We start from the raw sequence: 60,948 nt of genomic DNA on the forward strand, positions 1-60,948 counted from the left end.
CAGTAACCCCAAAAAGAAAAATAAACGAATGTTGGTAAGTGACATTCCCGTAATACAGGTTCTGTTTTATGTTACTGTGGAACTGTATATATGTTTGTTTGTTTTTATTATTATTATTATTTTAATGTACATTCTGCTTTTACTTTATTAAGCTTTCAGAGGCTTATGTAGGGCTCCGGTGGTTTTATCATGAGGCTTTCTTTGTAATAATCTCTTTGGCCACTGGGAAAGGCCTCAACCATAGCATTTCTGTTATATTCCAGTGATAGGAAGTTGGGAATGCTGCCCAGGGTGAGATCTGAGATCCTGAAACGTGACTTCATAATACTTTTAAAAAACCACAGCTGCGCTGATGTAGGCCACATCTTAAGATGTGTTAAAAGGAATTGATTCATGTACGCACACATATTGCCATTACTGTGTTATTTGTTTGAACATAAGCCTTCAAATCTTAATAGTTGTATAGAAAAGACAGGTTCGGGAGGTATATTTTCTCCCACCATAACAAAGGGTCAATGGGACAAGTTGCAATTTCCAAAAATCTCGTTTTTGACTGATTTTTCCAGCTCACTCATGTCAACGTTCCCTCATTAGGAAAATGCAATTCTCAGGGCAATTTCTAATATTGTCAGTGGATGTGATGGGACTTCCGCTTCTTCTTCTCTCTGCTGCAGCACTGCACCTCTTCAATCTGCTGCAAAAAACCTTTCAAGGTTTTGGAGCAGATTTCAACACCACTTGCGATGGTCTGACCCCTTTCCATTTTAACTGTTCTACAAACACCCTCCATATCTTCTCAAAATCATTTATCCTGCATCTTCCCCATCTTACCTTAATGGCACATGTTAATTTATCATTAATAGCTATATCCCACACCTCTTTATACCATTCTTCCATTTTATATTCTGCTTGCCCCTTCTACTTCCTAGCTATCATAATTGGTGCAGCTGTCAATAAATTGGTGAGCAAGTCCTTCATAGCCTGCGAACCTTCCACCCCATCGTAAATGGATAATAATGCTACTTCTGGAGCAAGGCTTACAAAATCTAAAGCCCACAGAAAAATAACAGAACCTGTGATTTTTTTTTTGCGTGGAAAGTGGCTGCCTAAGAAAGGGCCCGTGCCATCGGTGGTGCCAAGTACTGGCAGTTCACTTGCCAATGCCATTTTTGTCAAAAATTTAGAGTTTTCTTAAAAAAAAACTTATTTATTACTTTGACTAAGAGTCGGGGATTGGCAGCCTATGGGTACAACCTGGCTCAAGGAGGGAGAGCAGCTGGCTCCATATTGCTACCGCTTTGCAGTGCCGGGGCAACAAAAGTTGTATATCTTTCCAGCTAGTCTTCTTCTGACTGGACTCAGTAAGCCTCTAGCTGGAAGGAAAGGTGAAACAGGAGAAAACCATGTGTTTGATTACTGTGCAACCACGTGTGTTATCGTTTATTTGGGACTTTGACAGTCTTGAGGTTAGCAAATCCCCATTCTGAGGTGGGAAAAAATGGCGCTTTCAGGAGTATTTAAGCCAGTGTGGAAATCCGCTTTCACCTAGAAAACCTGCACCCAGAACTCACTCTTTCTTTTCTTCCTTCATGTTTAGAATGCGGAAACAGAAAGGCTCTCTTATGTAGGAAATAACTTTAGCACAGGAGCTATGAAAAGCAGGACTCCTTGCAGGTATAATTTGTGAAGCTGTCTAAAATGCATGAGTATAGCAGTATGTTTGCTTTCTTTAGACTGTCAGCACAATGCTGGTTGTAAATGTTTATGAGATTGTAAGTATGAATTGGTTCAAGATAGCAATCTTTGTTTCTTAACATTTAAATGGAGTGTTTTGAGTCACAAAGACAAATATGTGCTCTGTTTCATAAACTACAGACACCATAGACTATAAAATCAGACAACTGTGCATGTCTTAGAGCATAATACCATAATGATGCTTATATTTATAGTTCCCAGCCCCTTGGTAAATAACCAGTGGAAGTGACAAATTTAAAAAGCCTTGCAAGTTTAGGCACCACTTTAGATTATTATTCAATAGTTCCCTTTATTGCTTCTTGTGGGTTGGTTTGTTTATTGGCTAATTGCCTGTTTCATTATTCTGTCTGCAACATTTATATGCTGCCTTTCTGCCAATGCATTGATTGAAGGTGGTTCACAGTTCAAAATAATGGCTTTTAATGTAATGGTTGCAATACAAAAGGGAGCAGGGACAGGGAGGAAGATGAAAGTAAGTAAAGCTGTAGTCATTCTAAGAGGCAGCCAAGGAATGGGAAGAACCAAATAATAATTCTAGCCAGCCATTTGCCACAGAAACAGGTCCTAAGGAGGCTTACAGTACAGTGATTTCAAGTAAGAAATACTATTCTTACATAGACACAAAAACTGCTAAAATAATAAGTCTGGCTAACGGCTACAATTGCTGTAGAAAACAAAAGATGTCCTCCCAATGCAATGTGCTAGATATTACTAAACTAGGAAAAAATAGTACAGCCAGCTAGCTTTTGAGATTAAATATTATCTCTTCCATTAGATACTTTGTTGGTGTATTAGACAAGAACTCTGGACAAATGGAAGTCTACAATGCAGAGTTATTCAACATGCAGCCATTGATTTCAGGTGGGTAAAATATGCTTCTTCATAGTCATAGTGGATTTGAGGGGCACTGCTTATATTCCTGGTGGCCTGTACTAACACAGAGTCAGGTAATTTATACTGAATGTTGTCTAGGTTGCATTTTGATTGCGGTTCTCAAAGAAAAAGTTTGGGCTTTCTAAGACGCAAGCTGCATCATCACCCCAACTGTATGACACACTCCTTGCTGGATTGTTCTGGCTTGAATGCTGTTGCATGTTAAAAATAAAAACCTAGCCTGTCAGGGAGAAAGGCTAGTAAGGAATACTTCTCCCTCATATGCGACTTTTTTGTGTGCAGGATTCCTTTAATATGAAGAGAGCCAGGGTGGTGTAGTGGTTAAGAGCGGTAGTCTCGTAATCTGGGGAACCGGGTTCGCGTCTCCGCTCCTCCACCTGCAGCTGCTGGGTCACCTTGGGCCAGTCACACTTCTCTGAAGTCTCTCAGCCCCACTCACCTCACAGAGTGTTTGTTGTGAGGGAAGAAGGGAAAGGAGAATGTGAGCCACTTTGAGACTCCTGAAGGGGAGTGAAAGGCGGGGTATCAAATCCAAACTCTTCTTCTTCAAATGAAGAGACATTCAAGTACAGTGGTACCTCGGGTTACATATGCTTCAGGTTACAGACTCCGCTAGCCCATAAATAGTGCTCCAGGTTAAGAACTTTGCTTCAGGATAAGAACAGAAATAGGGCTCCGGCAGCATGGCGGCAGCAGGAGGCCCCATTAGCTAAAGTGGTGCTTCAGGTTAAGAACAGGTTCAGGTTAAGTATGGACCTCCGGAACAAATTAAGTACTTAACCTGAGGTACCACCGTATGTGATTTCCCCCTCCCTTCAGTACTGTGAAGCAATACAATCTAGCCAGAGGCATGTCACATGGGACTGCTGACAATGTAGTTCAGCACTAAAGAGAAGCATGCAGCCTGTGAGGAGCCATTACCTCCAGTTTCAGGCTAGAATGCATGGTTTGGTGTATTTCTTTTTGGTTTAAATGAAACCCAGATACACTCCTGTTGCCTCACTCCTGCCCTCTTGGTGTTGGGATGGGTTTCTGTGGTCAAATATGGATTACACTCACACAGATGCATCAAGCCATGTGAGAAGCAGTTGTTGCTTCATGGTATCTTCTTCCTGCTTGCTGCTTGGATGATTGGAATGACTTGTTTTGGTCTTCTGGAAGCTTGCTGAGAACCTGCCAACACATGAATGCAGGTGGCAAATCAATCACGTGGACCTTCCACATCAAACATTCCCTGCCTGAGCAATGCAAGCAGTTGAGGGACAAGGGTTCCAGGCTAGTTTCCCAGACAAGCTAATATTCTGCGTGCTACAATTTAAGAAGGATAAACTGGAACGTGGGCAGAGGCAGGCAACCAAGGTGATCAAGGGTCTGGAAACCAAGCCTTATGAGGAACGGTTGAAGGAGTTGGGTATTTTTAGCCTAGAGAAGAGAAAACTGAGAGGAGATAGGATTAAAGGTAAAGGGACCCCTGACCATTAGGTCCAGTCGTGACCGACTCTGGGGTTGTGCTGCTCATCTCGCTTTATTGGCCAAGGGAGTCGGCGTACAGCTTCTGGGTCATGTGGCCAGCATGACCAACCTGTTTCTGGCGAACCAGAGCAGTGCACGGAAACGGCGTTTACCTTCCCGCCGGAGCGATACCTATTTATCTACTTGCACTTTGATGTGCTTTCGAACTGCTAGGTTGGCAGGAGCAGGGACCGAGCAACGGGAGCTCACCCCGCCAAGGGGATTCGAACCGCCAACCTTCTGATTGGCAAGTCCTAGGCTCTGTGATTTAACCCACAGCGCCACCCGCGTCCCTCCATCTTCAAATATTTAAAGGGTTGTCACATGGAAGATAGAGAGAGCCCGTCTTCTCTTGCTCAGGGTGGGGACTGGGACCCAAACCAATGGCTTCAAGTTACAAGAAAGGAGATTCCGACTAAAGATCAGGAAAAACTTTGACTGTAAGAGCTGTTTGACTGTGAAACAGATTCCTACGAGAGGTGGCGGACTCTCCTTCCTTGGAGGTTTTTAAGCAGAGTTTGGATGGCCAACTGTCATGGATGCTTTAGTTGAGATTCCTGCATCACAGGGGGTTAAACTAGATGTCTTGCTCACAGTGGCGTAGCGTGGGTTGTCAGCACCCGGGGCAAGGCAAGTAATTTGCGCCCCCGCTCTCTGCACCGCATGCCTGGCACCCCCTCCTCCACAGTGGGCGGCGACCCGGCGGCTCGGATCGGATTCGCACAGCCAGCACTGCAGTGAGAGAGAGTGGCTGAGCTAGGTAGGGGCAGAGAGCTGCGAGTGCGAGCGTGCGCCCCCCAGATGTTGCACCCGGTGCAGCCGGCCCCCCCTGCACCCCCCACGCTACGCCACTGCTTGCTCATGGTGGCTACTTTGGAATCTGCTGGATTGGTTGCTTCTGTCGACAGGTGTCTTATGTACAGGTACTGTAACGAGATGGGATTACAGGTAAGACCTCTCCCTTACAGCAGGTGCTTCTAATCTCAGCTCGTTACATACAGTGAAGATACCAGGTAGCCTGACATCTGGCTGGTTGATAGGGGATCAAATACCTATTTCACTCATTATAATGCACATCAGTCTCTGACTTTTGTCTTCTGGGTTTCTGAGGGTTTTTCCTGTTGTTATTCTGTCTCTACAATAAACCTACCATTAAAATTATGGACTGGTCATTTCTTCGTCAGAGGGCAAACAGGCACATTAGCAGGGGATCAAATACTTCCGCCCCCTCACTGTACCTGCCAACTCTGCAATTCTATGATTTGGGAGGATATTAAAACATGCACTTCCTAATCCTGGTTAAGTACATGCTTTTTTCTGAATGTTTAAGTTGGTTCCTGGACAGCACTTTAGAACCCCTTATTGGCTGAAGAGAACATGGTGTCCTCACTAACCTCTGATTGGCAGAGCAAAGAGATCCTGCAGGAAAGCCATTTCGATAAGAGGATCTGTAACAACAGCTTCATTGTGCTTCGTGGTGTTGTAACGTAGATGCTTTCATTTCCCCATGCTTCAAGTTCCCTTTGGTGGGGATCATGGCCAGACTGACTTTGAGGGCTGTCAGTCCTGATTTTGCTAAATTGTTCTCTTTTTCTTTTCTTTTAACAGATGGTGTAGCTGATGATGACCTATCAGAATATTTGACTAAATCCTATCGAGAGAAGGTACAATTTACAAAGTTGTCTGTGGACAAATGCCGGCTCCCTTGGCCTGAAAGCAAGATGAGCGCTGCAACCCTATAGTCACCTTTGACTGGATGCGGGTGGCGCTGTGGTCTACAGAGCCTAGAACTTGCTGATCAGAAGGTTGGCGGTTCGAATCCCCGCAACGGGGTGAGCTGCGGTTGCTCAGTCCCTGCTCCTGCCATCCTAGCAGTTCGAAAGCACGTCAAAGTGCAAGTAGATAAATAGGTACCGCTCCGGCGGGAAGGTAAACGGCGTTTCCGTGCGCTGCTCTGGTTCGCCAGAAGTGGCTTAGTCATGCTGGACACATGACCCGGAAGCTGTATGCCGGCTCCCTCAGCCAATAAAGCGAGATGAGCGCCGCAACCCCAGAGTCGGTCACGACTGGACCCAACAGTTAGGGGTACCTTTACCTTTACCTTAATTGTCCAGCAGTCCTTTGCCTTTACCAGAAAGACTCATAGGTTCCTATTAAAGTATGTAAATAACCTCTCATTCCTACTTTTGCCCTCACGCAGGGTCTTCCTGGAGTGTTTAACTGCCATTAATTTCACAGTTTTTGATTCTAGCAATAGAATCTCAATAGAATTTCTGGCAGTAGTATATGTCTGCTCATAGTTTAATGGTTTAATACTCGCTTTGTTTTTTAGTGGATTATTGCTTCAGCAATGTTTCTAGAAATCACTACATAATAAGCTGTTTTTATGTTGCTGAATCTAAAAAGATGACCCAGCTGTAACTGGGGAGAGAATGGGTATGTTTTGTTTAAACAGTGTTTGCCAGATAATTTGGAATAATTTAACTCCCTGGTTGCCTTCTCATAATTCCAATGCCTTCAATGGGTTTGAAATACGAAACTTATTATTAGCACCCTATTAGCTGCCCCCAAAGTGAGGTTGCCTTGCGACTTATTCCAGTGAGACTAGACTTGTGGTGCTGGTGCAGCAATTTCTCAATTATGCTTTTGCAGATAGATATGTGCATTGAAGCCTTTGGAACCAACAAGCAGAGAAGAGCCCTGAATTCTCGGAGGATGAATGAGGTTGGCAAGGAGGTGTTGAATAAGGCTGTAACCAAAGCGGCAGAAGACATTATAGAGACAAAGGGGGTTGCTGGTAAGTAACGACAGCTTTGGAGAAGAAAAATTGGAGCACCAAGCCTGTCTAATAGATTTCCCAGAGTCCATTTCAGTCTCTGAACTTATATATTTGATCTATTAACAGACGTGGTTTACAAGAAGAAAAAAACAGAGTGCATAGGCGAAGCACACAGATAATACAGTCAACGCAGTTCTGATTATTTACGTTAAGAAAAAACAAAATCTGTATTAACCGTATCCATAACTATATGACAAAAATCAAAGGAAATTATTAGGCAGCATAAACACTGTTCACACAACCACTTTCATAGCATCTCTTTCACCACCCATGCAAATAATAATAATAATAATAATAATAATAATAATAATAATAATAATTTATTTATACCCCCACCCATCTGGCTGGGTTTCCTCAGCCACTCTGAGCGGCTCCCAACAGAATATTAATAATCATGATAAAAAAGCAACAAAACATCAAACATTAAAAACTTCCCTAAACAGGGCTGCCTTCATATGTCTTCTAAAAGTCAAGGAGATAAGCAACTACCTGACATCTGATGGGAGGGCATTTCACAGGGCGGGCACCACTACCGAGAAGGCCCTCTGCCTGGTTCCCTGTAGCCTCACTTCTCACAGTGAGGGAACCGCCAGAAGGCCCTTGGCGCTGGACCTCAGTGTCCGGGCTGAACGATGGGGGTGGAGACACTCCTTCAGGTATACTGGGCTGAGGTCGTTTAGGGCTTTAAAGGTCAGCACCAACACTTTGAATTGTGCTCGGAAACGTCCTGGGAGCCAATGTAGGTCTTTCAGGACGGGTTATATGGTCTCAGTGGCCACTCCCAGTCACCAGTCTAGTTGCCGCATTCTGGATTAATTGCAGTTTCCGGGTCACCTTCAAAGGTAGCCCCACATAGAGCACATTGCAGTAGTCAAAGCAGGAGATAACTAGAGCATGCACCACTCTGGTGAGACAGTCCGCGGGCAGGTAGGGTCTCAGCCTGCATACCAGATGGAGCTGGTAGAGAGTTGCCCTTGATACAGAATTGACCTGCACCTCCATGGACAGCTGTGAGTCCAAAATGACTCCCAGGCTGTGCACCTGGTCTTTCAGTGGCACAGTTACCCCATTCAGGACCAGGGAGTCCTCCACACATAATAAAAATAAAAATAAAATAATAATTTATTTATACCTTGCCCAACCACTCATACCCAAATTGCTCATGCTCACCAGAACTATAGGCCACGTGCTCACTGCACATTCACATTACAGTGGTACCTCGTGTTACATACGCTTCAGGTTACACACTCCACTAATCCAGAAATAGTGCTTCAGGTTAAGAACTTTGCTTCAGGATAAGAACAGAAATTGGGCTCCGGCGGTGGCAGCAGGAGGGCCCCATTAGCTAAAGTGGTGCTTCAGGTTAAGAACAGATTCAGGTTAAGAATGGACCTCCGGAACGAATTAAGTACTTAACCCTGAGGTACCACTGTAGTTGGGATCCACTGCACTTGCGGACCATGGTGGCTGTTGCAGCTATTGCATTTCGGTGTTGCATATTCTCCCTGCTTCTCGGGATAACATTCAGTTTGCTTTCATAGCTTTGGTCAGCGATGCGGCAGAGGGTGATAAGGCCGATGTCTCTCTCGTTCTTCCCCCATGCCACGAAGATGCTGGCAGACCAGAGGATGTCTACAAGTTCGAAGACAGTATCCTTTATAAGCTTGGGTCGCAATGTGGGCAGACCCCAACCTTAATGTAAAGGAATAGGCTTCAGTGTCACGGGGCAGGAGAAGAGAAAGTGTGTGTGGCCGGGAGTATTCCTAGTTCAACCACAGATGGCTCATTAGCCTGTTAGACTTACAAGTTGGATCTCTTTGGACCTGGTAATCCCCTAATACGTTGGGGATTTCAGAAGCTCAGTTTTAGTGGGAAATGGTACAATGGTAGCATTGAACCTTTGACATTCCAGTCAAAGGCCTGGAAACGATGCCTTATGAGGAACGGCTAAGGGAGCTGGGCATGTTTAGCCTGGAGAAGAGGAGGTTAAGGGGTGATAGGATAGCCATGTTCAAATATATAAAAGGATGTCATATAGAGGAGGGAGAAAGGTTGTTTTCTGCTGCTCCAGAGAAGCGGACACGGAGTAATGGATCCAAACTACAAGAAAGAAGATTCCACCTAAACATTAGGAAGAACTTCCTGACAGTAAGAGCTGTTCGACAGTGGAATTTGCTGCCAAGGAGTGTGGTGGAGTCTCCTTCTTTGGAGGTCTTTAAGCAGGGGCTTGACAACCATATGTCAGGAGTGCTCTGATGGTGTTTCCTGCTTGGCAGGGGGTTGGACTCGATGGCCCTTGTGGTCTATTCCAACTCTGTGATTCTATGAATGTGTAGGCTAGAGATTTGGGCACCCGTGAAGTCTGATCACATATAAGCTTAACCATTGTAAGGAAGGAAGCATTTTTCTCCTTACCTAAATTCCTTGGGGGAATCCTGCCTTGGTCTGGCAGGTTGAAAATTCTCTCAGCTTCCATAAAATCGATCTGCCCCAGATTACCCTCCTTTATTTCACTGTTCCATAATCATGGTTGATGACAGTGATTGGATAGTGAAGTGTTCCCTCCACCCCATATATAGATTTATTGTGTGTGAGAGTGTTGAGTATCTCAATACCTTACTAGATTGCTCTGTCTTTTCATAAATCTTGAAGTAATGCTATATCTGAAACTGGTTCTTTGGGGGACGAGGGCTAGATTCTGGTAAAAATAAATGACATTGAGACATTAGCTGAAAGTCAGAAATATACTGGAGTTCACTCATAGTTGTGCTATAATCTGCTTTGCTATACGGTCATACCTTGGTTGGCGAACGGAATCTGTTCCAGAAGTCCGTTCGACTTCCAAAACATTGGCAAACCAAGGCACGGCTTCTGATTGGCTGATTCACTCCAGAAAAAATGCTGACAGCCGAAACAGACGTTCAACTTCCAAAAAACTTTCGCAAACCGGAACACTTACTTCCGGGTTTGCGGCGTTTGGGAGCCAAAACGTCCGAGCACCAAGGCGTTCAACAACCAAGGTACGACTGTAATAGAATACTTAGAAAGCATTTTTCATTAGTACAGTAGAGAGCATTCCTCCCTCACAAGCTAAATAGATCTGGCGAAAGACGTTTTGTCTTTCCCCACTAATTAGAAAGTTCTCCTACATGTGCCTAGCTGAAATGAATGGGGGTGGTGCAGTCTTGATGGGCTGGCTGCCATTCTTAATTGTGTCCCACCTCACGTCACTTTGCCTCATGGCAGGGCTGCCTCTGGGAGCTAAACCTCAGTTAGCATTTGGAGGACCCTAGGAAGTCATCACGGGTGGCGCTGTGGGTTAAACCACAGAGCCTAGGACTTGCCGATCAGAAGGTCGGCGGTTCAAATCCCCGCGACGGGGTGAGCTCCCGTTGCTCGGTCCCTGCTCCTGCCAACCTAGCAGTTCGAAAGTACACCGGTGCAAGTAGATAAATAGGTACCGCTCCGACGAGAAGGTAAACGGTGTTTCCGTGCGCTGCTCTGGTTCGCCAGAAGCGGCTTAGTCATGCTGGCCCCATGACCCAGAAGCTGTACGCCGGCTCCCTCGTCCAATAAAGCGAGATGAGCGCCGCAACCCCAGAGTCGTCCACAACTGGACCTAATGGTCAGGGATCCCTTTACCTTTACCTTAGGAAGTCATCAGAAGCCAGCTGTGTTGTTGTTTTTCTGAAAAAGGCTCTAGTTATTCCACCTGCTGAGTACGAGGCGCTTCAGGCTCCTGCTGCAGCTTTCATGAATGTAACCCCAGAAGAAATCATCAAAATGACAGAAGAGAAAAGGTATGGGCAGTCTTAACGTTTTGCTGAGGAAAGGGAGTATTTGAAATACTGCTTTGCGCTAACCAAAGAAGAGGGTCAGCTTCAGTTGACAGAATACGTGCAGCTTGCAGATTTAACATATAGAATAAGAGAACAAGAAGAACATACATTTAAAGAAGACTGGAAAATGTTTACTGAATATATGGGTGAAAACTGTGTACAGCTGAAAACGCTGGCAGAATTAAGATAAATTCAACAGGGTAGATAGGTTTTGATGGATGTAATACAGTAACGGAATACTGAATAGTTTAGTTTATGTTAAATATGCAGGGATATATGATAGGCAAAATGAACAGTGGAAAAAGAAGAAGGGAAGTCATTGACGTTTTAAGGTTGTTTAAATGAATATTCTAAATTGTAAAACAGAATTTAATACAGTGGTACCTCGAAGACGAATGCCTCGCAAGACGGAAAACTTGCAAGACGAAAGGGTTTTTGGTTTTTTGAGTTGCTTCGCAAGACGAATTTCCCTATGGGCTTGCTTCGCAAGACGGAAACGTCTTGCAAGTTTGTTTCCTTTTTCTTAAAACCGTTAATACAGTTGCGACTTGACTTCGAGGAGCAACTCATAGCACGCGGTGTGGTAGCCTTTTTTGAGGTTTTTGAAGACTTTGGTGATTTTTGAAGCTTTTCCAAAACTTTTCCGAAACCGTGCTTCGCAAGACGAAAAAAGCGCAAGACGAAAAAACTCGCGGAACGAATTAATTTCGTCTTGCGAGGCACCACTGTAAAAATCACACACACACACACACAGAGAGAGAAAGAGAGAGAGAGAGACAGGGACAGGTATGCTTTCCTTTTCTCCTCCTCCTAGTGTGGGTTTATGGAGAAATTGTCATGCCATGCTACTGTAGGCTTTTAGAATAGTTAGGGAATCTTTTACTCTTTAATCAAGGTGTGTTATGTATTGTAATTTGCTACCTGCTTAGACTGTAACTTTGCTGTCAAAGGCAGCATTTTTATATATTCTGTCTCTCCTATTTTCTGTAATAAACCAAGCTTTCTTGAAAGACAAGAAAAGGAATTGGGAAGAGCCTGGTGGGAGCTGAGCGGCATAGCGGGATGAGGAACGCCATACAGGCGGGCATGATTACAGGGGTACAATGAGCTGGATATCCATCCAGCTTCTTAAATCTGTGTTCCTTAGTCCTAATTATAGAGGGTGCCAGGGCATAAACGAGCAACAGTAGGTTTCACAGAACAGTAAATGATGTCCAAAGTAAATTCTAATCGGAGTATACCCATTGAAATTAATAATAAGAAGTTCATTTCTTTCAATGGATCTAGTCTGAAAAAGACTAACACTGGACGCAACCCAATATCTTCGTTTTAACAGGGCGGCTTCTGTTGTAAGACTACGCTTGCTTTCAAATCACACAGAATTCTGTTAATTTGCAGTAGCCGGAGAAGCTACTTCTGTTGCCAGATGCACTTTGGCCTAATGACAGCCTCTTCTGTCTTCCCTAGATACTGCTCCTTTGTCCTGGATGAACTTAAGGCCATGCCTCTGGATGAGAAGAAGCGTGATCACAAGGCTCGATGCCTTTCGTTTTTGGATTGTCTTGTCAAGCTGAGCTCCCAAAGGGTAGTTAAAAAGAAACGTAAGATTTCCCTCCTTGCACCTCTGACTTACCTGAAAGATAATAATCTATTCATGGCACCAGTAATCCTTTTAACCCACTTGGCTTTCGATTCATTGAGAACCACACCTCATCTGCAGAGGTGTCACGGGGAGTGTGAAAAAAATCTCTTTGCCGTAATGTATCGCATGCTCTTTTGACATGTCTGGCAGCTAGTTCTACAGTGGTGCCTTGGTTCTCAAACTTAATCCGTTCCGGAAGAACGTTCCAAAACCAAAGCGTTCCAAAACCAAGGAGCACTTTCCCATAGAAAGTACAGTGGTACCTCTGGTTACGTACTTAATTCGTTCCGGAGGTCCATTCTTAACCTGAAACTGTTCTTAACCTGAAGCACCACTTTAGCTAATGGGGCCTCCCGCTGCTGCCACGCCGCCGGAGCACGATTTCTGTTCTCATTCTGAAGCAAAGTTCTTAACCCAAGGTACTATTTCTGGGTTAGTGGAGTCTGTAACCTGAAGCATATGTAACCCAAGGTACCACTGTAATGCAAAACGGATTAATCCATTTCAGACTTTTAAAAACAACCCCTAAAGCAGCAATTTAACATGAATTTTGCTATCTAACGAGACCATTGATCCATAAAATGATCAGGCATATCCATCTTCCCCCGAGGGGGCCGGGGTGGGTGGCTGGGGTGGGCGGACATCTCTCTCTCCCCCAAAAGCCAGCGCACAATCTCTCCTCAAATCAGCTGGGCTGTGGAGCTCTACCAGGGGACGCTTCTCCCCACCTCCCCAATCAGTGCGCACAGTCACAAAAACAAATTAACCCCCCCAAAAAGCCTCAAAAATACAAAATAAATAGCAAAAACAAAAGCTCCAAATATAAGCTCCAGATAATCACCTCAGAACACTGCAATTAAAATGGGGGGGACGCAAATTAGCAGTGCAACAGTAAAGACAGAAAGGGAAGCCTTCAATTGCAATAGGTAAAGGTAAAGGGACCCCTGATCATTAGGTCCAGTCGTGTCTGACTCTGGGGTTGCGGCGCTCATCTCGCTTTACTGGCCGAGGGAGCCAGCATACAGCTTCCGGGTCATGTGGCCAGCATGACTAAGCCGCTTCTGGGGAACCAGAGCAGCGCACGGAAACGCCGTTTTACCTTCCCGCCAGAATGGTACCTATTTATCTACTTGCACTTTGATGTTCTTTCGAACTGCTAGGTTGGCAGGAGCAGGGACCGAGCAACAGGAGCTCACCCCGTCGCGGGGATTCGAACCGCCAACCTTCTGATCGGCAAGTCCTAGGCTCTGTGGTTTAACCCACAGCGCTACCCGCATCGCATTTCAATTGCAATGGGGCTGCACAATTTAGCATTGCAACAGTAAAGACGGAAGCTAAGGACTCAAAACAGAGCATGTTCGGCTTCCGAGGCAAAGTTCGCACATCGGAACACCTACTTCCGGATTTGTAGCGTTCGAATTTCAAGTTGTTCGTGAACTAAACTGTTCAAGAACCGAGGTACCACTGTATCAGCTGTGCAGTATACAAAATCTGATTTTTGCTGTTCACTTGTGCACATACCATATCTGGCAAATAAGCGCAATGGCTTGTGACCAGTTCATGTTGACTGCAATATGTTAACAGTGTTTCACAACATAATGAAGCTATTGTGGATTTCAAAATGGTAATTTGAGCCTGCAGGATGTTCTGTGGTGCAAAGATTTAAGCAGATATCTTTGAGCAGGTCTTGGAAGCATGTGGGCAACACACAGATGTAGACAGATTGAGCTTCTGCTCTTGAGGAGACCCAGCTGATCTTTCTGGAAACTTGGCAGGGTGGGAATTTTTGCAACCTGCATGAGTTTTATGCAAGTTAGGCTTGTTTTGTATGGTTTAATCTGCTAATCAGGGGGGAGGGGCAACCATGCCATGAACCTACAGAGCTCTCCTCTGGCTTCTGTTTTCAGATTTATACTTTCAGCTGGAAGGACAAATGTCTTGCTTTTTTTAAATGGAAGTTGAGATTTTTCTGGATGTTGTGTTGTATGCCCAACAGCTCATTCTGCCATTTTGATGTGCATCCTCAACTCTGCAGTGAGCACTGCCGGGTTGTACCTTACCGTATTGGTATATACAAAATATATGCCATATATCCAGATAAAGTGGGTTTTTTGGGGGGTGAACTAACTTTACAATGCTTCTTCTTCTAGTTGCACTGGGACCCGATTGTCCACTCATTGTCAGCAACCAACTTGTGAAAAACTTTACAGCACTATCCTTTGGCAATGGCAGGTAAAACATACTACTTTGCTCTTACGTCTCTCAATATTTTTTCCCCATTTTTTTAAAAAATTAACATATTTATTGAAAGTTCAAAAGTGCATAACTGTATGTGCACCAAACATGGTGAGACGCAAAGAGAAAAGAGAAAAGGAAAAAGAGAAACAGAACCCGTGTAGAAGGTAAAACAAAGGGGGGGGAGGGGAGGAACCCAAAATTGTATATTTTACAAGGTGGTTGTTGTACTTTACCAGATCTTAACCTATTACAGTATTTGTAAGAATGGATTCCAAATATCATTGAATTTGTCCATGGCAAGTCTGCATTTATATTTTTTTAATTTATTTATTAGGAATAAATATCCCCCCCCCCCCAAATATATTGCAGTATACAGCTGAAATGCACTGGGAAGGAAGAACACACACACACTTTCTCCTGGAAAGAATTGTTTCGTCCTTGTTGTGTTAGGGTACTGCAAAACCCGGCTTAGCGAGTGACCAAAGCCTAGCCAGTTCAAATTAAGATCAACAAGTTGTGATAGACGTGCAAGGCGAAAGATTTATACGATCTGAAGAGAAACCAGAATGGGAAACTGTTTTAACTGATATAACAAGGGTGTCTCTGGATCTTAAATTGAGGCTCATACAACAACAAAAAAATAATATTTAGAATATACTGGACCCCATTATGTTTGTTTAAAAAGGGGTTATCTAAGGCAGTGTTTCCCAACCTTGTGCCTCCAGCTGTTTTTGAACTACAACTCCCATCATCCCTGACTAGCAAGACCAGTGGCAAGGGATGATGGGAATTGTAGTCCAAAAACAGCTGGAGGCACAAGGTTGGGAAACACGGATCTAAGGTATCTAACTGTTGGAGATACAATAGGGATAATGCAGAATTCATCTTTCGTCCCAGAATTTAAGTTTTTTTACGGTGAAGGTCTTCCGTTTTGTTCTTTCTGAGCGTGGGTTGGCCTGTAGGGCGTACACTGCCCTGATTCACCCTCTCCTCTTTTGGCGTCTTAGGCTACAGAATCAAATTTCTGCTTCCATGAAAGTGAAGATTACGGCCTATGCCATAGCGCTGGCTTTGCATATTAACAACTTCCAAACAGACCTGACAGTGTTACAGCGGGACCTGAAAATGCGGGACTCCAGGTGAGGTTAACCTTGACTGGGCTCATGCGAGTCCTTCATGGCTTCTGTAGCATCTCCAGTGCTTCCTGGAGAACCTTGAAACACTCTTTTTCCGCACCCCACCATTGATTTCAGTGTTGGTCTCAAGGCCTATTATCTTCTGATCCAGATAAGGGGATATTTTTTTTTTAAAAAATTAGATTTTCTTTATCAGAATTTTCAGCCAAAAGTGTCTCTCAGAACAGCTTACAAAGATGCAGGTGGCTCTGCGGTCTAAACCCCTGAGCTTCTTGGGCTTGCTGATCGGAAGGTCGGCGGTTCAAATCTGTGTGACAGAGTGAGGTCCCGTTGCTCGGTCCCTGCTCCTGCCAACCTAGCAGTTCAAAAGCACGTCAAAGTGCAAGTAGATAAAGAGGTACCGCTCCGGCGGGAAGGTAAACGGCGTTTCCGTGCGCTCTGGCTTCCGTCACAGTGTCCCGTTGCACCAGAAGCAGGGAAGGATAAGTTACCCCTTCTTTCTGATGCTGGATGTTTGGCCTTAGAGACAAGGCTAACAAACAATGTGAAGGTGGTGGAACACAAATACGACTAAATCGGTCTCTTTACATGCATATTTTATTTTCTCCTGTCAGGATACTCGACATTGCCAAGGCAATGAGGCTGAAGATCTCCAAAAGCAAAAGCCTCTCTGGATTGGATGAACACAAACTGGGGACACTGTCTCTGCCCTTGCCTGTGTACAAAATGCCATCAGGCGGAAGGAAACGCAAGGCGAACTAAATGGCGACTGTCACTCTTTGTCAAGCCCTGACTGTTCTCCAGTGTCACACCAGGCTGAAGGAATGAATTCGTCTTCCAGTTGTTGCAACTGAGCACCTTCTTGAACTGGACAAGGCCTTAATAAAGGATTAGACCGACATCTGCTCTTGTAGAGTTGTAGTCCAGCAACAGCTCAGGACCCAAGTTTGACAAACACTCCCAACTTGCAGCACTCAAGATACTCTTGGCTCAGGAGTAGGGAGTGGGGAAAGCTGTACAGTGGAACCTTGGGTTACATACGCTTCAGGTTACATACGCTTCAGGTTACAGACTCCGCTAACCCAGAAATAGTGCTTCAGGTTAAGAACTTTGCTTCAGGATGAGAACAGAAATCGGGCTACGGCGGCAGCAGGAGACCCCATTAGCTAAAGTGGTGCTTCAGGTTAAGAACAGTTTCAGGTTAAGAACGGACCTCTGGAACAAACTAAGTACTTAACCTGAGGTACCACTGTATACCCCAACTGTAGCTGGAAGGCCAGGAATTATCCATCCCTGTCCTAGACCCTGGTCAGTCCTTTGCCATCCCTTTAGCCTTTTCCACACTATACCCCAGGCCCCTACCCACCCCACTCCTGGTGCTCATCGAGGCTGTCTCCTGTCCCCTAGGCCATGCCTTCCCACCTCATCACCTCACATAGTTGGGACTCTATACCAAAACATCCTTGTACCCATGGACCTCTGTTCCACTCCCCCTCAGAGCTAACTTCTAGAAGGTCATGCTTTCTGGTACTCTAACAAAGGTACCTACTATATGCAAGTAGATCTGAGAAGTCTTTTTCTGTTGTATGCGAGTCTTTGAAAAGAATAGCTATCCATTTCCCAGGCAGAAAAATGAGAAGCATCAGCATGCGTCACTCCACTGCTGTTATTAATCATGTCACAAACGGCGGCTGATGCTATCCTCCCACTGGCTGTGGAAGCTGTTCACCGTACGATGAATGTGGGTGTGCCTGGCTGTGTTTTGCTGCTGGCATTTGACAACTGTTTTCTGCTATTATACTGCAAAACTTTTAACAGCAAAGACCTTTAAAAAATCAACTTGGTTGTCATTTCTCCCTCGTATCCCACCTCCCACTGTTTTGAATGGAGCGTATGGAACAGCGTGTTTCAGGCCCTCTGTGTGCCTGCCCTTTATTCCAGGGAGGCAAATTGCAACAAACCAGGCTGCCATGCTTTTGATGTAGAAGCAGCCATCACACACTGTAATCAGAAGTGGTCTTGGTGGCCCTCTGCACACACATCTACCCTCTTCACACATAAACGGAGATACATGTGCCTGTTGTTGTATATGATCGGAAGAGCCCCGCAGGACCAGGCCCAAGGCTCATCTAGTCTAGTGTGCCATTCTCACAGGTGGGAAGCCGACAAACAGAACCTGAGCACAGTGGCACCCTCCCCACCTTCAGGAGAAGCAGTCAACTCTCAGCACCGCGCCGCTCACCCCGTCCCCTGTTCCGAAGCCTTTAAAAAGGCTCCTTCGCAGGTCGGGGGGGCGCAAATGGTGCCCGCTGAGTCACCAGGTTCACAGGCTTCACCGCCTGTGATTTTTGAGGGTCCCCGCGTCGCCGCAGCGGCAAGACCCGATCCTGCGGAGCCTATTCCCTGCGGAGCTCAGAGGGAATCCGCCATTAGTCGATGGCGCTAACCCGGAAGTCCCCCAACAACTTGTATTTATTTGCTCTTGATAACACCGGAAGCAAAACATAGTCGTCCTGTCAAAGAGCGAGCCAGCAGTAAATCACACTGTTCAAGTTGGAGTTAACCCTTTATTAGCAAAATAACCCCTGATCTTCACAGATTTGGCTGAGCATCAGGCCTAATGAGCCCAACAGCTCATCCCCAGTGGATGAGTTCCCATGGATCAGTTGCCAAGACCGAAGGCCCACACCTCCCCACAGCCACCCTAAGTCCCCTTCTCTCCAGGGCTTTTCCCAAGCAATCGGAGATTGCACCTATGTGAAGCCAACCTTTCCTCTGCCCTCTTCATGCCTCTTCTGGTTCTGGGAGACCAGGGAGGGGAGTCACCTGTGAATCTTCCCCAGCCTGACATCTCTGCCTCTTGGCCTCCCTGCTCGCCTGCTTCAGCTTCTGCCTCTTGATTCTGGGCTGCTCTCTGCCACAGAGTCTCCCCGCTCACTAAGCCCTGTTGCCTCTCCAGCTTCTGACACCACCTCTTCCCCATCTTCTCCCTCTGCCCATGCATCGTTGTCCCACCATCACTCCCCAAGCTCTGAGCCTTCTTCGCTTGGGGGTTCCCCAGCTGGTTCTCGCACCATTCCTCTGCATCCAACCAATCCATGAGAGATGCTATCTAGTAGTCCACCACTGATCTCTCCTCCAAACAAGACCCACTGAGTTTGAATGCTGATGCCACCAAAAATTCTAGTTTCACTGAAGCATCCCCGCTACTTTGTAGGTATGGAAAGAAATGACAGCCAGGAATCAGTACTGTAAGCCTGTCCAGATCTGGCCTGCTGCAGCTGAGCAGATCCCAGAGCACCTCTTCCCTCCCACAGCTGGACCCACATGCTTGCCGCTGACATAGGAGCCATGCTGTCCTTTTGCAGCTGGCCATCTGCATAACATGTATCTAACAAGCCGGTTAATTAAGAAGGGTTTGGTGTTTAAAATAGAGCCTTTTATTCTTGCAATATACAGGTTTTCCTTCATAAAACTTTACATAGAAGGTTTAACTTCTGTTTTAAAAAAAGGAATTTGTAACACATAATCCAACATAAAGTTAAAAGCCTTACAAAGTTCTTAGAAAGGTTCGTGGCCGCCTGTGATTGAAATCCAGTTGCTTTTAAAGGGGATCTCTGTGGCCCTGATCCAGCCAAGGTTAGTCGTGGTAAGCCTCTCTGTGTCTACTCAAAAGTAAAACCCATTGAATTGGGGGGGGGGCTTACACGTGGAGAAGCAGTTATAGGATTATAGCCTAAATATTAAAGCAATGAGGATTCATTTACCGTGTTTTTTGCTCTATAAGACTCACTTTTCCCCTCCTAAAAAGTAAGGGGAAATGTGTGTGCGTCTTATGGAGCGAATGCAGGCTGCACAGCTATCCCAGAAGCCAGAACAGCAAGAGGGATTGCTCCTTTCACTGCGCAGCGATCCCTCTTGCTGTTCTGGCTTCTGAGATTCAGAATATTTTTTTTCTTGTTTTCCTCCTCCAAAAACCAGGTGCGTCTTGTGGTCTGGTGCGTCTTATAGAGCGAAAAATACGGTAGTTTCAATGGGTCCATTACAAACTATCTTGATCTGCATCGGAGGCCCTATTTATAATTTGTAGCTTGGTTTGCTTCTATGGCTGACATGGGCTGGTCTAGTGCATTTTTATTCCAAAATATATGCTACTCATTTCAGTGGTACTTCCCCTGGAGTAAGTAGAGAGGGGATGGCAGCCACATCCTGCAAGGAATTTCTACAACAGTTTCTACATTGCATCCAAGAAGATTCCCTCATGACACATGTGTACAGGTGTTGTTTATGTACATTGTTTTAATTCATTTTTAAAAAATTTGCTTTGTTTTTGTTTTGATGAAGTCGACATCCAAGATATCACCTGGAGGGCGACAGGTTAGCCAGCCCTGGAGTAGACAACCTTGGGCTTGAGGACATAGTCTGACCTGGAATAAGGCAGTTTCTTTTGCTCCATGCAAGGTCATAGCTATTTATTGTTGTGGCCGGTTGGCTACGCAGAGTTTTGACTTTCCTTGGATGTAGGACTGCTAGTGTTTTCGCTCAAGAGAACTGCTCCATGTCGTGCCATCAGAATAAGCCAGTCCAACTTGCACATTGATGAGATATAAACAAAAGGCAATTTGGTCCTTGTTCATGCGTGTCACTGGTAATGTGTTGCCAACTAAAAACTAATGCTACCATCTTTGCTCTCTGAGCGCACAGCCCATCCAACTCTTGTATCAATAAAAGGGGGGCCTCAAGCTCTCTTCAAGAGGTAAGGCAGGGAGGAGGAACCAACAGAACTTCAGGTCTTGTTGGACTCCCATCAGCCCCCAACAAGCATGGTCCGGGATCATGGGAGTTGTAGTCCAGCAAGTCCCACAGTATGCATTCTTCTTTCAGACGAGTTTTTGCTTGCACACGCAAAGTTAATGCAGAACTAGTCAATCTACTGCCTAAAACTCTGGTGGTCACTCCTGCTGCAGGCCAAAGTGCTGCTAAAGGCACAAGAGTGAAGGTCATTAAAATGGAAAAGAAGTTGGCAACTTCGCAGAGAAACCCAAGGGGTTAGAATTCAACTATATACATATAGAAAAAGAACCTTCTCTGGGTGCATATGCTATAGGCAAGTCACAGGGAGCCACCGCTGGGTAAGGGATAATATAAGCAAAAAAATTCAATTCCTACTTTGTTTGCCATTTCTGAACGCACAAAAAAAATTATCACCACTAACCCGCTTCATGTGGCTTTTCAGTTCTCGTACAGTTTCCTTCCATCAACTCCGGAGCATCTGAATTGTGTCCTAATGTTGGGCAACCCCCACCAATCCCCCCCAGTTTTGGTGCTTTCAACAGTTTCACTAAAGCAAACAAGCAAAAATCCTGTTTGCAGATCATGACATGCAGAAAGTAATAGGGAGGGCTTCACCTGTTGCATGTCTGCCTGCCGTGTACCTGTTGAAAGACTGAGGAGTCTTACAAGATAAAAGGGGGTTAATCCTAGTCCCTCTTTGACCAGAGGAACGGCTACCATGCCCCCCCCCCCCGAGTCTCATTAAAAGAGCGCAGCAAAATATTTCTCCCCATTTATTCACCACTATCCAGCTTCTGCTTTGTGTGTGTCTAATAAGAAGCAACTCAACTAACTCATTATTTAGGCCAAGGAGTTCCATGAATACCTTTCCCCCATAATTGTACAGGTCCATTTTCTCTTGCAGATAATTTTCAAAGGCACAACGTGCAGCTTTGCCATTCTTGCATAAAATCATTTCAAGTTCTGAGCTGCCCTGGTATGAAAATGGTTGCCAGCTGCCTGGGAGTCAATTCTGTCGGTCGTTTTTGTACATTATTTTAAAAACCAACACCATGTTATTTTGACATTGCTAGTCAAGAGTAAGTTACAGGTTTTTTCTTCTTGCAGTGTACAAGAGATGCTGTGTTCATCTTCTGAAACTTCACGCAGCAAAACCGCATAGAAACAGTGATCTGTTTGCCTTCTTGAAGAGTCGGCATATTCCAATTCTGTCTGCTTTATAGGCCTATTTTGCCGTGGTCCAAGGACTTCCCAGCACAGAAGAAAACAAAACTAACATTCAATGGAGGAAAGGGAGATTCATTCTGAGCAAGGCTTCACTGTCTTATCAAAAAGACCAGCTCCGTGGCTGAATAGTCAACATTACTGTGGCAACTTGACCAGCTGGCTTTTTGGCAATCGCTAAAAGGGTGTGTGTAGGTAGGTAAGAGGGAAGGGGGAAAGGAAAGGGAAGGTGGGTGGCGCTGTGGGTTAAACCACAGAGCCTAGAGCTTGCCGATCAGAAGGCCGGCGGTTTGAATCCCCGCGACAGGGTGAGCTCCCGTTGCTTGGTCCCTGCTCCTGCCGACCTAACAGTTCGAAAGTACACCAGTGCAAGTAGATAAATAGGTACCACTGTGGTGGGAAGGTAAACAGCGTTTCCGTGTGCTGCTCTGGTTTGCCAGAAGCGGCTTAGTCGTGCTGGCCACATGACCCGGAAGCTGTACGCCGGCTCCCTCGGCCAATAAAGCGAGAGGAGCGCCGCAACCCCAGAGTCGGTCACGACTGGACCTAATGGTCAGGGGTCCCTTTACCTTTATTTATCAGAAGAGATAAATTATTCCATGATGCTGTCACTCCCATTTCAATTTATTACCTACTCACCACCATTTTGTTTTTACGGGTAGGAGAAGTACCGACTGAAAACTATGGGGAAGTAACAGACTTTTTGGGAAGCTCTCAATCTTGCACCTAGAAGGGAGCCCACCACAGCACCCTGTAACTTCCCCCCACTCCTTAAAAGCTGTATGTAGGGGAAAGTATTGGTTTCCCCAGCTTTGTGACATCAGCAGCCTTTGTGACATCATCCACTAGGTGAATCCCAGAGCAAATTTTGAGCAGCCAGTGTCACTAAGGGAAAAGGCAACGAGGAGTCAGACATGAGTGAGAATTGGCCTGGTGGCTGCTGCTGATGGCACAAAGGCACTGCTTTCCCCTTCACAAACAAGACTACAGCTGAAGAGGACTGCAAGGAAGAGGAGGAGGCAGCAGCTGAGGCCTGAGGTAAGGGTACAGGTGAGGGAGCAACCATGCCAGGGAACAAAATCAGGAAATCATTTCCATTCCCGTCGTACTGTAGCCGCTGCACTGAAGAGCAACTGAACGTGAGCTCGTTCACTCCTGCAACGAGCACGCATGGGGAAGGGACTTTCCAGGGTGGCCCCTGAGGAAGGCCGGGATCACACAATTGTACAAAAGATGCTCCCGTTGTTATGGCAGCCCCCATCCACTCTTGCTGCTATCCTGGCGGTCATGTTTGAGACTTTCTGACTATTCCCAGATGTTGATACGCCTCGGGAGGCTCCTTCGATGTGAGGCCGCGCCGGGGGGTTCTCCAGGGTCCAGGCAACGTCCGACCTGGAAGGACAGGAAGACATAACAAGGCATTCGTCAGATACCTAGTCTGAATCAACGCCGCCTTACACACGGAAAAATACGGTATGCTTAATGTAGAGAGCATCAGCTGTATGGAATAAGGGTCCTCATATTGTCAAGTCCCCAAAGGGATACTTGGCTTACCTTTTCTTGAACGCCAGGAGCTTGTTGCTTTGAACGACACAGGCTTCCGTGTCGGAGGCCTGCTGCAAAATGCTCTTTTTGGACTTCCCTTGGAAAATCACATTGTCTTGCACCAAGGCCTTGGTCTGGTCAAGCATCTCAATCGCATAACCTCGAAAGGAGTGGATTCTGTTCTTGGTTACCTGGAAGGAAAAGAGGAGAACACAATTATTGGTAACATAGCACTCCATTAGCAAAATTAGATGATTCATCATTCTGGAAGAGAAAGGGCGAGTTGGTTTTCCAGAAGCTGGGTGTGATGGCCTGGGAATCCGATTAGGAGAGTGAACCGGAGGAATCCCAGCCTGCACAGGAGTCCCCGCCTCCAGGGCCGGCTGAACTGGGGCAGGGCCTTGATTCTGAGGAGCCTGCACCTGTGCCGAATCCTCAGGAGCAGGCACCAGGTGAATCCATTCTGGCTCCAGAGGTGGTTGAGAACTCAGTGCCTACAGGTGAGTCTCCCCCTGGGCCCAGTAACCCTTCAGCCTCTCCTGAACTGCAGAGGCTTAGGGCAGAGAGGCGAAGGGAACTGGTTTCTCCCAGGAGGAGTGCTCGCCTTAAGGCCAGGAGAGGCGGGGCTCCTGGGGGCCGGGACCGCCCCTGGCCTCAGAGAAGATAAAGGCCAGTCAGCCCGGTCCCAGGTTGCGGGAGCAACATCGTCATTGAAGAGCTGTTTCGGCCAGCATCCAGTCCTGTTCCTCCAGTGTTCCTGTCCTTGCCCGGCTCCTCCCTGTGGACCCCGCTTCGCCCGTGGAGGACTGTCTGCCGACCCTCGACTCGGGTCCTGGACCTCGCCCCACGGTAACCTCCCCCGGGACCAGCACACTGGTGATTTGAAAAAGAAGAACCCAAGACAGCTTGATAGAGACCTGTGAGCTTCTGAACATCATGGAAATTTGGTGCCAGTTGAACTTCAAGAGAGAAAAAGTCTAAAGCAGGCATAGGCAAACTCAGCCCTCCAGATGTTTCGAGACTACAATTCCCATCATCCCTGACCACTGGTCCTGTTAGCTAGGGATGATGGGAGTTGTAGCCCCAAAACATCTGGAGGGCTGAGTTTGCCTATGCCTGGTCTAAAGGAAGACTGTTCCCTGCGAAGAGGAACTGACGGTTATGTCGCTCTGAGGAATAAGGGTCTCCTTGCCACTGGCACCCTTAACAAACGTTCCCAGGATTCTGCTGTAGAAGCCATGTCTGCTTAAAGTGGTATTATGGTGCTTGGGGGAAGTTATGGAGTTGGGATTTAAAATTCATGGCATGTTATATGTTGAACAAAAATTATATGAAAATGATGTACCGATGGTATTTAACTCCTAGTAAATTAGCAAAATTGCATAAAACAGGCTCAAATGTATGCCGGAAATGTAATGAAAAAGAAGGCACCTTTTATCATATGTGGTGGAATTGTAAGGTAGTAAAAGGATTTTGGGAAATGATATATTATGAGTTGAAAAAAATGTTTAAAACAACCTTTGTTAAAAAACCTGAAGCCTTCCTTTTAGGAATTCTAGGTGCCGAAATCCCAAAGGAGAAGAAAAGACTATTTATGTATGCAACCACGGCTGCACGGATGTTACTGGCCCAGAGATGGTAAGAAGATAAAGTCCCAACCAGGGAAGAATGGCAGATGAAGTTAATGGACTATGCTGAAAGGGCTAAAATGATCGAAAGAGTTAGAAATCACGAAGACCAAAATCTTAATAAGGAATTGGGAAAATTTATAACTTATCTTAAAGACCATTGCAAACAGTTAAAATAGTTAGGACTGGAATATCACTTGTAGTTTAAGGTTGAATTCTGGACATAATGGAAGAGGCAAAGGGTTTGGATTAACATAAAAGATGCGGGAGGGAAGGATTAATAACAGGACCCATAAAGGGGAGGATGGAAGTCCAGGAGATTGCTAGGAATCTCGTTTCTATTATTTGATTTATCTTTGATATATCTCTGTAAAATTTTAACTTGAGAAACCAGATAAATTTGTAGAAGAGGAAGAAGAACAAAAGAGGTATTATGGTACTTTGCATTTATTGTGCAAATGCAGCTCTAGAACGCCGTAGCACCACGTTACACCTAAAATGCTATGACTCCATCACAAAACCAAGGCCCTGGGAAGTAGTCCACTGGGGGAGGCAGTTGATAAGGTTGTCTAAAGGTAAAGGGACCCCTGACCATTGGGTCCAGTTGTGGCCGACTCTGGGGTTGCGACGCTCATCTCACTTTACTGGCCGAGGGAGCCGGCATGCAGCTTCCGGGTCATGTGGCCAGCATGACTAAGCCGCTTCTGACGAACCAGAGCAGCGCACAGAAACACCGTTTACCTTCCCGCTGGAGCGGTACCTATTTATCTACTTGCACTTTGACGTGCTTTCGAACTGCTAGGTTGGCAGGAGCTGGGACCGAACAATGGGAGCTCACCCTGTCGCGGGGATTCGAACCGCCAACCTTCTGATCGGCAAGTCCTAGGCTCTGTGGTTTAACCCACAGCGCCACTCGCATCCTACAAGGTTGTCTAAGATTAAATAAATAAAACTACTTAACTAAAAGTAGAAATAACCAGAATATTTCTCTGTGTTGGGGTTACTTAGATGATGTTGTGACGCAACCGGCAACCCGAAATTGCAAGACTTCAACTCCGAAGGAGAAGCTCAGCAAAGATCAGTTAAAAGAGCTGAACATAGCAGACCTAGTAAAACAGGCAGAAATCTTTTACCCTACCATCTCTCTTGCTCACCCATGCACCTCTTGTACCACAGAGCAGTCATTTAGTACCTTTCGGAGGGTAAAGACTGTGACGGGGAGGGTCTCAATGGGCTCTGCTTACTGAGAGTGCACAGAAAAAACTGCATTGGAAAAAAGGAGCTATTCGAGAAGGAAGTGCTGAAAGGTTTTCAGCAAATCCAAGAAAACCTGTTTTAATTTAGTTGTGTTTTTTTTCCAATAGAATGAAAAAAAAAGTGTGTTCTTGTAAATTGGCAAAATATACTCAGTAACCACAGGAAAGATATTCCCTGTTGGTGTTTGTCTTTTTTAAACTTCCAACTTTTCAAATGACTGAAGATTTTGACAGATTTTTCGGAGCACTTGGGGGTCAAAAGAAAGTAATTTAAAACAACTGTTGTTGAGACATTTCATTCCAAATTTGAGCCAGACAGAAGATGAGGTCAGGTGGGTGTCCTGTTCCCCCACCCCCCCACAACAAAAATTCTGGTTATGCCCATGTCCAAGAGGGAATTGGAAAGGCCAACAGCAGTTTTGTGGGAAACTGTGTAAAATTACCAGCCGCCGGTGGTGCAACACACACTCAAATTCCACAATCCACTATACGGCGATACTGAAATTGACAAGAATCGACACCGGTTCTGAGAGATCTGCACTGGCTCCCAGTACGTTTCCGAGCACAATTCAAAGTGTTGGTGCTGACCTAAATGGCCTCGGTCCAGTATATCTGAAGGAGCGTCTCCACCCCCATTGTTCTACTCGGACACTGAGGTCCAGCGCCGAGGGCCTTCTGGCGGTTCCCTCACTGCGAGAAGCCAAGTTACAGGGAACCAGACAGAGGGCCTTCTCGGTAGTGGCGCCCGCCCTGTGGAACACCCTCCCATAAGATGTCAAGGAAATAAACAACTCTCTGTCTTTTAGAAGACATCTGAAGGCAGCCCTGTTTTGGGAAGTTTTTAATATTTAACGCTGTACTGTTTTTAACACTTGATTGGGAGCCGCCCAGAGTGGCTGGGGAAACTCAGCCAGATGGGAGGGGTATAAATAAATCATCATCATCATTATTAAGAACAACTGAGAAAGAAATGGGAGCATTTCCTGGAGGCTGGTACACAAATTAAGACACAATTTACTTTAAAAAATATCTACCGCAGAACTTGCACGTTTGTGTGTGTGTGTTTTGCTGGGGTGTTAAGGGCTCTTGTGTCAGTGAATGGATCTGTAGATCCTCATCTTCTCCCATTTGTTTATTTCTTTCGCCTCCTTCACGCCTGTCATTTTCTGGGACCACATTCAACATGATATTTCTCTCCACAGGAGCAGCTTTTCCCCCTGCTTCTCTGAGGACTGTTCCAACCTGTTTACTTGCTCTTCTACTTCTCTTGGGGTAGGCAATGGATTCTTGCCAGAACGCAAATGAGAAAACAGAGGCAGAGGCAACAAACAACCCTTAGGCTTCCTATTAAAATGTGCTCACTTTTCAATATAGAGGTGCGCGGGCACTTTGCACCCCTCCCCATTTTTGCAATTGTTTTTTTTTTAATTGAGCGATGTGGGATTTTTTTGGGAATTTTGTTGTTGTTTGGTTGCAGCTCGTTTGTCTGTTTTATTTCTTTGGGAACGTGTGTGTAGGTGTTTCGATTCCTTTTGGGGGCGGGGTAGTGGTGGTTCTGAGCATCGCGTTTTTCTTCCTTCCTTTGAAATAGGTATTCTGCGGTGTTCACAGAAGTTTCTTAGCTCTCTAAGTGTGCTCCCGGAACCAAGTATCTACAATACTGTCTTATTTCTTTTATAGTACAGTACATTATTAGGGACGTGGGTGGTGCTGTGGGTTAAACCACAGAGCCTAGGACTTGCCGATCAGAAGGTTGGCGGTTCGAATCCCCGTGACGGGGTGAGCTCCCGTTCCTCGGTCCCTGCTCCTGCCAACCTAGCAGTTCAAAAGCACGTCAAAGTGCAAGTAGATAAATAGGTACCGCTCCAGCGGGAAGGTAAACGGCGTTTCCGTGTGCTGCTCTGGTTTCGCCAGAAGCGGCTTAGCCATGCTGGCCACATGACCTGGAAGCTGTACGCCGGCTCCCTCGGCCAATAAAGCGAGATGAGCGCCGCAACCCCAGAGTCAGTCACGACTGGACCTAATGGTCAGGGGTGCCTTTACCTTTACATTGATTATTGCTTTCATTTTATGGATCAATGGTCTCGTTAAATAGTAAAATTCATGTTAAATTGCTGTTTTCGGGGTTGTTTTTAAAAGTCGCAAAGGGATTAATCCATTTTGCATTACTTTCTAAGGGGAAGCGCACCTTGGTTTAAGAACGCTTTGATTTTGGAACAAACTTCCAGAATGGATTAAGTTTGAGAACCAAGGTACCACTGTGTGTGTGTGTGTGTGTGTGTGTGTGTGTGTGTATGTGTGTGTGTGTGTGTGTGTGTGTGTGTGAGAGAGAGAGAGAGAGAGAGAGAGAGAGAGAGAGAGAGATATGGGTAAGGTAAAGGACACCTGGATGGTTAAGTCCAGTCAAAGGCGACTATGGGGTTATGGCGCTCATCTCGCTTTCAGACCAAGGGAGCTGGCATTTGTCCACAGACAGATTTCCGGATCATGTGGCCAGCATGTCTAAATGCCTTCTGGCACAACAGAACACCTGACGGAAACCAGAGCGCATGGAAACGCTGTTTGCCTTCCTGCCGCAGAGGTACCTATTTATCTACTTGCACTGGTGTGCTTTTGAACTGCTAGGTTGGCAGGAGCTGGGACAGACCAATGGGAGCGCACCCCGTCGTGGGAATTCGAACTGCCGACATTCTGATCGGCAAGCCCAAGAGGTTCAGTAGTTTAGACCCACGGTGCCACCTGCCTCCCTTTATATATAAAGTGGCTACTTTATTTGGAATACTAAAACGTATTTGTGTGTACACACACACACACACAAAAAAAATATGTTTTAGTATTCCAATTAAAGTAGCGTGTTATGTTTAAACTCTAAACAGAAAATATTGTGCAGTCTTTTCTAGGAGAAAAAAAGAGAACTATATTTTTTAAATGGCCAAAGAACCTGTGGCAGCTTTCACACATATAAATATCACTGCTGGAAGGAAAAAATGAGGTTAACTGGTGCATGCAACCCTTCTTGGAGGGCTGGTGAAATATAAATAATCATAATGAGTCATCTAAATAACCACAAATCATCATAATGATTATTTATGACTATTTAGATGACTCTTGGGTCCCTTCCAACTCTGTAATTCTATGGAAGGCCACCTGCCAGGGATTCTTCAGCTGCAATTCCTGCATTGCAAGGGGCTAGACTGGATGATCACTGGGGTCCCTTCCATCTCCACAATTCCCAGGTAACAAGCAAGCTTGTTCTCTTTTATTTCGCCACGCACCTTCATATCGGCTGCCTGCAGCAGCTTGAGGCCACAGCCCTGATTGCCCAAAATGTCATTCTCGGTGACGATTCCCTCGCCCTTGGAGGCCACCCCGTGGCTGCTGTTGTCGTAAATGCCGTTCCCACGAAGCTCCACCCGGCACTCTGCTTCCACCACGACTCCCCCCAGGCTATTGCAAGAGATGCTGTTGTTTGCGATTCTCGTCAGCTGAGAGCTTTGGAAGACGGAGACCCCGCAGTCGTGGTTGGCGTGGATGGCGTTTCCGATGATGTTCAGGGCTTCGCTGCTCTTGATGTACAAGCCAGCAGCTACGAGAGGAGGAAAAGCACCCCGGAATCAATAACCTATCTTAACCAAAACAACAACCACCATGACGACAAAAACCTGGGGCAAGAAGGGACAGAAACCCGGAAATGCACCTACGCTGAAGTCAAACGATTAAGATGCTGCAATGTTAATACAGTAGTATCTCGGGTTACATACGCTTCAGGTTACAGACTCTGCTAACCCAGAAATAGTGTTTTAGGTTAAGAACTTTGCTTCAGGATGAGAACAGAAATTGTGCTCTAGCGGCGCAGCGGCAGCAGGAGGCCCCATTAGCTAAAGTAGTGCTTCAGGTTAAGAACAGTTTCAGGTTAAGTACGGACCTCTGGAATGAATTAAGGTACCACTGTATCTGCATTAAAAACAAAAAATTGCCCCCAGTTAAACAGACCCCAGCTATATGGCTAGGATCATGATTTTAAGGAAGATGTGATATTTTATTATACCAACTGGCAGGGCTTTTTTCAGCCAGAACTCACTGGAACTGAGCTCTGGCACGTCTTTCCTGAGTTCCGGCACCACTTTAGAGTGTTCTGGCATGGCAGCTCAGTGTCACGTCAGTCCAGGTTGCAGGCAGCACGGTGACTGGTGCCACACGGTGGATCGCGGCACCATAAGTCACCGAAACCGGTGGTGGGGCAAGCGTAGCGTTTCTGCAGGAGCTTCCCAGTATACCTGAAGGAGCATCTCCACCCCCATCGTTCTGCCTGGACACTGAGGTCCAGCTCGGAGGGCCTTCTGGCGGTTCCCTCACTGCGAGAAGTGAAGCTACAGGGAACCAGGCAGAGGGCCTTCTTGGTAGTGGCACCTGCCCTGTGGAAACACTCTCCTGTCAGATGTCAAGGAAATAAACAACTCTCTGACTTTTAGAAGACATCTGAAGTGTTTAATGTTTGATGTTTTATCGTGTTTTTAATATTCTGTTGAGACCCAGAGTGGCTAGGGAGACCCTGCCAGATGGGAGAGGCATAATTAATAAATTATTATTATTATTATTATTATTATTATTATTATTATTCCCAGAAGGAATTCTCAGAAGCTTCTTTGGCGCCTCTTTGGCCTTTCCCATGGACAAGGCTGGCTACACAATGTTCCCGGCCAGCACTCACCTCCGTTGTGGTTGATGTTGTTCGACTCCACGAGAGCCACGCTGATTGGCCTCCGGATAACCACGCGCTCATCCTCACTCTCCAGGTCATTCTCCCAGTTGGCAGCTTCTCCCTCGTCATTGAAGTTCTCATTGCCCCCTTGGTTGGCGAGGTAGTCATTAGCATCATCTTTGCGGCAAAACACCGCAATCCCATAGATGCTGTTGTGACCGATTTGGTTGTTTGCGATGTGCGGGAGGCTGGAGGACATTATCCAGACGCCGCAGCCCTTGTTCCCTATGCCAAGAGAAGAGGGGGAAAGCACATTGGCCTGTCTTCCTGATGTAACATTGTGCAAGAGACTGAATAAGCTTGGGCCGGGAGCTAACTGGGTCCTAGGTGTCCTGAACTGGTTGGAGGCTGAGGAATGGTGAGAGGCACAATCTCCACAGACTGGGCTGAGCTCATTCCTGGTGGTCTTCCTCCATGAAAATCAGTTGCTGAAACAGAAAGTCCCTGCCTTCCCACAGACATCCAAGTCCCTCTTCTCCAAGGCTTTCCCCAGGCAATTGGAGACTGCGTCTGTATGCAGCCAACCTCTCCTCCGCCCTTTTCATGCCTCTACTGGTTCTGGGAGACGAGAGCCAGTTGCAGCAGGAGGGGAAGACACCTGTGACTCTTCACCAGCCAGACTCATCTCTGCTTCTTGGCCTCCCTCCTCTCCAGCTTCTGCCTCCGATTCCGGACTTCCCTCTACCACAGCCTCTCCCAAGCTCACAAAGCCTTGTTTCCTCTTTAGCTTCCAACACCTCCTCTTCCACATCTTCTCCCTCTGACTCATTGTTGTCCAGCCCCCAAACCCTGGGCTCTGAGCCCTTTTCCCTTGGATGTTCCCTAGCTGGTGCCTCCTACCATTCTTCTGAGTCCAGCCAGTCCCTGACAGGCCATCCTCCATTCTGAAACTGGATTCTAGAACAGTCTATGGAGAGCTGCTCTGCTACACTCAGCACACAAGTCTCAGGGAAACAAGGATACGGAGGGGGTAAGAACGCCACTGTCAGCAGAGGTTTACCATAAATGGTGTTTCCTTCTATGAGTCCTTTCCCACGCTCCCCAACCACCACGCCGTCTGAATAGCCACAGCAGATCAGGTTACTTCTGAGGACAGGGTCTCCTCCACGGCGGATGTCTGTACCTCCCCACTGGTTCTCCCGGATGACGTTTTCTAAAGCAGTTTAAGGAGGAAGGAAGGGTAAACAAAGGACTGCCAATTATCCAAAGGAGCACTGAAGGAATGAAGTGAAAAGACTATTTCACGTCAAGCCAGTTTCTACCTCGACTTCTGTATCAACCTGAGGCAGCCCAAGGCTGTGTCATCATCCAGCTTGTAGCTAGCCAAATGCTTGTTGTTATGAAAGGTTATTATTGTGTTTGTTATGAAGGACGAGGATGGTGCTGTGGTCTAAACCACTGAGACTCTTGGGATTGCCCATCAGAAGGTTGGAGGTTTGAATCTGCGCGATGGGGTGAGCTCCCGTTGCTCTGCCCCAGCTCCTGCCAACTTAGCAGTCCAAAAGCATACCAGTGAAAGTAGATAAATAGCTACCACTGTAGCGGGAAGGTAAATGGCATTTCCATGCACTCTGGCTTCCGCCACGGTGCTCTGTTGTGCCAGAAGCAGTTTAGTCATGCTGGCTACATGACCCCAAAAAGCTGTCTGTGGACAAACGCCGGCTCCCTTGGCCGGAAAGCAAGAAGAGCGCCACAACCCCATAGTCAACTTTGACTGGACTTTACCCTCCAGGGGTCCTTTACCTTTTGTTTTGTTTTGTTATGAGAAGAAGGGGGAACAGGAGAAAGGAGGAGAGCGTTCTCTTTCCAGTGCAGATCCATGGCTACTATGACAGACTGGGAACCGCAGTGACAGACCACTAAGGGAAAGCTTTCCAAATTGTGTGCCACAACACATTAGTGTGTTGGCCGCAGTGAGTAGGCGTGTCGCACAAATGTTCCCTGCACTCCTCCTGGGGCTGGAAAGGGTTCGTTTAACCTCCGGCTTGCTAGTAAAACTGAACTGCTGTGTCGTGAAATGATGCACGTCCAAAAAGTGTGTCACCAACGTGAAAAGTCTGGAAAGCTCTGCACTAAGGAAATGCTCTGGCCGTGCTCAAAAAGGGAAGTTCTGAGAGGCAGGTGGCGCCAAACGGACAAGAGAAATAACCATGAAGTGGTCACCAGACTTTTGTTGTTCAGAGCTACAGCAGTGCTGAAGTGACTCTCCTATGAGCTAGGAAGCCTATGGATCAAACAGCACTTCAGCCAAGAAGTCAAAAGGTGGCTTTAGGCAAGCAGCCAGAGTCTCTCTTTTGTAAGATGGGGATCTGCACACTGGCCTACCTTACAGGGTTATGGGAAAGGACCACCAAAACCTTGTCACATGAAACTTGAAGCACACAAGTGAAGGAAGCTGCCCAATACAGAATCAGCCTTATCAAACTCAGTATTGTCTACACTGACTGCCAGCAGCTCCATTCTTCAGACATTCATTCCCTGCCCAGGAGTGTAGAGGGGGGTGTGTGTGCCAAAAACCCTGCCAAAACTGAAATGAGGATTCACTGTTTGGAGGTTATTTTTTGCCCAACCCAAACCCATGCCCCAGAAATGCTTTTCTTCCCACACCTGTTATTTGGCCTCTTCCGTTCTCGTTCACAGCGATGCCAGCAGCAAGGCCTTGGAAGATGTGGTTCCCACTGGAATGAAAAGGGGTGGAGACACTGTCAGTGTTTTGTACAGTTTGCTTATCTGTAGAACAGCACAAGGTGAGAAAATAGTGGTGATTTTATCTTCTACACAAGTGCAAACACAAAGAACTCCCTCTGTGAAATTTGGCTTTCCTAATAGTCCAAAGTACTTGGCTTATGTCTTTTTTTGATAATTAATTAATTAAATTTATATATTACCCATCATAACATCTCAGGGCAGTTCCCAGAATATACCGTTTCGTTTTTTGCATTTGTACTGCTACTATTTTTATAGTACTGGCTATCTTTTTTTAAAGAGATTTTACTATAGAGTTTACCCATCTCAACAAATGCCTGCCAACACTTCCATAGGAGACAATATTACAGCAGTTTTATTTTAGTGGTACCCAAAAATGATTTTGATTGTCACCAGATGCCAATAAGTGACTATATCTGAATTCAAAAAGTCATTATCTTAAACTTTGCTGTTGTCAGACTGAAGACAGAAGTTTCAAAAGTTATCAGCAAAGAGTATGGTAGCTGAGTGTCCTTAACATGACGTAGCTGTTTTTCATTATGACAGCTTGAGACCTTGAATATTCTGGAAGTTTTTTATAGTACTGATTTGCTTACTTCAATTAATTTTTTATTATTATTTTTAAAGAAAACAGTATTGAAAGCTGATGAGATCAAGGAGAACGAGCAGTGCTTATCTCCACACTGTCTCCATCCATTACCTGAAAATGATCTTTGTGGGGGAATAATAGTGTGGTGAGATCTCAGTCAACCTAAAGAGAATCTCCTGGAGCCACTCTCTGGATGCCTTTGGGATTGAGGCTTTTAAGAAAAAACGCCGGAGAAACAAGCTTTCCGATTGGTCCAAAGACCCAAGCGAGACTTCTGTTTGAAATACATTCAGGGCTGCTTGGGAATAATTAGCGTAGCAATAATATCTTCTTAAGAATAACAAGCCTCATCTCCTGCAACGAAAACACTAGGCAAGATCAAGTCAAATGCCTCTTGTTTTAGCAGGGACAAACGGATCTCAATTATAATAGACTTGCAGGGTTTTTTGTTTTGATGAGCATGCTGCTGACAGCGTTGTCTAGGAAGAGAAATTACGTCTCCGCTCCGAGCTCCCTTCTTCTTTTATGTTCATTTCCTCTAGACTTCACTCGCTGCATCATAATCACCAGACAAGACAGCTGCCTATTTAGAAATTGCTACTTATTTGACAGGTCTGTTTCAGCCCAGTCGTGACCCTTATGGTTTGCAGATTAATAAAATCTGTTTCACACTTGTCAGTCGGGCTATTATGCTGGAACAAGCCGTTCCCAAACGGATGCTTAAGCCTGTCTAGGTTGCTTTGTGTTTTGGAAGAGCGTTGTGGGGCTGTTGTTTTCCTGCAAGAAGTGTCTGATGTTGCATTCGCAGCACAGCTCCGACGTTCATCTCAAAACAAGAACCGCCAATAAACCAGGAGCCGATTTGCATGCCCTACAGACTCCCAAGTTTGAAAACTCCACAACCCGGAGGGTGATGAACTGAACTTCACGGCCAAGTTGGGATTCAAACTCTGGTTTATTCGAACTCTAGCCATTTCGCCACACTGGCTCTATCGACTGCCTACCTGTAATGGGAATTGGGGTTGCTTGTGTGTAAACCACCAACTGCTCCAAACTGCTTGGGGTGGTTGCGCCTTTCCCTGGCTGAGCAGCCCTTAGGCGCGGCTGCTTCAGTCGCTGGCAGAATCCGTCAGTGGGCATTTTCTAAACTTCTTCCAACATAAAAATTCCTTGACGCCCAGTCTCCGCCTAGATTCTCTGCGTGGAAGCCTTCTGCGCAGTGTGGGCGTGCCAAGCGGGGGTCCGGTGCTCTCCCCGCTGATCTCACTTGAAGAGTCTTGGAGCCCTCCCTCCGAAGTGCTCTCAGCCTCCCCTTTCTTCCTGGTGTCTCCTTGATTGCCTTCCCCAGCGGAAGCTCTCTCTCTCTCCTTGCTAGTCCCCTCCCCTGCATCACTGGGGCGACCTCCCTCTCCTCTGGTCTCTGATGGCAGTTCCCTGACACTACCCAAAGTAGCCCTGTGCCAGGGATGGAGAACACTGGGGCCATTCAGCTATTGTCAGAGTATGGCTCCCATCAACCCTTTCTGCGTTGGCAAGGTGGTCTGAAACTGCCACGACTTGGAAGCTAGCAATGTCTGAAGAGCCACAGATTCCCCATCCCTTCACCACACACCCTCAGGCCAGGTCCCATTGGGATGGACAACTGCCCTTGCATGAACCATGATCTACTGCTGCAGGACTGGGTGAGGGAAAGCCGCCATTCTGGGAAGAACAACCATTTTTTATATGCTGCCCATTAGACCGGGTTACCCCGGCCACTCTGGGTGGCTTCCAACAAATTAAAACATAGCAAGACATCAAACATTAAAAACTTCCCTAAACAGGGCTGCCTTCAGATGTCTCCTAAAAGCCAGATAGTTGTTTATTTCCTTGAGATCTGACGGCAGAGTGTTCCACAGGGAGGGGGCCACTGCTTTGTAGGGAAGTGGCTTTCATACTGTGTGTTCTGGGCAACTCTAAGGTTGCTGATGTAGAATGGCGAGCAATTTTTCCCACTCTGTGGGGCTACTTTTGAAGGTGACTCGGAAACTACAACTAATCCAGAATGCAGCAGTTAGACTGGTGACTGGGAGCGGCCGCCAAGACCACATAACACCGGTCTTGAAAGACCCACATTGACTCCCAGTACGTTTCCGAGCACAATTCAAAGTGTTGGTGCTGACCTTTGTCAAAGCAAAGACGCAGGTAAAGGTAAAGGGACCCCTGACCATTTGGTCCAGTCGTGGCTGACTCTGGGGATGCAGTGCTCATCTCACTTTATAGGCCGAGGGAGCCGGCGTACAGCTTCTGGGTCATGTGGCCAGAACGACTAAGCCACTTCTGGCAAACCAGAGCAGCGCACGGAAACACCGTTTACCTTCCCACCGGAGAGGTACCTATTTATCTACTTGCACTTTGACGTGCTTTTGAACTGCTAGTTTGGCAGGAGCAGGGACCAAGCAACGGGAACTAACCCCATCGCGGGGATTCGAACCGCCGACCTTCTGATCAGCAAGTCCTAGGCTCTGTGGTTTAACCCACAGCGCCACCCACACAGGTACATTGGCCTAAAGACTTCATCTCCCTGTCAGTGTTCTTAATAATAATAATAAACTTTCCTGCTCTTTAGCTGCATGGAGGGTGTGTGGGTGTACTGTTTCAAACCGACATCCAAAAAAACGGCAAGAAATGCTGCTGTTGAATAACCTACCTCACCAGAGGGTTGCCGTTATACAGGATGTAAATGCCAGCCTCTTTATTTCCATATATTTGATTGCTACGGATGATGCCTTTCCCGTTGCCAAGGACAACGATGCCGGAGCGAAGGCCGCCGTGGATCCTATTACACTGCCGTTTGATTTATGCACAAGCACAAGAGGAGTGAAAAATAGAAAGCAGGAGAGGGAGATCAGCCACAGAAAAGTCAAGGACTCAGTACAATAGCAGAAAGGTCAGCAAGCCTCCGGACAAAAGCGCCCAGCTCTTTCAAAGCTGGAAGTGGTTTGTTTTCGAGAGGAAGAGCCCAATTTTGTGTCTCCTTGGAGAAGGCCTGGCATTTTGGCTGCGACTAAGCCTTCTGCCTCCATAGCAGCCATTCGATATGGAAATCAAAAGGGCTCCCATTCTACCTTGGCCCCGTTACTCAGATAAATACATAATCTCGTCCACCAATTCCCAATTTTGCTGGACTGGAATAAAGGAGAGGGTAAAGGCTTATTGGATCAATCAGCTCTTAGCAGCTTCTCAGTTGTGTCTCAGCTGTGGCTTTTAATATGCAGTCATTAGCAAGTGGTGATGTTTTAGTTTCTTGCTGTGTAAAAAGCCTCACCTACTGATTTCTGCAGATTAAACTGCTGTTAAAAAGGCACAGGAGTTGGCCAGGCAGGATTTCTTCTTCTTTTCCTGGTCAGTTAGCAACCCTAGCTCCTGTGGGCAGAGAGAATAATGGCATCCACAGGCCAATGTTACATATCTAGATCCGATTTTGGGGCTGAGTTAGCCAGCTAAAATTCCAAACACAAGTCGGAGACCGTCTTGCTGGGTCTCCTCAATTTTCTACATGTGCCCCATTTATTCAGAGGTGTTTCCTCTGGGAGCACCCAATTTCAGAACACCCTCCCCTCTGAGCACCAATATCAGCTCAATTTGGAAGCCAGCTTAAGACATGGCAATTTTCTCGGGCATTTATGAATTACCACTCCGCTATGTAATAACAGAAATCAGCTACTCAGTGTTCTAAGATTATTTGTTCTTTTGCCAGCTTTCTGTTTTCCTGGTGGAATTACGGTATTGCTTTAAATGGGTTCTTTGACACTGTCCTGAGAACTGTTTGACTGAGGATGGGATAAATGCTTTTTATAAATACAGGCACACATCTGAAGGAGCCATTAAGCGTCACCAACCTATAATCCCATGCCACTGTATTGTGAGGAATCAGGACCACAATGGACAGGAAAAGGTTTGGTCGTAGCCTGAGACCCTATCTGCCTTGAGACTGTCTCGCCAGAGTGGTGCATGCTCTGGTTATCTCCCGCTTGGACTACTGCAATACGCTCTACATGGGGCTACCTTTGAAGGTGACCCGGAAACTACAACTAATCCAAAATGTGGCAGCTAGACTGGTGACTGGGAGCGGCCGCCGAGACCATATAGCACCGGTCTTGAAAGACCTACATTGGCTCCCAGTACGTTTCCGAGCACAATTCAAAGTGTTGGTGCTGACCTTTAAAGCCCTAAACGGCCTTGGTCCAGTATACCTGAAGGAGTGTCTCCACCCCCATCGTTCTGCCCGGACACTGAGGTCCAGTTCCGAGGGCCTTCTGGCGGTTCCCTCACTGCAAGAGGCCAAGTTACAGGGAACCAGGCAGAGGGCCTTCTCAGTAGTGGCGCCCGCCCTGTGGAACGCCCTCCCATCAGATGTCAAAGCGATAAACAACTACCTGACATTCAGAAGACATCTGAAGGCAGCCCTGTTCAGGGAAGTTTTTAATATGTGACATTTTAGTGTATTTTTCATCTTTGTTGGAAGCCGCCCAGAGTGGCTGGGGAAACCCAGCCAGATGGGCGGGGTACAAATAAATAAATAACAACAACAACAACAACAACAACAACAACAAGAAGAAGATTATTATTATTATTATTATTATTATTATTATTATTATTATTATTATGGTCCGCTCTGTTTTCTACCCAAAGAAGGGTGAGGAAAGAATGCATGGGAATGAAGCACATCAGGCAAGGAAACCTCCTTGCACCGACAGGTCAGAATAAATGGGAAGTGTCTCCAGTCCCTCCAGCCCTTGTCTTGGGCAGCTGATTCAATTTTGAATTGCTTGCTCCTCCTTAAAGGAAGGCTGCTGTCCATCAGCAAACCTAGGTCCACACCTGCTTGCACTGTGCAAGGACAGAGCCTCTCACTAATGGCGCCTCCCTCTTGCACAACACTAGGAAAAGCTCTACAGTAGTGGGGACAGAACACAACCCAAATAATAATAATAATTTATTCTTTATACCCCGCCTATCTGGCTGGGTTTCCCTAGCCACTCTGGGTGGATTCCAACAGAATATTTAAAACATGATGAAACCTCAAACATTAAAAACTTCCCTAATAATAACTAATTAAAGGTAAAGGGACCCCTGACCATTAGGTCCAGTCGTGACCGACACTGGGGTTGCGGCGCTCATCTTGCTTTATTGGCTGAGGGAGCTGACATACAGCTTCCAGGGCATGTGGCCAGCATGACTAAGCCGCTTCTGCCGAACCAGAGCAGTGCACGGAAATGCTGTTTACCTTCCCGCCAGAGCGGTACCTATTTATCTACTTGCAGTTTGACGTGCTTTTGAACTGCTAGGTTGGCAGGAGCAGGGACCGAGCAACAAGAGCTCACCCCGTCGCGGGGATTCAAACCGCCGACCTTCTGATTGGCAAGTCCTAGGCTCTGTGGTTTAACCCACAGCGCCACCCACATCCCAATAATAACTAATTAATAACTAACAACAACTAATTAATAACTAATAACTAATTAATAACTTGTTTGGGCTCTTGGACGGCAATGAAAGCTGCTTGATCATTACGGAGTTCCAACATCTTTAGCATGGCATGGGGATAACCTAAAACTTACTGGAAGGGAGTAGCTGAGAGCTACAGGTTTTTCATGCAAACATAGGAAGAATTTGAGGATAAAACAAGTAGCCGTAGATCAGCCTTTCTCAACCTGTGGGTCCCCAGATGTTGTTGAACTACAACTCCCATCACGCCTAGCTAGCAAGGCCAGAGCTCAGGGATGATGGGAGTTGTAGTCCAACAACATCTGGGGACCCACAGGTTGAGAACCGTTGCCTTAGATCAAAAGCAGCTGTCACGTTATGCAGCAAACATGGGATTCCCAGCTCTGGCTGCAGCATAATGTGAATTTGGGGAGGCATACACTGGGGAGAAGTGTTTACGGGTGTGACTTTTTGGCGTTACACCCCTCTATGCAACCTCTGACCCAGGCTCCTTTCCTTCCAGGCCCTTTTTCCAGCTTAAGACTACCGCTAGGAGGAAAAGTGCCCAGGGGAGGGAGACTTGCAGGGAGAGGGGTAAGCACCTGCCTCCCGCCTGCTGCTTCTCTCTTACGAATGCCCACATTCACCAAACATTTGTGTTAGGCAAATCCCAAGTTTGTTGCATCAAGCTCTTTGGGTAAAAACCCGAGCATGCAAAGGTCAATACCAGGATCAGAGGGTTGGCTCCCTTCCGAATGTCCACGCCGGCTTCGCAGTTGGAATGGATGTTGTTTTCTGCAATCAAGCCTCCAGCCCCGAGGCGCAGAAATATCCCGGAGGTCTTGCAGTGGTGAATGTCATTCTTCAGCATGACAATCTAAAGGAAAGAAAAGGCAAATGCATTTCTAGATAAAGGTGGAGGAGGAGCTTGCTGCGAGTGAGCAGACATCAGCGTTTGGCAGGCTGAGATGGTCAAACAAAACAGGGTCGAGACTTGAGCTGTGACACAAGAAGTCCCTAATTTGAACCTTGTCTCTGCCTCAAATTGCTTTGATGGCCTTAGGGAAGTCCCTATTCTCCTTTGATGCTATCCAGCCATCCCTGCCACTTGTGCCTCGAGGGGAAATTAGGGACAGCATCCCAGCTCATCCGCTCCCGGTTTTACTGTGCCTGCATACCGTATTTTTCGCTCTATAGGACGCACCAGACCACAAGACGTACCTAGTTTTTAGAGGGGGAAATCAAGAAAAAGCCTGTCCGCTTCTCCCAGAGCTTCCCTGGGGCTGCCAGGGAAGCCCGGGTCCCCCCCCCCCCAGCCCCAAAGAGCAAAGAAGCCAAGACAGCGAGCAGGATCCATCCCACTGGTTGTCTTGGCTTCTGCTACAGCCGCGCAACCTCGGGGCACGATGTTGGTTACTACTGCCTTAGAGAGGGATCTAAATTAAGCCCATTTGTTTTACTTGCATTTAGTAAAGAAAGCTTAGGAAAACGCTGAAACTGCCAAGCTCGCCCGATATTTATTAAAAGCTGACACCCATTCATTCTTGTGTATGAACTTAGGAAGCGGAACCTTCTCTGTGGAAGGACAAAGCACTGGAAAATATTCCAGAAAATTTTCCGCTCCGCATCACTGTTTTCAGAACAGTGACTGAGTAGATAACATACAGGTGTTGCGCTCCTCCCCGGTGAATACCTTATGTGCATTAAGAACGACAGAACGAAAGCTGTGCAGAAGGAAGCAAGACGAGAGCAGTAAATCATGCAGAGAAGCGGCAGGCCGCCTCCTCAATGCGGGGACACTTTGAACTCACAGTATGCCAGCAGTTCCAGCACACACAGTTTTGAGGTTCCTGGTTTACAGAGCAAGAGGAGACCGAAAGCGCACACACGCACACCCCCCCCCCCGGAGCATAATCTACACAGGCTGGCGAAAGTGAAAAGTGAGGAGACGCTTTCAATCCCGCCATTGTTTTATTTGCGCATGTAAGTGGTTTAGATATTCATGCGTACCGCGCTGCCTAATTCCATTCCAGTCGAATAAACCTTTAAACCCATGTCTGACAAGCGTAAAGGAATAAATCTACAAATTGCAATATCCTCGCCTTGGTAAGCTCCGCGTATCAAAGATTATAATTAAATTACGCCGCCTTTATTTGCTCATTTGAAAAGGTGGCTCGCCCCCCAATCCGTTAATTAAAATGCTGGAGGCGGGGGGGGGGGGGGAGAGATGGCTGTGCTCCTCTCCTTATTAGTCACTCACCATTGACCTGGCATGGAGGTCAAGCTCCAATTAGAATACTAAGCTCGGCTCTCCAACGCATTAACAGAAAATACTGTGGTTATCCCCATAACAGTTAATAGGATGACAGGTGTTTACAGCTCTCTTAATTTCTGACCGGGACGGATCCACCTCGGGGACTTACGGAATCATTCAGCCGGGCCAGGGGTGGAGGAGACGGACGCCAAGGTCAGCCTCGTAAGCAACGCCACAAAAGTTACTGGCCTGCAACAACTGTTTGGTGAGAGCCAGGCAGCCGGTAATCTAGCTACCGATTCGCGAGCCACTCTCCATGTAATCGTACAAATTGATGCTTTTGAATTCTGGTGCTGGAGGAGACTCTTGAGAGTCCCATGGACTGCAAGAAGATCAAACCTCTCCATTCTGAAGGAAATCAGCCCTGAGTGCTCATTGGAAGGACAGATCGGGAAGCTGAGGCTCCAATACTTTGGCCACCTCGTGAGAAGAGAAGACTCCCTGGAAAAGACCCTGATGTTAGGAAAGATGGAGGGCAGAAGGAGAAGGGGACAACAGAGGACAAGATGGTTGAACAGTGTTCTCGAAGCTACCAGCATGAGTTTGACCAAACTGCGGGAGGCAGTGGAAGACAGAAGTGCCTGGCGTGCTCTGGCCCAGGGGGTCACGAAGAGTCGGACACGACTAAACGACTAAACAACAACAAAACATGTAAATACGAACATTTTTATTAGGCATATCGTGACGTATGTCCTGTATGGTTGAACGGAGACTATGGGTGGAATTTCACATCGCACTGATGCGATCGGTCAATCAACGCAAGCATTCCCGCTTGCCCAATGGAATGATCACCCCTCTCCTCCATCTGCGCAGTTTCGGGGGGTTCGTGGCAGATTAGGGAGGTGCCCAGGGAAAGAGAGGGGGGAAGGAAATCCCTAATGGGTGTCCTTACACCGGCTTCCACTAGAGCAGGGCGATCCAACATGCAGCTCTCGTCAAAATAATAATAATAATAATAATAATAATAATAATAATAATAATAATAATAATAATTTATTTGTTTATTTATTTATACCCTGCCCATCCATCTGGCTGGGTCCCCCCAGCCACTCTAGGTGGCTTCCAACAAAACTCTAAAATACAATAACCTATTAAACATTAAAAACTTCCCTAAACAGGGCTGCCTTCAGATGTCTTCTAGAAGTTTGGTAGTTGTTTTTCTCCTAGACATCTGGTGGGAGGGCGTTCCACAGGGTGGGTGCCACTACCGAGAAGGCCCTCTGCCTGGTTCCCTGTAACTTGGCTTCTCGCAGTGAGGGAACCGCCAGAAGGCCCTTGGTGCTGGACCTCAGTGTCCGGGCAGAACGATGGAGGTGGAGACGCTCCTTCAGATATACTGGACCGAGGCTGTTTAGGGCTTTAAAGGTCAGCACCAACACTTTGAATTGTGCTCGGAAACGTACTGGGAGCCAGTGTAGGTCTTTCAAGACCGGTGTTATATGGTCTCAGCGACTGCTCCCGTTCACCAGTCTAGCTGGTGACACACGCCCTTCAACTCTTATGCTGCCATCCCAAAGCTGACTAAGGGAGGCACTGGGCTTTGGGAAGGAGGCATGAGGGCTCTGGCAGGGTCCTAAAGTTCTCCCTCCTCCTTCCCAAAGCCTAGTTAGAGCTCTCCCAGATTTGGAAGGACCCTGCCAGAGCCTCACACCTCCTTCTCCAAACCCGGTGTCTCCAGCTTTGGAGACACATCAAGAGGGATGGGGGCAGGGGGCTCATATTTTCGCCTTGCTCCCCGACCCGACGAGGCAGTGTGCGGCCCACAGGTTCCATGTCTAAGTACTCTTGCGACCCACTTGGTATGAAAAGTTGGACTGCTCTGCACTAGCGGAACGGGTTAGTTGAATCTGGCCCTTTATACAGATCAAGAAAGCAATATGTGCTATAAAGGTAAAGGTAAAGGGACCCCTGACCGTTAAGTCCAGCAGCGAATGACTCTGGGGTTGTGGCGCTCATCTCGCTTTATTGGCCGAGGGAGCCGGCGTACAGCTTCCAGGTCATGTGGCCAGCATGACTAAGCCGCTTCTGGCGAACCAGAACAGCGCACGGAAATGCCGTTTATCTTCCCGCTGGAGTGGTACCTATTTATCTACTTGCACTTTGACATGCTTTCAAACTGCTAGGTGGGCAGGAGCAGGGACTGAGCAACGGCAGCTCACCCCGTCGCGGGGATTCGAACTGCCGACCTTCTGATCGGCAAGTCCTAGGCTCTGTGGTTTAACCCACAGCGCCACCCGCGTCCCTCCAATGCGCGTATAAACATAATAAAACGTCAAACAAAACTTCCCGATACGGGGCTGCCTTCAGATGTCTCCTAAAAGTTATATAGTTACTTAAATCTCCTTGACATCTGATGGGAAGGTGCCACTGCCGAGAAGGCCCTCTGCCTGGTTCCCTGTAACTTCACTCCTGCAACTTAAACTGCACTTCACAGTGTAATGAGAATTAATGGGATACAGAGTCGTTTCTCAGTGCCCTTCTAGGTTTTGGGAATGTAGTGGACTAGGAATCAAAACAAATGGGATTCCATCTTATAAAGTACACATTCCTTTAAGAAAAAAGCCTCTGCTTCTGTTCAAAGTTCTATTCTTAAAAGCCAAGAAAACAAACTTCCCTCTGCTTTCTCTCCTCCCTTCCTCCTCTGTGAAACAAACGAGCAGCAAATTGCTGGCTTGGAACGGCAGGCTGAACGCTGCTCAGAAAAATGCAGGTGTAATTGCAGAGCATTTCACCCGGGAACAATAGCTGCGAAACGAACGGCACACAAACCCCCACTTAATGTTTCACTCATCAGCTAAGCCGAACGCGCAGAGTGCAGGAGTCCTAGACTGACAAATGACATCTCCCGGTTTGACTTCTGCACTTCTCGATGCTGTTATTGCAAAGGAGCAAATCCAGGGGTGAGACAGAGAATGCTTACGCCGTCCTCCACAATCTGCGGAGACCATCCCTCCATTTCCATGTTCCCAGAAGAGGCATGTTGAGGCTGGTGCAGCAACATCGACAAAGACTCCTGTGATACCTTAAGGCTTACAAACCCGTTATGGCATAAGCTGGAAGTAGCCAATGTTGCAGACTGCAACTCCCATCATCCCCGACCATTAACTATGCTGGCTTAGGCTGATGGGTGCTGTAGCCCAAATGAGCTAGAAGGCATCACACTGGCTAGCGCTGGTATAAACTAAAGTGGTACCTCGGATTAAGAACTTAATTCGTTCTGGAGGTCTGTTCTTAACCTGAAACTTTTCTCAACCTGAAGCACCACTTTAGCTAATGGGGCCTCCTGCTGCTGCCGCCGTGTGATTTTTGTTCTTATCCTGAAGCAAAGTTCTTAACCCGAGGTAATATTTCTGGGTTAGCGGAGACTGTAACCTAAAGCGTATGTAACCCGAGGTACCACTGTACTGTTGACTACAGTGGTACCTCGGGTTACAGACACTTCAGGTTACATACGCTTCAGGTTACAGACTCCGCTAACCCATAAATAGTGCTTCAGGTTAAGAACTTTGCTTCAGGATGAGAACAGAAATCATGCTCCGGTGGCGCGGCGGCAGTGAGAGGCCCCATTAGCCAAAATGGTGCTTCAGGTTAAGAACAGCTTGAGGTTAAGAAAGGACCTCCGGAACGAATTAAGTACTTAACCCGAGGTACCACTGTACACCACATGGCATCAGACAGAATCAGTGTTGTAGAATTGGGAAGGACCCTGAGGGAGTCCGATGCAGGAATACGCAGCTTCCCTATACAGGGATCGAACCTGCAACCTTGGCGTTAGCACCACCACACTCTGACCAGCTGAGATGCATGAAGTGCTATCCTTAATAGATGAAGAAGCAATCTTCCAAGGGAGACTGTGATATGGAACCCCTGAATTCATCAAGAAATTCAATGCCATCAGTTCTGGACTGAATCAGGACAACAGGTTTTCACCACGCTGCATGCATTACTTAGATGACTGATGCCAGGATCACTGCATCGTCTACTACTGTTTTGAGAATTGCTGGTATTAATGATGCAACCATCACTATATTTCCCGAATTTTGTTTCCCTCTGAATTCACTGCTTATAACACACGCACCCCAAGATGAAAACACAACCCACAGGTATATCTGCAACCGAGGATAACAATTCATGCATTTGATGAAGAGGGCTGTGGTCCACAAAAACTTATGCTACCATAAATTTGTCAGCCGTCAAGGTACGACTCAATATCTTTGTTGTAAAAAGCGGCAGACCCCCAGCCGCTGTCCCCCTGGGGGAACAGATTCCAAGGAAACAGTTCTACTGTTTTGGAAGCGACAGAAAGAAGGGGGGGGGGGGAGAGATGGGTGCCTGCCCAGCCCAGGACCCTGACAGGGATGCAAATGGCCCCCCTCACCAGTCATCAGATTGGGGATGGGTCAACAACCCTCTCCCCATCACCATTAAACGAGGAAGGAGTGCTCTGTGTGTGTGTGAGAATGTGCATGGAAAAATGTGTGTGCAAGTGTGTGGGTGGCCACATCCCCTGTGGCCCTCAGACGCTTGGCAGAGGTCAAATGTGGCTCTCAGTCCCCCCCAAAAAAGGTCAGTCAGCCAGCCCTGCAGCAAAGCATTCATGGATGAAGGGTGCAGCATAAGCAATTAACGTGGCCCAGTTTCTTTTTTCCGTACCCAGGAGCTGCCAATATCCTGGCCACTGTCTCCGAATAATTAGGATCCTAAAATCTCAGCAGCTCCCTACACAAAAGGCTTCCTTTTTAAAGGTTGCTAAGCAAGGTTCGAATCCCCGCGGCGGGGTGCGCTCCCGTTGTTCGGTCCCAGCGCCTGCCAACCTAGCAGTTCGAAAGCACCCCCGGGTGCAAGTAGATAAATAGGGACCGCTTACTAGCGGGAAGGTAAACGGCGTTTCCGTGTGTGGCTCTGGCTCGCCAGAGTAGCGATGTCACGCTGGCCACATGACCCGGAAGTGTCTCCGGACAGCGCTGGCCCCCGGTCTCTTGAGTGAGATGGGCGCACAACCCTAGAGTCTGTCAAGACTGGCCCGTACGGGCAGGGGTACCTTTACCTTTTTACCTTTTAAGCAAGGAGCAGCAGCACGCTCGCCAGATTCTTGAAGAGATACGCGCAGGATTTAAGACCTAGCCATAAATGGTTGCAGGCACCATAAATTGTGCATTACAATTCACATAACATCTCCCAAGCCCTTTCAAAACTACCTTGGCTAGATCTCTGAATTCTTCGGCCTGGGAACGGCAACCAAGGAGGACTCCCACAGCTCTGCCTTTCTCCCCAGAGCCCCCTTCTCTGAGGAATGACCCACCTTCAGCAACCTGGAGCCCTCCAGATGTTTTGAACTGCCAACATCTGGGGGTGGGTCCAGGTTTGCGAAACCTCATTCAGACACACACTCCTGAGTTCAAGAATGGTGAAGGCCGTACTGATAGACCAACGAATTTCAAATCAGGGCAGAGGACACACCCATTCATACATTTACCTCACCAGATTCTGAAAATAGAATCTCTCCATATTTTGATCTCTGACTTCCAAGGAGGGAGGCTGGGTGAAATCAACTCTTTGGCCAGGCCTCCACAACTAAATGCACCCCACAACCAAGCGCTCAAATGAGCTTTCTGGTTTGGGGGCTGGCAAAAAGGACGGGCAAGCTTTAGGTATGCTTTGAAAGCGAAGTGTGGGGAAATCACAAATTAATTTTCCTACAAACTCCTGTTTTCTGTTTTCATTGCTACTGCTTCGTTTTAAAGAAAGCAAGAAACCTTATGGCGATGATCATATGCCTGCAGGTGTACAGGCAATGAACGCCTGGTGACTTGAAACCAGGGGAGAGGCTGGCGAAGTTTTTCAATGGTCGTAGGTTTGGCATTTCAATACCCTTCAAATATCCTGGTCCTTGCCATTCTCCATAACTAGTAAGGTAAAGGTAAAGGGACCCCTGACCATTAGGTCCAGTCGCGACCGACTCTGGGGTTGCGGTGCTCATCTCGCTTTATTGGCCAAGGGAGCCGGCGTACAGCTTCCGGGTCATGTGGCCAGCATGACTAAGCCGCTTCTGGCGAACCAGAGCAGCGCACGGAAACGCCGTTTACCTTCCCGCTGGAGCGGTACCTATTTATCTACTTGCACTTTGTGCTTTCGAACTGCTAGGTTGGCAGGAGCAGGGACCGAGCAACGGGAGCTCACCCCGTCACGGGGATTCGAACCGCTGACCTTCTGAACAGCAAGCCCTAGGCTCTGTGGTTTAACCCACAGCTCCACCCGCATCCCTTCCCTAACTAGTAGAAGTATACAAAAAAAAAATGATCAAAAACAGTGTTGAAGAATTCAGCTGAGAACAATAATAAATACTCATGTGAATTATCTTAATCTGTATAATTTATACAGATAGCAGAATTACTGGCCTACTTGTTTTAAAGTAGACTGATGAGGGATAGCTCAGTCGGTAGAGAATGAGAACCTTCATCTCAGGGTTGTGGGTTCGATTCCCACGTTGTAATAGTAATAGTAATAGTAATAATAATAATAATAATAATAATAATAATAATAATAATAATAATAATAATTTTATTATCTGTACCCTGCCCAACTGACTGAGTTGCTCCAGTTGGACGAAAGATTCCTGCGTAACAGGGGGTTGGACTAGACGCTTCTTGTGGTCCCTTCCAACTCTACAATTCAACCTCCATTTGGCTTATCACTCCTTTGGGTAGTGATAAAGCGGGATATCAAATCCAAACTCTTCTTCTTGGCCTCTTTGCTGCCTCTGTTTGGGTGAAAACTTTCCTATTTAATCGGTCCTTTATTTAATCTTAGCTTACTTGAGCTGCTGCTGCTGCTTTACTGCTTTCTACCATTTTTCTTATACAGTGGTACCTCTAGATGCGAACGGGATCCGTTCCGGAGCCCCGTTCGAATCTAGAGGTAAACGTAACTAGCGACGGCACGTCAGCGCATGCATGTGTCGTTTTCGCCGCTTCTGCGCATGCATGCGACGTCATTTTGAGCATTTGCGCATGCGCAAGCTGCGAAACCTGGAAGTAACGCACTCAGTTACTTCCGGTTCACCGCGGAGCGCAACTCGAACACGCTCAACTCGAAGCATATTCAACCCGAGGTATGACTGTATTCTGCGGTGTTCTACTGTTTCCATCACACAACGCTCTCATCTCCTTAAGGAGGAATGGCAGGCATAAATTATTCCAAATCGCAACATAAATTAGGAGACCGACATCCCCAACTATTAAGAGGCGTGAAGCTCAAGGTTGTGATAAAACGTTTGCCTACAAAAGGAAATCCCAAACCGACCGAACACTACTGCCGACTTAACCCAGGCATGCCAGATTTTGCTCCTCGTCTTGTACGGCACCTTACTGTTTTGTATGCATCGCACGGCATAGGTCAAGTCCCGGAAGATGCTCCCTTCCACTCTCGCTTGCCCCTGGGAGCAAACAAAGACGCCGCCTTTGCCATCCCTGAAGAGACACTTCCGAACGAGGCATCCTTGCATGGTGTTGGCAAAAGACTGCGCCTCCTTGTCTTTCTGAAGCTCCTGCTGCAGAGTTTTCAGCTCGTAGTCGCTCGGAAGCGCCGCCAAGCCATCGGCCTGCGGCCTGCCGTCAATCACTTTGGCCAGCATGTGGCTCAGGCTGTGGGCCTGGTAAGGCAGCCGGCACATCGACTCGTCGTCTTCCTCGTTCTCGCTGCTCATGCTCAGCTCGCTGTCGCTAGAATCCGTCTCCATTGTCGCGGCCTCCTCCTTGTTGGCCCCCTGGAGATGCCCAGCAACATCGCTCCCTTTCTCGCACCCTTTCTTCGGCATTGCTGGGGGGTGCGAAGCAGGCAGCGCATTGCCAGGGTCCCCACCCACCACAATTTCACAGGTCCGTACGCTTGTCAGCAGAGGCCCCCGGCTCTCCAGCTTCGATGCGCTGCAATGTGTCTGTGGCTCCGGCGTCTGTAGCGAAGCGGAGCAGGATTTGGCCAAGGTGCTCAAGTGCTTACAGGCCCAGTTCCTGTCCACAGATGGGGAGCCATCCACAGTCACCGAGGCGTTTTCACTGCCCACAAACTCACAGTTTTCCAGCAGGCAGATGGCGACGCTGTGGAAATTGATGGTGGACTGGTTGAAAGTGCAGAATTTAACTTGGCAAGTGCCCGGGGCGTGGATCTGAAGCTGTCCGTTCTCAAAGTTGCAGTTGTCAAACTGGACGTGGCCCGAGTTTGTCTAGAGAAAAAGAATGACACCGGATCAATATATGTTCAGGGAAGTTTTTAACGGCTGATGTTTTATTGTGTTTTTCATATTTTGTTGGAAGCCGCCCAAGTGGCTGGGGCAACCCTGTCAGATAGGTGACATAGAATTATTATTATTATCATAATTATTAATACTACAGTGGACACTCGGGTTGCGAATGTGATCTATGCGGGAGGCACGTTCGCAACCCGCAGCGCCGTGTCTGCGCACGCGCAGCTTGCAATTTGGCACTTCTGTGCATGTGCAAAGCGCGATTTAGTGCTTCTGTGCATCTGTGAGTCCCGAAACCTGGAAGTAACCCATTCCGGTACTTCCGGGTTTTGGCACGTCCGTATCCCAAAAACACGCAACCTGAAGTGTCTGTAACCTGAGGTATGACTGTGCAGTGGTACCTCAGGTTACATACGCTTCAGGTTACAGACTCCGCTAACCCAGAAATAGTGCTTCAGGTTAAGAACTTTGCTTCAGGATAAGAACAGAAATCGTGCTCCGGCGGCACGGCAGCAGCAGCAGGAGGAGGCCCCATTAGCTAAAGTGGTGCTTCCGGTTAAGAACAGTTTCAGGTTAAGTACGGACCTCCGGAACGAATTCAGTACTTAACCTGAGGTACGACTGTACTACTATTTCACAGTTACAAAACAATTTCACAACAGATACCAAGAAGATTACCAAACGAACCCAAGGGAGACTGCATGGGAAGCTGCCCTACTAGAAAGGTGGCTAACCAATGGAAGCGAGCATGGGGAAAAATGAAGGAAGATGCCTTCACCCCGGTGTGGCTCCCCTTTATTACATATGTAGGCCAACAAGACAATGACCGATCCCCCAACAGCACACAAATCGATATGGCTAATTTGATACGGTTCCATTCCCATCACACACACACACAAACAAAACACACTGCAACCCACCGGCTACAACCGGCCATGCCCTGGGCTTCCTGATCTCTTGCACCACCAGCACAAAATAAAGATACGTACTCAAGTGATGCCAAAACAAAACTTCTGCTCGTACACTATGTAAAAGAATGAAACGTGGGGAAATTTATAATTTACCTTAAAATCCATTGTAAACAAAGTTGTTAGTAGGATTGGAATAACACTTGTAGTTTAATGGTGAATTTTGGATATAATGGGAGATGTAAAAGATTTGGGATTATTATAAAAGATGCAGGAGGAAATGGTTAATAATAGGACCGGCCAAGGGGAGGAGGGAAGTCCGGGAGATTCTTTGGAATCCTGTTTTTATGTTGTATGTTGGATATGTGACTGCAAAACTCTAATTTGAAAAACCAAATAAATACATTTATTAATCAAGAATGGATCTTTACTGTCTCCCCCCCCCCCACACTTCTTTTTCCTCCCCTCTCTCCCCACTTCCCTCACCCCCCCCCCAATCCCATACTGCCTACAACAATAATAGGTAAAGGTAAAGGTACCCCTGCCCGTACGGGCCAGTCTTGCCAGACTCTAGGGTTGTGCGCTCATCTCACTCTATAGGCCGGGAGCCAGCGCTGTCCACAGACACTTCCGGGTCACATGGCCAGCGTGACAAGCCACATCTGGCGAGCCAGCGCAGCACACGGAACGCCGTTTACCTTCCCGCTAGTAAGCGGTCCCTATTTATCTACTTGCACCCGGAGGTGCTTTCGAACTGCTAGGTTGGCAGGCGCTGGGACCGAACGGCGGGAGCGCACCCCGCCGCGGGGATTCGAACCGCCGACCATGCGATCGGCAAGTCCTAGGCGCTGAGGTTTTACCCACAGCGCCACCCGCGTCCCTAGCACAACAATAATATCTCCGTACAAAGGACTCTATGATCTGAAAACTGAGAACCTGTGTGTACCTTTGTTACCCAAGAAAACCTTTTAATAAAAACACATTTTTAAAAGCAATAGTCATAAGCACAGGACCTCCCAGTTTACTCTTGGTCTTCTACCTGTCCTGGGGGGGAGCAGAAACCTATGACTGAGGCATGATCCCAACCTACCCCTGCTGCAGGACCGATCTGACATTTTCATGCCCGAAAACAGAAACCATCATGCTCTCGCGAAGCTCTCGTTCAATGTGCTACAACCTGAGCAGGAGAACCTTCAATGGACTGCGTCACTTGGTTCAGATCCATCCATTGCCCATTCTGTTATTCTTACTGGTGCCCAGAGTTCCCTGCTTGATCCACAAAGGTACCGTATTTTTCGCTCTATAGCACCATAGGACACACCGTGTTTTAGAGGGGGAGAACAAGAAAAAAAATATTCTCCCCCTCTCTGCTCAGCACCCCTTCAGCGAAGCGGCAGGAGAAACGGAGCCCCTTCCATTTCTCCTCCTGCTTCGCCTAAGGGGCGCTGCGCAGCTCTCCCTCTCTGCTGAAGCCAGGAGAGTCTTGCTCTCCCGGCTTCAGCAAAAGGAACCCGAAGCCTTTGGAGTGCAACGCAAGGTCCCTCTGCGCTCCAAAGGCTTCAGGCGGCTATCCCTGAAGGCTAGGGATCAAGAGGGGTCGGTGCGCACCGACCCCTCTCGCTCGCCAGGCTTCAGCGAAAGCAACGCATAGCCTCCGGAGCACGGGGGGAGCCGCTCCCTCTGCACTTTGGAGGCTTCACGTTGGTATCGCTGAAGCCAAGGAGCCTGCATTCGCTCCATAGGACACGCACACATTTCCCCTTAATTTTTGGAGGGGAAAAAGTGCGTCCTATAGAGCGAAAAATTCGGTAAGTGGTAGACAAGATGGTGGTAGCTCCAGATGTTGGACTCCAAGTCCCATCAGCCCCAGTCATCAGGATGATGGGCATTGTAGTCCAACAATATCTGGAGAGCCTTACTGACCCATTCACACTCACCTTATATATGATGGGAGTGAACCAGGCTGGCATGAAGACCAAATTGCATAACCTCACGGTTGGACAGTGCTGGTCGAAGCTCACCAGGAGAGCCACATCTCCGAGTTTGCCCCTCCCTATAATTTCCACAGGGACCTTAAGGAAGACTTCTCCCTGCTCTTCGTACACTCCGGGCAACAGGACGATCCGGTCATAAGCACACGCCGAAACCAAGGCGCTCCGGAGGTTTTCGAACTCGCAGCCGGGACCCACGCAAATGACGCGCCGGTCCTTCTTCCTTCTGAACAGGTAGAAGCAGTTGGAGGATTCGAGGTCCTGGCTGTTCTTGGTCCAGGTTTTCGAAGCGAGGTAATGCTGCTTGAAGGCTTCCCTCCACGACCAGGGCTCCACGTCGGGCTGGTTGGGCCAGTTTGGGTGCCGGCACTCAATGCAGCCCAGGCAAAGCTGTCTCCACCGGGTGTTGTCCAGGCTGAGGATGAGCTCGTACCACGCTCTGCACACCAAGCTGCAGCGGCCAAGGTCCGGAAGGCGCAAGTAGGACAATATCAGGCGCCACAACTCCAGTGGCAAGCCACTGATTTCCATCGTCACCTATGAACGGCAAGGCACAAAGACTCATTATTCTCTCGACTTAAGAGGAGATGCTCACCTCTTTCCGCCCCTTCCTTTCAAAGGTTGTATGAGGGATGGAGACCAGAGAATCAAAGAACTGTAAATGGCTTTTGAAAAGGATGGAATAGGAGGAACTGGCGAGATTAACAGTAATGAATAGAGGCCAAAATGGACAAAAAAAGATAATTGAGAACTGGAAACTTTTTATCGCGTATTTAAAGCAGTGTTTTTCAACCACTGTTGCGCGGCACACTAGTGTGCCGCGGGATGTTGACTGGTGTGCCGTGGGAAAAATTGAAAAATTTGAAAGATTTAAAAATAAAGTATTTTATAATTTTTCATATTTCTGTTTACTTACTATTTCATAATAAAGTAATTATAAAATACTTTCTTTGTGTTTATTTGATTCCTATTCAAGAGAATTACTTTATATATAGTCAATATAGGCACAGAGTTAATTTTTTTAACATTTTCTAATGGTGGTGTGCCGCGTGATTTTTTTTCATGAAACAAGTGTGCCTTTGCCCAAAAAAGGTTGAAAAACACTGATTTAAAGAACTATTATAGCGAGATGAAAACGTGAGCACGATTTGAAATACAAGCATCAGTATTAATTACAGTGGAACCTCGATTTTCGAACGTAATCCGCTCCGGAAGACCTTTCAACTTCCGAAACATTCGAAAACTGAGGATCAATGGGCGGCAAAATCCATTGAAAAATGGAAAAACACACAGCGGAAGCCATTCAACTTCCGAGGCGCGTTTGAAAACGGAAGCAATTACTTCTAGGTTTTCGGCGTTTGGCTTCCAAATCATTCAGCTTCCGAGACACTCGGAAACCGAGGTTCCACTGTATTAAGATAAATAGGTTAAAATGGCTGTAATGAATATTATACGTGAAATTTGCAGCTTTAAAGGGTAAATATGGAAACCATAGAAAAGGGGGGCAGGGCGGGAAGTCATTTGAACTAGCCAGGTGTTGAACTGATAATCAATCACAGTGAGCCCGTGATTTGAGCCGTCTTGCCCAAAAATGACAACAAGATATTCCATTTTGGTGACTGTAACCACGGTTTAAGGAGCCATTCGGAGCCTAGATTATCTATCCAAGTTTCTAACACTGTTGACAGCTTGTTGTGTACGTTCTCTTCCATTATTGCCAAACGAATTTTACCAAGTACTTTCTTTTACAATGACCTTCTGATCTCATTGACCATTAGCCTTCATTTTCATTTTTTCAGAGGGGAACTCTCACCCCGCCCACCCTATAAAGTGGAATCCTTCCCCCCCCCTTCTTGTTTTTGCCACTCTATGGGGTCTCAGAATGTCTCTTAATAAAAGAACATGAATCACTAGCTTCACTGGAGGGAAATTGTTGTTTTTTTAAACCTGGAGGTAAATTGCTATACTGTAGTTTCTCGGCTCTGCTAAAAGCAGTTCCTCAAGGCCACCACTGACATGCACATTCGGAGCCAAACCGCACATGACGCAGGAGATCTATTGTTGAACATCTAAATGTCTTTACATAAAAAATAAAAAGCTCAAAGCAGCTAAATTGGCTCAGAGCAGGTGATGCTGGGGAAGGAGGTGTTAACTCACCCCACAGTTGCTTTTTAGACTGAAGTCACCCCCATCTCCTGAAAGCAGCTATTAGTCCCACTTTAATCAAAGTGGTGGCTTGTGGGGTATCCGCATTTCAAACACACCCCATGGCTCAATAGATCCCAGGATCCACATACAACACCATTAAGGCAAGGTAGATGTCCCACTTCACCCTCCAGATACAGTGGTACCTCAGGTTAAGTACTTAATTTGTTCCGGAGGTCTGTACTTAACCTGAAACTGTTCTTAACCTGAAGCACCACTTTAGCCAATGGGGCCTCCTGCTGCCGCCGCGCCGCCGGAGCACGATTTCTGTTCTCATCCTGAAGCAAAGTTCTTAACCTGAAGCACTATTTATGGGCTAGCGGAGTATGTAACCTGAAGCGTATGTAACCCGAGGTACCACTGTATTAGTGCTAGAAACTCAGATATATAAACTGGGCACCAAATGGGTCCTTAAATCAGAATTGCAGTCGCCAAAACAGAATGTCCAGTTGCCATTTTGGGCCCAGACCGGCTCAAAAGCTGCTTTTTTCAATACGGCTTTTTGGTTCCTTGAAATTCATTCTGATTGTGCAGATAAAATATACAGTGGTACCTCGGGTTACGAACTTAATTTGTTCCGGAGGTCTGTTCTTAACCTGAAACCGTTCTTAACCTGAGGTGCGCTTTCACTGATGGGGCCTCCTGCTGCCGCCACACCGCTGGCGCGCAATTTCCGTTCTCATCCTGGGGCAAAGTTCGCAACCTGGAGCAACTACTTCTGGGTTAGCGGAGTTTGTAACCCGAAGCATTTGTAACCTGAGGCGTTTGTTACTAGAGGTACCACTGTAATGGTTAGAATTCTGCAGGGTGTGTTGCTAGCGTGTGAAAAGAGTCTAAGGATCCATGTAAAATGACATTTGGCACCTGCTTCGTATAATATAGGCAGGTAGTTGAAAAACTATTTTGTTTCCTCCGGTTTTTAATCAACACATTGTGGCTGGTTTTTGGAGTTGCTTCGGAAATGCTATTGCGACACTATGTCTTGCTTTGTGCTGTATTCTCTGTTTTATTGAAATTGTATGTAGCCACTTAAAATAGAAAAAAACCCCCAAGGATCTTGAAGGCATGCAGCTCCAGATGGTGGAGACATCAGGTACCATCCTGACACCTGGGCATCTTCACTTGGCCAATAGGCAGGTGCAAAATGTGCGTGGCAAATTTCGAATGCTGGATACACACTGTGTGCAAAAATAAAACCCACCCTTTCATTATCCTGAACTTCAAGTATAACAAGTTGCTTAATTGTAAGCCTAATTAAGCCTAAGAGGAAAGCAAAGGCGACACAGTTGCATGAGCCCCTAAGGGTTAAAAGCAAGTGTTTTACCAATGCAAACTAAAACTCGTATCAACTTCCCTAACATCAGGGTCTCTCTCTAGCTTGCTCCTTTCCTGTAGGGCAGGCACGTCCAACTCCCAAGAGACAGTGATCTACAGTGGTACCTCGGGTTAAGTACTTAATTCGTTCCGGAGGTCTGTTCTTAACCTGAAGCTGTTCTTAACCTGAAGCACCACTTAAGCTAATGGGGCCTCCTGCTGCCGCCGCGCCGCCAGAGCCCGATTTCTGTTCTTATCCTGAAGCAAAGTTCTTAACCTGAAGCACTATTTCTGGGTTAGTGGAGTGTGTCACCTGAAACGTATGTAACCTGAAGCGTATGTATCCCGTTGTACCACTGTACTCATATTATAAAAATCCCGGCTGTAATCTACCCCTTGTTATTGACAGGCAATGTTGTTGAGCTTTTTTTAGGTGAGGCAAAGTTGCTGAGCTTATCTGGGGAGAGCCAAAGGTTTTTCGGGGAGCAGGGTCTACCGCAATCTACCAAAGACGCCCAGTGATGTACCACTGGATCATAATCTACCTGTTGTAGGGGAACTGTTAAGCACCCAGACTTCTTCCAAGGTAGGTAAACTCCCGTAACATTTTAAGGAAGGGTGGCAGCTCAATGCTAGAGCAGAAGGTCCCAAGGTCCTACGTTCAGTCCTTGTTATCTCCAAGCAGGGCTGGGGGACAGCAGCCAAGGTTGTAGTTAGATGGGCCACTGGTCTGGCTTACTATAAAGCATTTTCCTAGTGTTATGTACTGAGCTGAATCCTAGAACAATAGGATCCAGAATGCAGCAGTCTGATTGGTCCGCAGGAGCCACCCAATCCAGCTCCAGGTGAAAGTGAATCAGCGACCCAATTGGCCTGCAGGAACAGCCAATCAGGCTTCTGGAGGAGGTGGATCTGCAACCTGATTGGCCTACAGGAGCAACCCGGAATTAGCCAATCATGCGGGGCCCATTATGTAAATAATGTATATATAGCTAGACGTTTTAGGGAAAGTTTCATTCATTGCTACTATGAGCTGACTAAAGAGCATGAAATTCACACTAGACTCAGAGTATATTTCACCTAGGTTCCTAAGATCTGCTCGCAAATTGCATTTCTATTATCTCCTGTGCTATTAATAATAATAATAAATACTAATCAAGCGCATCCTATGTGCGTCTTGCAAAGCACATCCTATGCACAGATCTACCACTTGTGCATATACATTGCTAATGCCCCCCCCCAAAAGTGGGGAGCCCACCGGGTTTTCAAACATAGGGATTGGTGCTTTGAGCACAAAGAGCGAAGCCAACAAGTCTAAAGCCATTGTGTGGAGGGGGGAAATCCCGCCTTCCTCCTCCCCTCCAAAAATATCACCAAAAACCACCCAAAAATCAGAAGCACGTCCGGACAACATCCACAGATGGCATTTTGTGAGCGCGTTGTGCAACCCGCTCCATGTTTGCTGTCCCGAAGGGACTCGCTCCAAGAGAAGAAGTGTGTGCACGGGCAGGGAAAACACATCCCGAGAAAAACAACAACTATGCATGCAGAAAAACACGCCCCGGGAAAAGCTATGCATGCAGAAAAACACACACCAAGAAAAACTATGCATGCAGAAAAACACATCCCGAGGAAAAACCATGCATGCAGCCGACCCTGAAGATCTGCAAAAGCGAAGCGGCTTGCAGCGTGCAGGGCGCGCGCCCCCCCCGGCCCCGCTTGCTAGCAGAGCTAAGAAAGTGCACAAAAACACCACCGCCAAACATGAGTTTCCCGATCTTTTGTTTCGTTACCTTATGACGGCATCCCGGTCTCTGGCGAGAAAGCGCCTCTCCGCCAGCCAGCCGAGCCCGGAGGCTGCTGGAAACACCCCGGGATCGGAGCCACTCCCCCGGCTCCGGCGCGCACGGCCGCGCCGATCATAGAGATCTTCCCAAGGAAGGGAGGCGCACGAAGAGAGCATTTCCTCGGGATCTCTGTCGTGGCGATCACATGGTCGCCGGGGTCCTGGAGGAGAGAGATCGGCTGCAGCAAAGGCGGGAGGAGAGGGGGGAGCCTGGTTTGGAGGAAGGGGGTCGCCAATGACTTTGCAGACCAGCCACGTTCACGCACACGCGTGTATCTTTGGCGATGTTGTTTCTAAGGAGCCTCGGGGGCTCAGGCTCGTCACGTGTGCACAGGGCAGTCTCCGGGAAACTCACTTCCATGATAGGGCAGGCATAGCTGTCAACTTACAGATTTGAAAATAAGGGACCAGCAGCCTCGAATTAAAAGACGCCTGTTTCTTGGGAGAAAAGCAATGACAAACCTAGGCAGCATCTTAATAAGCAGAGACATCATCTTGCCAACAAAGGTCCGTACAGTAAAAGCTATGGTTTTCCCAGTAGTGATGTATGGAAGTGAAAGCTGGACCATAAAGAAGGCTGATCGCCGAAGAATGGGTGCTTTTGAATTATGGTGCTGGAGGAGACTCTTGAGAGTCCCATGGACTGCAAGAAGATCAAACCTCTCCATTCTGAAGGAAATCAGCCCTGAGTGCTCACTGGAAGGTCAGATCCTGAAGCTGAGGCTCCAATACTTTGGCCATCTTATGAGAAGAGAAGACTCCCTGGAAAAGACCCTGATGCTGGGAAAGATGGAGGGCACAAGGAGAAGTGGATGACAGAGGACGAGATGGTTGGATAGTGTTCTTGAAGCTACCAGCATGAGTTTGACCAAACTGCGGGAGGCAGTGGAAGACAGGAGTGCCTGGCGTGCTCTGGTCCAGGGGGTCACGAAAAGTCGGACACGACTAAACAACAACAACAACAGCCTCGAAAATAAGGGATCAGCAGCTAAAATAAGGGATTTTGCTTAGCTTATACAGAAATCCGGCACTGATGGAGCTATGCTGCTTTGGCTGCCACTGACTGTTTTGCAGGGGGTTGGACTAGATGATCCTAAGGGTCTCCAACTCCCACCAAAGAAGAGGGGCAGACAAAACTGAGATGGCAAAGCTTCCAGGCAGAATTAGAAACCAGGAAGAGGACCTCTTTAATAAAGAATGGGGAAAGTTTAGAATTTAGTTGAAAAGCTATTGTAAAGAGTTACATACCTTGGTAGGATTGACAGAAAACTTGTAGTAAAAATTTGAACTATGGATGGACAAATGATTTATAAAAATAGAGTTCTGAAAGGGATGCAGAGGGGGAAATCACTACATTAAGATGCTGCACTGGCTGGAGGGGATGCTAAGCGGCACGTCGGGGCTGCCGTCGTCTTGGAGCGAGGAGTTCCATCGGCCCTTCCCCGTCCGAGAGAGGGAGGGGGAGAGACTCTCGCCCACGCTGCCCGCCAGCCCGGCATGAGGCGGTTGCGCTGCCGCCGTGGACGCTGAAGCGCCGCCCTTCTGCATCCCTCCCCATCCCCTCCTCTTCCTCCTCCCTCAGGCCGCCTCCTCAGCCGCTGCCACCTCCGGCTTCCCCTGGCAGCGCGGCGGAAGTCTCGCAAGAGAGGGGCTGCCTGCCCGTCCGCCGCCACCCGTCTCCTCACGACGCGCCCCTGAGGGGGGAAAGGGAGAGACGGAGACACGGCAGCCCGTGCGCGCTCTCTCGAGGCGGAGGACCCCGAGCCGCTGCTTCCCTCCCGAGCCGGGCGAGCATGAAGCCCGGGAAATTTAAGGGGCATCATCAATCTGGGACAGCAGCAGGAAACAGCTCTGGGATAAGGGAGTTTCCCACCAAATAAGGGACGGTTGACAGCTATGCACAGGCGTAGCCGGGGAGGGGGCAGCTGTCCCCACAACCAAGTAAATAAATAAAAATACCTAACTCAGTGTAGGTTTTGAGAGGGTTTTTTCCCCCTGAGCACTTGGGGGTCAAAAGAAAGTAATTTCAAGCAACTGATGCTGAGACATTTCATTCCGAATCTGCTAGACCAGTGTTTCCCAAACTTGGGTCGCCAGCTGTTTTCAGACTACAACCCCCATCATCCCTAGTTAGCAGGACCAGTGGTCAGGGATGATGGGAACTGTAGTCCAAAAACAGCTGGAGAGCCAAGTTTGGGAAACGCTGTGCTAGACAGAGCCAGACAGAGGATGATGAGACACTCGCTGATGCACCAGGCAATAGATATTGGTCATAATATACGGTAGGTATGGAAGCATGGGAA

General features: G+C 47.2%; 2 protein-coding genes across 3 annotated transcripts in view; one reads left to right on the top strand and one right to left on the bottom strand.

The window, feature by feature from the left end:
• POLR1E (RNA polymerase I subunit E) overlaps positions 1-16,756 on the top strand; it is an 18,289-nt gene extending 1,533 nt beyond the window's left edge. Inside the window, exons 2-12 of the mRNA XM_028711616.2 lie at positions 1-34; positions 1,598-1,674; positions 2,531-2,616; positions 5,770-5,825; positions 6,814-6,958; positions 8,542-8,649; positions 10,704-10,800; positions 12,307-12,440; positions 14,632-14,713; positions 15,727-15,858; positions 16,470-16,756. The exon at positions 1-34 is cut by the window's left edge and continues 70 nt beyond it. Of these exons, the coding sequence (XP_028567449.2) occupies positions 1-34; positions 1,598-1,674; positions 2,531-2,616; positions 5,770-5,825; positions 6,814-6,958; positions 8,542-8,649; positions 10,704-10,800; positions 12,307-12,440; positions 14,632-14,713; positions 15,727-15,858; positions 16,470-16,617 (1,099 nt within the window). The 3' untranslated portion in view covers positions 16,618-16,756. The remainder of the gene's footprint in view (positions 35-1,597; positions 1,675-2,530; positions 2,617-5,769; positions 5,826-6,813; positions 6,959-8,541; positions 8,650-10,703; positions 10,801-12,306; positions 12,441-14,631; positions 14,714-15,726; positions 15,859-16,469) is intronic.
• Positions 16,757-19,279: 2,523 nt separating this feature from the next.
• Positions 19,280-58,990, bottom strand: FBXO10 (F-box protein 10). Of its 2 annotated transcripts, XM_028712263.2 has the most exons (11): positions 58,593-58,990; positions 53,227-53,817; positions 49,503-50,360; positions 40,553-40,702; positions 37,049-37,185; positions 33,672-33,742; positions 32,065-32,217; positions 31,014-31,289; positions 29,578-29,888; positions 23,428-23,609; positions 19,280-23,265 (listed from the first exon to the last, which is right to left on the bottom strand). In XM_028712263.2, exons 2-11 carry the CDS (start codon positions 53,809-53,811, stop codon positions 23,088-23,090), a joined length of 2,901 nt encoding a protein of 966 aa, XP_028568096.2. In that variant the 5' UTR covers positions 53,812-53,817; positions 58,593-58,990; the 3' UTR covers positions 19,280-23,087. The 2 variants fall into 2 exon arrangements, with proteins under 2 accessions (XP_028568096.2, XP_028568097.2); XM_028712264.2 differs by lacking the exon at positions 53,227-53,817 and having other exon boundaries at positions 58,593-58,713.
• Positions 58,991-60,948: the final 1,958 nt, after the last annotated feature.

The sequence above is a fragment of the Podarcis muralis genome, chromosome 17 (assembly GCF_964188315.1).
Source record: "Podarcis muralis chromosome 17, rPodMur119.hap1.1, whole genome shotgun sequence".
NCBI classification, from domain to species: domain Eukaryota; kingdom Metazoa; phylum Chordata; class Lepidosauria; order Squamata; family Lacertidae; genus Podarcis; species Podarcis muralis.

What these genes read in the sequence shown, in the direction of transcription:
- FBXO10 (XM_028712263.2), bottom strand. Translation starts at nt 53,811, where the DNA reads ATGGAAATCAGTGGCTTGCCACTGGAGTTGTGGCGCCTGATATTGTCC. An exon ending in GAGCCAACCCTCTGATCCTG is followed by an intron (nt 37,186 to 40,552) that starts GTATTGACCTTT and finishes ATCAAACGGCAG; the next exon opens with TGTAATAGGATCCACGGCGG. An exon ending in AACGGCAACCCTCTGGTGAG is followed by an intron (nt 33,743 to 37,048) that starts GTAGGTTATTCA and finishes TTTTCATTCCAG; the next exon opens with TGGGAACCACATCTTCCAAG.